The sequence below is a fragment of the Centruroides vittatus genome, unplaced genomic scaffold (assembly GCF_030686945.1).
Source record: "Centruroides vittatus isolate TY-2023 unplaced genomic scaffold, ASM3068694v2 contig_444, whole genome shotgun sequence".
In the NCBI taxonomy this organism is placed as follows: Eukaryota; Metazoa; Arthropoda; class Arachnida; order Scorpiones; family Buthidae; genus Centruroides; species Centruroides vittatus.
Window position 1 is genome coordinate 1 of NW_027122243.1, and position 72,089 is coordinate 72,089.

Genomic DNA, 72,089 nt, shown 5'->3' on the forward strand with positions numbered 1-72,089 from the left:
CAAATAAAAGTAAAACATTAAACAACTTAGAAATGAATATCGTACCGAAATGTCAAATAAGAAATATATGTTCTACTTACAGCACCAAGAAAAAATTCGATTTCTTCGCAGATGCTCTCGATGGTTAGTTGTTTTGGATTTTTATCTCTAGCATCCAAGAGAATGTCCAACAGCGATTTCGGATTTCCATTAATTTCGATCGTGTTTTGTTCATTCTCACGTAGTCGGATTTTTTCAGAAATTATCTAGAAAAGAACTGAGATTTAATAAATATTTGTGTGTATTAATTGTTGAAAAACGAAAATATTTTACGAACCTCTTTTGTAAATTTCCTTATAATTTCCTTGTTTGATTTAAATTCTCTTCCTTTTGATGTTAAATAAAAGAAGAAGTCGAACGACAGCAGAAAATTGATTGATCTATCAAGTACTGGCTTAAATGTTCTAAAAGAATTAATAATTTTAAAAAATGTTGCATTTCATATGTGAAATTTTAATATGAAATGTTTAAATATTTTAAAATTCCGATAATATACTATAAACATTTATTAGGCTGCAATTCTCAAAAATGTTAATGCTGTAATTTGATAAAAATGTACACATAAATTTCGACTGTCAAACGTTTGTATATGTCATTTCTTAATCTGGAAGACAGAAATAGGTAGATAAACGCTGTCACAAAATATGTTCCTTTGAAGAACATGATGCTCTGAATAACTCCGATTAACTAAATAATAAATACATACAAAGTAGAAATCAGGTTGTTTTAATATAAATATTTTCTCTTAAAAAGTGTTATATAAATAACAAGCAAAACTTCATTCCTAACAAAAAGCACGATATACGTACATACATGAAATACATCGGCCATACACTAAGTGTTTAGCTAGCAGAAAAGAAAATAGGGGAAAGGGGTAAGGAAAAAGTGAGATGAGATCGAGAGTAAAAAAAGGTAAGATTCCTTTAAACGGCGTATGTATGGCTATTGTACTCTTTACGTTTCATGCTGGCCTGCAGTTTTTAGGCTGCAAGACTGTAGTCCCCTGAAGGGTCTAAAAGAAAATCTGACTGTAGCAAACACCACTATTTGATTGCCGTTACGAATAGCTAAGTGGTAAAGTTAGTGCCAAGTCGCTGTTTGTAGGAAAACTTATATCTACTTAACACTATTAAAACTGAATGCAATCGAATCACAATACTACTTAACAGCTACACAGGCTTTGCGAAAAGAAAACGAACACAATGCCAAACTAGACAAGTTGAACGGACTGACAGGAAAACAAACGAGCAAGACTTCAATTTTTATTACTTATTTTTTTCTTTGTATTTTTTTAAACATTAACTTACTTACTAACAATTCTACAATAACGTAGGACAAACCTAACCAAACGACTAAAGATGACAACCCTAACCTAACCAGAAATCACGCTGAGTGAGAGTGTAACTAGAGTAAAAATGGCGACAGATCGCAGTACATTAAAGATGAAAGTGTAGGAGAGCCTACCAATAGTTCCATGGTACCATCTGTCCTGCCAGATAATGAAGATTTGTTACTTGACATGATTGTTGATGTACGAAATACGAATGTAACTGAAAGTAGTAGTGATCGAAGACTTTGTAGCTTCTCTTACAAGACAGTCAGCGATCTTTTTGCAGAGAACCCCCTGCATATCCAGGGACCCATTGAAAATCTATTTTAATGTTGTTGTTTACATGTCAGAGAATGTGGTACATGCAGTGGTGATATTCAGCGGGTTCGCACAGGTTCGCCCGAACCCGTTGTTAAAATTTTCAGTTTCCCGAACCTTGTTAAACACACGGAACATGTCTCAGTGGGTTTGTATTTAAAAAATATATATATTAAAATATGCGTATTATACTCTGTAATACTACTAAACTAGAGTTCGTACCGAGCATTTCAATCTAGATTGTGAGCAAGGTCAGGGAGTATGTCTTGGTGCGATCTCTCTCGACCGTTTCAATCGAGGTTTAATCGCGATCGATTCAAGAGAGTTCTTGATCCAGTCATAAGAGAGATCCCAGAATGCCACGCGCGCGAGATAATACAAGATGACTGTCGAACATGTGTCGGGCTATGGACAGCGAAAGAAAAAGTATAATGTATCTCGAGAGATGATGACACGTGTGTATTTCCATAAGCGCCATTCCTGCCTACAAAAAAAAAAAAGGTCGACAGCTCTAAAATATTATCGTTACCTGCCTTCATCATGGCTCGTTACGTTCCAAGTACGCCACTGATTGTTAGATATACGGTTGCAAGAAAAGTTATTGTATTTATTTCTATTCAAAACTTCAATTTTATTTGTCGGTGATTGTCAGGGAAAAATTTTCTGCTAGCGAACCCCTTGTTAAATATTTCGAATATCACCACTGGGTATATGGGATTGATGAGTTTAAGTGGCTGTCAATTTTTTCAATCTTGTATAAAGCTTTCGTTCTGTCAAAATAAATTCGATAGTGTAAGTAGTGTCTTTTTTCCTTGCTATGCCTAATGTGGATTAAGCTCATATAAAGAGCAAAAGTTATTGTATGTGCTGTTGAGCAGTGTGTACCTAGAGAAAAGCAAGCGTTGTGAAGCTCGTTGTTTAAGTGAGAGTAAACTACAAAAGTGGCACCCACTTTGTTACCCATTTTGGAACTGTCAGTTTAAATTATAAACATGGGATGATCATCTGGATCTTCAAAAAAAACGTCAAGAGCAAGTTGGTGGGAGGAGTATTAATCGTAATTTAAAAAAGTATTTTTGTTTATGCTGAATTTCTTGATATCATCGATCAAGGTTAAAAGGGGAGGATCTTACTCACTATTATTTTGTCGACATCTGAGTCACTGCAATCTTGCCAGATTAAGGTGTCAAGATATTCCTTTCAAACAATGAATTTAATTTCTATGTCGAATGGGGTCAATCCTTTGAACGGATAACAGGTTTTGATGGTTTTATAGTTTGACGGCCACGTGTCTGCGAGTCTGTACAGCAGAAAGGACAGTAAGTTGAATTGCACCTCTACAAATACAAAGAGTAAATTCTTTGACAAAGGGTGCATTTTTACCAACTATCATGCTTTGGAATTTGTTGGTGTTTATTCGCAGCCTATGCTTAATACTTCACTTGTGAATGTGAATTGAAAATATTATCGCAGATGTCTTGTAAGCTTTAATTGTTCCTGTGTGAAGCTAAAATAATTGTCATCTGAATAGCTCTGTAGAAGGCAGCCAGGAGACAAAGTATCGTTTAGGTCCCCAATATAGTTACAGACTGTTCCAGAGACCTTTGGCATCCACGACTGGTCAGGAACAGCCTGAGTAATAAAAGTGATTATGTTATGGATAAAAACCTGCAATCCTGTGACTAAGATAAGACTGAAGAAATTTGTAGAGATTTTTATGGCAGTGACGAGCATGTAACTTGTGGAAAATAAAAGATGACCAGGCGTGATCGAAGGCGCCTCTAAAGTGAATAGTAATTATAGAAATGTACTAGTTATAATGTTTAGCTTGTTAGATGTAACTAACAACCAAATTTTTAATTCCTAGAGTGCTTTTGTTTTAGAGAAGTAACACTGATTTTCATGCAATGTTCTATGCTTGAATAGATGTCATGTTATCTTATTAACAATTAGAGTCTCCAACACTTTTCCCAGAGTTCAAGGAAGCAACTCAGTCTGTGTTGTTTGTAAGCTGCTGGATGATTTGCGTGTCAATTTAAACCTGATTATTTTTCATTGAGTAGGACAACGACCAGTGATCCGACATTTATGAAAGAGTAGTGAAACGCTTTAAAATTTGCCTGAAAAATAAATATAACCGTCCTAATCGTTATGTGGTCAAGGTGCAGTTCTTTGTTATAGGTGAGCAAATGGACCGCATTAGAATACCTCGATGCAGTGAAGTTTTGGTCATTTACCGTGTTTGGCAGTTATAGCAGAACTTCTGATGACTGCCTGTGTGCTGTAATCTTCTTGTGGTTCATCCACAATGCTTAAGCTAGTGAGAATATATGTTATAGTTTCTTCTGTGTTGATCATGTAGCAATCATCAAGGAGGTGATTAGTGGATTAAGTTTGTAGCTAGCATTTTCATTGCAAACTAAATAGTATTGTTTGGACTAGGGATTGCAATTCCTAGTGTTGGTACAAAAATCATTCCATGTTTTTGTCCTTGTTTTATTTATAAGAGTTTTGTAAGCGTTTTGTTTCTGCCTGTACTGATTTTTAAGTGTAACTTTAATGATAGGGATTTGTTCATTTGTAAATTGTGTGTTTACTATGTTCAGCTAAGAGGTAATAATAAAAGAATTAGTGATTAGGTTAGGTTAGATTAGGTTAGGTAATAGAAATACCAGTGACTAGTGGTTCTAATATGTCCTGAGTACAGTGATTGTATTAAAGGTGCCAGCCCAAATGTTATTGTTGGAGAATAAATGACAGTTACTGTGAGTGTAGGAATAACTATTATTATTATTATTACTGAGAGTGTTCAGTTGAATGAAGATATATCTATTTTCACTGGCAAAATGTGTCAGTGATATAACAGTAGTCAATTCTAGGAGTGATTTTGCTATTTCCTAACGTTAGCTCGATCCATTTTTTTCTTTTGGTACAGAAATATGTGGGAAGGGTGCTTGTATTAAGATAAGTGAGGTTGTGTTGGGCCATAGTCTCGTTAACTACTCATCTGTAGGGTTATGACTTGTTGCAGTCTTGGCATTGAAATCATTTTCAATTTGGATAGGCTTATTTCTGTTTGAGTTCAGATGTATGAGTTGTATGTCTTCTATAGATGTCTCAATGTATGTGGGGTCTGAAATGTAGACAAAACATACATGAAGATGACTGTTATTGTCTGTAACACAGACAATGGTAATGTATTTAATGGTGTGCTGATAGAGAAATGAGGCAGTGATGACTTTGTTTCTAACAATGATACTGTCCTTGATGTGAAACGCAGGTTCCTAAGCTGGGGAGACATTTTAATCATTGAACCTGATCATCATGTTTTTATACTGTAGGGCACTTGAATAATGATAATGTATTTATCATGTACATTGGAATTGTAAATGATTAAGGAGCAGGCAGCTTTGCATTTCTGTCATTAATCAGTATGAGTGTATAGCTGCTTGTTTTTTCATGCGTTTGTTAATGGGGCACTGTTTTGAGAAAGCTTTGTGTTTCATTAACATTACTGAATAGACAGATGAAAGTATTCATACTATTGAGATTTTTCTTATGCATGTCTATATTGATGACTGCGTATAGTTCGGCTACCAAAGTTTTAGAGTAGAAACGGGAACCTCCTGCTAGGCTTATATAAATAAAAGTAAGCACTCAGTTTCATCAATTAATTGCATTATTATTTTCAGGCGATATAATTTTCATAAACGACTTTTTAAAATTTTTTCATATTCGTAGTCAAAATAAATTGCTTATTAGAATTATGTCGCCAAAACTAGAAATTAAGCAGCAGAAATTCCAGTCAAGTCATTTTAAGCAATAGAATCTCTTTTATAAAAGAGAAAACGAAAATCAACTAATCAAAAATAGCCTATTCCAAATATTTGTATCTTTTCCCGGATTTAAAATCATTGTACAGAGAAGACAATATCTCGAATTAAATACTTACATGTTTATTAATTTTTCATAGTAAGAACTTTGTTTTCTAAAAGTAGAACCACCTTTAACACCAAGAATTGTATCTGAAATAAATTTTATATATTAATAACAAAAATAATATAACAGACATGAAAGTATTATTCAAGAAATTTTTAAATTTATAATATAATTCATATTTATTTCTTTATCAAATTTAAAATTTCACAACTTCAACAAATATTAGTGTCAATAATTTATATCAACAATCCATCGTAAATCTTAATATATAAATGACTATAATTCAATCAGATAAGAAGTAAAATCCATCTTGCATACCATACAAAACATTAAATCCGCACTGTTTAACAACCGGTACTATGAAAACTTTCTCCTTTTCTGTCAACACTTCAACTAATTCTCTGGCATTTTTTTCCATTATTAGAATAAATGAATGCAATACGTTTAGGCGAAAGGCAGGTAACAATAATTTCTTCCTCTCAGTATGAGCTTCGTCACTTCTGAAAAATATTTTTAAATATTATACATTTTTTTACGGATTGCTTATATGGGATCTTTATTCTAATCGCGATTTTATATATGAAGTTAAAGTTAATTAATGGCAAATTACATAAATATCAATTAAGAAACAGTTCTGATTAATGAAATAGGATGCTGAATTTCGATTTTAAGAGCGATAAACCCAATCATATTTCAAACATTTAACGTACAGTACATCCACCAATTACAGTAATTCGTATCACTAAGTAGGTTTATGCCCGGCATCGAAAACTCAATCCATTAGCACATTAACCTAATTTTTACATTGGACATATAGGAATATATTGTATGCTGCATAACTATATTAATTTTTATCCTACTGAATGAGGTCACACGCGAGTAAATTCGAATGACCGACTCCCAGATTTTCGAGATCACATGGTTACGTTTTTCAATTTCTAATTTTTGCTTTACAGTTTTTCAGTGTCTTTGTTATTATGTTTTCTATAAATTGTAATATTGTGACCATAAAGAATTATTAAAATACACGATTCTATCAATACTAGTTAATATCATAACGCCATATTGTCTTTTGTGTATTTCCATTTAACTAGCAGAAAACTTGATATCAAGTGGTTAAAATTTGTGCGGCGATTTAAGTTTGGATTTTTCAATATTCAGTAGGCTGTCTCTAATATGATAAATGAAGACTCAGTTCCATCACTCAGGCAATAAACAATTAAGCGAAACTGTTTCTAAGTAAGATATGGTGACCAGATATGTTAGGTTGAAATGCGGGACCCTTGTGTGTTGTATGAGCTAAAAATGGGAAAGACCTCGGACATACATATAATATAATGATAATAATTTATTAATAAATAATTTAGTAGAAAACTATATAAATACATAAATGCATAAATAAACTTAAAAATAATTCTTTATTAAAAAAATTGTTTTTTTTTACAACTTGATGGCGCTGTTTGTACATCTGTCATGGTATGCCTAGAATGGCGACTAAAAGCGCGTCCTATATATTATTGAAATTAATAATAAATTCAGTATATTATTATTGCAATAGGAATTTATTATTGAATTATTCATATAGCATTTATTATTAATACCACGGAATGACACCGTTGCTGCTAGAACGCCCACTACTGGGCGTTCTGGGCTACTAGTAGTAAAAGAAAACGACAACTTTGTGCTCTTGACAACTTGCAAACATGTTGAAAATGTTACATGACCAAATGCGGGTCACTTTCTGGGACGGCGTTCAATGCAGAACTAACAACTCAAATCCAAGACAGTCCTGCACAATCCGAGAGTCTAGTCACCTTAAAGTAAGACCTTCTTGAAGTTAATTGGTTCTATCAGTTTCTTGTTTAAACCATTTTTAACATCCTGTTACTATTTAATAAATATAAAATATAAATACGACTTTACAAAGTTGGAACTTTGTCTTGTCTTTACTTCTGCCGTTCACACTATCAGCAATCCTTTAGAATTCACAGTCCCTCAAAGACGATTTTTCTTTTGAGGCTACTGCCTCCGTAAAAGAATGTAAAACAGGTAAAAAGCGTCCTCTGGTTTTTTTGCCACAGTTAAAATATCACATTTTAAGTAAAAATTAAATACAAAAACATGGCCGGCGTTATTTACATTTAATAAATATCGTCTCCGAAGGACTGTGAATTCTAAAAGACTGCTGATGGTGTGAACGGCGGAAATAAAGACATGACAAAGTTCCAATTTGTAAAGTCGTATTTATATTTTATATTTATTAAATGTGAATAACGCCGGCCATGTTTTTGAATTTAATTTTTACTTAAAATCTTTTTACTACTTTCTACTTCAAGATATGTTACAGCAACAAATCAGTTTTTTCGGAACGGTCCAATCGAGTTTTTCTGGCCAACTGCCTCATTCTTTAAAGTCACTCCTTTTGAGCCAGAACATAAATAAACGTTAAAAATTTGCATTTTTCTCTATCTGTTATATTATGGTTTTGCTAATTAATATGTTGAACAACTTCATTTAGAGTAGAAAGTGTCTTATCAGAAACATCTAGCCTAAATTGTAACATGACACACGCGTGTTTAAGTTTATTAGGTGATCGCAGGGGGAATTAATCACTCGCTTAGTATCGTAGATTATGGTAATATGCGTTCATATAACAAGAAATTAATACAGTATTTAATATAGACTTTCCGATGCAATAAATTTAACAACTTAGCTCGTCCTACATTCATTGACCCTTCTCCAGCAGTTAAGCAAGAAAGGTGAAACTTGACACTGTAAACAAGTTAAGAACTTCTGACCCTGGCGAGCTAGAGACCTGCAGTTTGTTTCGTTTTAAAGAAAGCAAAAGCCTCTAAGTTCATAAATACTGAAAATAAATCGAATCTTATTAAATCTTTTTGATGATGTTTTTTCTGACAAGTTAACATTAAAAAATTATTTGCAATTTTGTATTATAACCTAGCAGATGAGAATGGTGTTTATTGACAAAAAATAACAACACAGAAACGATTACTAGATTATTTTTTGCAGTTCTAACTCTTCGTTACATCATATTGTAGTATTTAATTTATATTTACAAAAGTAATATTAGTTAACATTTTATAACACTAAGTGTCCAATCTAACACATTTTATAAATTTTATAAATTGTGTACAGTAGATGAAAAAAACATTTTTAAAAAGTTTTAGATTGGACATTCGGGGTGGTAAGCTTTCACGTAACATAACTTTTGTGGTCATATAAATTAAGTACTACACTATAACGAAAAACGAAGCGAAAACCATATAAAGAGTGTGGTCATTTTAGCATACCGTTTTCACATTTATCGCAATACTTGGATGAAATGGCACAATTTCATTGGTGTAGACATTAACTAAGAATGAGGTATCTAAGTGTTTTATGTATTATAATTTTTCCTAATGTAGACACTTAGATACTATACACAACCGGATATCAAATGGTAAATCTACCAAAAAATCAAATTTCTCTAAAAACTTGCATTGTCAAAAAAAGCATAAAACGTTTTGTTCTCGCAAGTAACTTTTTATTATAAAATTTTCCTATTTGAATTCCACCTTATCGATAATTCAGAACGACGAAGAGACTATGTTTAAAAGAGTGTAGAAGTAACTCTACCGAATGTACTAGTTCTCTGCAACCACTACAAGTTTACTTTAATTAATACTGGTCTACTAATTATATTGAAAAGTAATCAATGCATTTATAGTATATCAAACGTTAAGGTTAACCACTTGGTTCACATGCAGGACCATCAAAACATCAATAAAAATGAAAGAATAATTTATTTTATGTGATAATACAGTGGTTAAATTTTGGCAACAGATTGTACGAACTACGTGGGACATATATTCTGGTAAATATTGTGTCTATAAGAAAATTACAAGAAAAAGTGTGATCCTATTAATTCTGATTGTTGTCCTGCGTCGGTTTGCTGCCTGTTCTTCCTTAATCATAAGAAAGGAATTGCATTGATAAACGTAGAAACTATATCTGGAAAGCTTGAAAGCAGGAGGCCCTATACATAAACTTCAGGTTTGGCACGGCAGTAACGTTATTTCGATTCAAAATTTTTTCTTAATCACAGTTAGACAGATGACTGACACGACTCTGTCGCTAACAGAAAGAGTATGTTGTACAAACGCAAGACTACTACTAAAAGAATCGAAAACATTGTGTGAGGTTGCCGACAGGGTACCGACTATGTCAAGAGGGTCGAGCGGTCGCGAAGGGTCGTATGTGGGCGATCGGCACTGAGACAGACTCTACGGTTACAAGAAACCGTTTATTTGACACGAAAGAAGCTTACAAGATTTCCGCGATCTTGGAAGTTCTAGGTCGGCAGCAGCCTCTGGGTCTTCCTCTCCTTTCGAATATAGTCTCATTTTGAAGGAGTGTCCCTAGGTCGCGAATGGCCAGTTCCCTCAACGACTCCGCGACTCCAGGACGATGCGGTCGACTTCCGTTGATGGAAAGATGTCGATTTGAGGTCGGGAGATGGAGACGAAGATGGGCACCAGACACACACACAACAATAGATCCGTCACTTGGAACTTTCGGGAGAAGAAGCCCTCGCGTCCTTGAATTCTCAGGTTTTATCTGTTTTCCTCCGATTCCGCTTTCCGATTGGTCTCTTCTCGTCACCTGGTGACAATTCGAAACCTTTCGGGGGCGCGGGAGAGGTCAAAATCGAAGTTTAATTCGATTCCCACTCGGAGATAGACGATATACGTTTCCCCATTGTTCTATTGTTTAAAAGTTCGCGTCGTTTTCTTTAAGAAAAACTATTTCTAACTTCTATTTTTTTTCCTCTAAAAAAATAATCTTTTTCTAAAAAGAAATGATTTTAACGCAAATTTCAGTGAGGTTCGGACCTATCCAGAGCCTCTCAGAGCTTCCCGCCAATTTAAAATGTCGTAACGGAATAACGACATTTTAGCTAGCAGCTCTGAAAGCTGACAGTCCTTTCTCCCTTTGTTTGCCAAGTGACGTAACAGCGATACTTGTCTGAGAATCCAGCCTTCTCTGGCGCGCGTTCAGTTTCGCGTTACACCAAAGTTTTTTTTTCGATACATTATTGAATGGTATAGAATATCGTTTACAATTCATCGAAATGTTTGTGTAACATCACATGTCTGTTTATAAGATTGGTTACAAATAATCAAATAACAATCACGGTCATCGAATAATATTTTAACAACATAAATGATCGACAAACTATTTTCTAAAACATGTGAGTTTTTTTTTTCGTTTTCAGACTGAGCAATTCACACAATCTCAAAATTTTCAGAAAATGGTCTGAAACGGAGGGGGGGATGGAATGTATTCGTGTTTCCTTCCTAATTTTTCGGAGCATCTGATTCAGAAATCTGATAACAGGTTCAACGTTTAGTTTGATTCGCCTGTCTCAACCAGAATTGGAACTTGGGAACTTCATAGCCATTTCTGGTGCACGTGTACCGCGGAGTTCTCTGGATCTAAGTTTAAGACACGTGCTTTTCGAAGCTATGCATCTAGTTCCGTTCCAAGTTTTCTGAAAAACTTCGTCTTTACCATGGGGGTCGAATCTTTTCCATTTTTTTTTTTTTTTTTTTTTTTTTGTACTGGACCGAAAGAGGATCATGGAGATTCTGCATTGACGGTGTGCAGTTGTGATCTTGCCAATGTCTTTACGGCCATAACTTCCGGATGTCAGTCTCTTGAACCAGTGACAGTTCTCTATCATCGGTTTTCCGACGCAGATTACCGCTAATCAAGGTCACGCAGTTCAGAGTGTTGTTCCGTAACTTCCGTTTGATCTGGTCAGAGTCTATTCGCAGTCTCGACTGTGACAGGTATGATCAATCATCATGTACGCAAAAAAGGAAAAAATTTTCTGACATTTTGACTATATAAATTACTCAATCTATAACAGAAGTTTTCATCAATGTTTTGATCACGACAAAATTGTTTTCCGATGAGCGCGAATCAAATAGAAGATCATCGTTAAGTTTTCTCGAGAGTGATCAAATCCTCATTCTCTCTAGGACGGACAAAGTGACAATTTTCTGTCATCTATCCTAAGTATGAGAAAATTTTGGAAAGGCGTTGACCAAGGAGATAAGTCGCTTCCCCGACATGACTCTCTTCCCTTGACCAGTGTAGGCTCAATCGTGAGCGCTTCGTAAGGGATGGACAGAACAGTTTACACGAAACAAAAACAATACTATGGCTCCCTTTCGAAATGCACCACGCTCACATTGACTTGAATTCCGATTCGCGACAATTTTAACATTTAAGCACGTTTTTTGCATACATTTTTTTCAGCGACAATTTTTATTTTCAGAAAACGTGAATTCAATTAAAATTAACATTCGCTTTTGTTTTTATGATGATCTCTCCTCTCCAGAATGAAAGTTCATCATTCACAGTTCGCAAAACCGGACCGATAGAAAATAGAGAGTAGGATACCGTAATCGCTTATAATCTTGACCTTAGGTTAAAGTTGCTATATTTTTTTTTTGCAATTGACAATCTGCTTGTTTTGCGTCTACCTTGGGACTGAGAAAAGCTAAGCATCTAGTTGCGGTCGCATTGGCTTGTTTCCGGGCTAATACTGTCAGAAAATCCTCTACATAAAGTGCCTGTTCTAAATTTCAATCGACTTCGGATTCGATTTGCCTATTCTGCGATTGATAAAAGAGTATCTACTGAAATAATTAACCTATATCGCAATGAATACGATGGATTTATAATCGGAACCTGCAACGCATTGGCCTCGATCTCCACTCGACTAGAGATGGCAGAGGGACGTCCTTTTCTCCGTACCAATCGGGCGACAGTGGTTGCATGTTATGAGGTTGTGAAAAGCATTGCAGCGAATTCGGATAGGGGTGTGCGTTTCCTACTTCGCTATTCCCTCGTTCCATGGGTTGTCCTGTTTGTTTATTCTGAATATTATCTTTGCGCACCAGTTATCAGTACTGACAATGTTCGATTATCTAACAATTTTTCCTAAAGTTTTAAACTGTTTAAAATTTTGACCCATCTTTGCACCGAACGCAGATTTCTTATGGAGTTTCACTCTTCCCGAATCCATTAGGTTATTCTCTGCCGTTTCAGCTTCGCGCCTGACAAAACTGTGCATTCTGCTAGTCACTCGTTTCTTCCCTAATGGCTACCTTTAGAGCTTTTGTGAATGAAGCAGTGCCAAGCATCCCGACGCTCAGTTTAATGTTTTTACTTATATTTTGAAAAACTGACCTCGGAACATCTTGCCTACTTCCGCTGCTGGCACTATTTTATAGTGGCGTTTTGTTGCTAGGTCAAGCCTATTTATTTTATCATTGTCGCACCTGCGAGCTTGCGCTTGGTTAACTAAAGCATTTCTGCGGGATCATCCAGCTAAGCTCGATATTTTTTTAAGGGATCGAAGAAGTCATAATACGCTTACTTTCACCGAAGAAAGCAGGTATCATTCCTCTCAAGGCCAATAAAAGAGAACTGCTAACTAACTCGCGAGTTCGCGCCGAAGTGTCTGTCTCAGCATCTATCGTTCTGACCCACCTTTAACTCAATTTCGGGGCGAAATTTTGATGTCGGCATCCTCAACTATAGTGTGGGCCCGCTGAATTTGTACAAATTCTGCATTTAAAATCCCACTTCTTTGACACCAGTGTGAGGTTGCCGACAGGATGCCGACTATGTCAAGAGGGTCGAGCGGTCGCGAAGGGTCGTATGTGGGCGATCGGCACTGAGACAGACTCTACGGTTACAAGAAACCGTTTATTTGACACGAAAGAAGCTTACAAGATTTCCGCGATCTTGGAAGTTCTAGGTCGGCAGCAGCCTCTGGGTCTTCCTCTCCTTTCGAATATAGTCTCATTTTGAAGGAGTGTCCCTAGGTCGCGAATGGCCAGTTCCCTCAACAACTCCGCGACTCCAGGACGATGCGGTCGAATTCCGTTGATGGAAAGATGTCGATCCGAGGTCGGGAGACGGAGACGAAGATGGGCACCAGACACACACACAACAATAGATCCGTCACTTGGAACTTTCGGGAGAAGAAGCCCTCGCGTCCTTGAATTCTCAGGTTTTATCTGTTTTCCTCCGATTCCGCTTTCCGATTGGTCTCTTCTCGTCACCTGGTGACAATTCGAAACCTTTCGGGGGCGCGGGAGAGGTCAAAATCGAAGTTTAATTCGATTCCCACTCGGAGATAGACGATCTACGTTTCCCCATTGTTCTATTGTTTAAAAGTTCGCGTCGTTTTCTTTAAGAAAAACTATTTCTAACTTCTATTTTTTTTCCTCTAAAAAAAATAATCTTTTTCTAAAAAGAAATGATTTTAACGCAAATTTCAGTGAGGTTCGGACCTATCCAGAGCCTCACAATTGTAATGAAATGTTGCCGCCCAGCATTGTAATGAAGTCACAATAAATAGTCGCTCTTTAGAATTAGTTTGGTTCATTTTGTTATTGCAACGTAACACGTGAGCCTAATGCCAAGGTAGATGCTTTTAGAAAAACTTTTATGTATAGCTGTCCTTGATTTAACTGTTACTAACACAGAATAAACCCTACATGGTCCAGTTGATTCGCCAGGTGTGAACTTAAAAACAACTAACGGTGTTTGGGAATATTATCTACTCAGGTACTAGAGATTTCTATTTTTCTAAAATTACAAAAAACAGTAGACTTATAAATTTACAGTCAACTGTCTGTCACAAAGAAAGTATGTTGTTTGGGACAAAACACTAATACACTTCACACAGGCAAGTGCCGTGTGATATCTATGGCAGTAATGGTGCAAGGGATCATCTATTTTACGCTATCTCATTGTCACAATAATTCGGTAAATAGAATATATATATATTACCGACAAAACCTGATTTTACGCCTAACTAGTTTTGTCTAGGCCAAACTAGTTTGGCGTAAGTGTGTCAGACCAAACTAGTTTAGAAGTATTATTCAAGTATATTAATGGTTAAAATAAAATTAAAAGGCAATCAATTAGATGAACAATATTTATTCAAACGTAGTCTACTTAATTATAAAAACACAAGGTTAATGTTACCCTACCTATCGGAGTGGGCAACTTGTCTTTGAGTCCAGCAATCAGAAGACCAGCAACAGTGGGGATGCTTAACCTATTCTTCTCAATGTCAGATATGGTAGCTGTATATATGTAATGTTAATGTATGTCTCTTTAATCGGAATAAATAAGATCTTTTTTCAATCTTATTCGAATAAATAAGATCGGTTGCAGTGAGGAAGTCTATTCATCTTATTTATTCGAAATAAACAGACATACATTCACACTAACATATTGTAATAAATTATTATAATTATTTAAGTAGACTATGTTTGAATAAATATTGTTCAACTAGTTCATTGTTTTTTAATTTTATTTTAACCATTAACATACTTGAATAATAATTCTAAACGAAGTTTGGCGTAACACGCTTACGCCGAACTAGTTTGGCATAAAATCGGGTTTTGGCAGTACATATATATTTTAAAAATTATATCATTTTTTTTGAAAAAATGATATTTAACAAGGCGTGAAATTTCACACCCGCAGTCTAAAGCTAAATGGAAGCTAACTTACCGCGCCTGTTCTAATATAACATAATCTTTCTGATTTTTATGCTATTAAAATAAGAGGAGAGCGAAAAAAACCTATGAAAAAACTTTTACTGAATAAAAAATGAAAAAACCTGCTGATGTTATATAAAACATACAATAGAGTTTTAAAAAATTATACAGGAGTCAATTATGTTCCAATTTGATTTAAATTTTTATATACCGCACAAAAAATCGCACAAAACGAATCGCATAAATAAAAAATCGCACAAAAAAAGACTTCACAAAAACAGGTTTGATTTTATATATACATTTTGCTTTTTCTATTCTGTGTGCACTAAGATGAGTTTTGCCAAACCCACAATGGGACAGCTGGATGATGAGAGACAGGGGCCAGACACATCCGAACAGACTTCTTAAATGGAGCAGTCCATCCTTCCTGACAGTTCGTCAGGAGGTAGGTACTCCGACTTTATTCATCACCTTGCTTCGCATCTTGTTTTGCAAGGGTGCAAATACATACATGCAGACGTAGCCGTTATATTATTATCCCGAAATTGTTATCTAATTTATAATTTATTTGTATCCGGATAATGTTGATGAGTTCGAAAGTTCACTCATGTTAGAATGTTCGTTATGTTTTTTGAGTAGTGACAGTTTGTCTTTTCCTTTTCTAAGCTCCTATGAACTCCCCTAACACTTTGTGCACAATACTCACTTCGGTATTAAGAGGATCCTTATGTCTTATTGTGTTGTTCTGTGGTATTGGTGTGTATTTCTTCTTTCTCGCCGTAGTGTTTTATCGCTTTTTATCTATCCTCCGTTTCGTTGTATTCTATCCTTTCTAATCGTACTATTTTGTTGTTCCCATTGTTATATTCTGTCGCATGTTCCCGATACTTACTTTGGTGAGGATAGGGGTTTCCCGTCTTTATCGTTGAGCGCTATCATAGTATTCTGTGATTATTCCTCCTAGTTGTTGTGTTATATCTTTCTGCTGACATTGTATTCTATCTTGGAGTTTTATTGGTATTTTCCCTTCGTTGTTAATCTTGTAAATGTGTTTGCAGTTAGTGTTTCATATGAAACCATTTCTTGTTTCAACGCGTTTCTTAGAATGCACTGGTTGAGTTCTTACATGTATTTCATTATATATTTGTTATCAGTTATTATGGTTATAGAAACAATAATAATATTAATTGCTTTATAATACAGTGGAGGGTGTATCGCTATAATCTATGGTCGGCTACGAAAGTTTATTTCGCAAACTATTCCAATAGTTGATAGGAATATATTAGATAAGGCACCTATGTGGTGAACAGACTACAGCTCAAATAATTCCTGGGGATTTTTACATCTGTTTTGATTGATTAGGGTTTCGACTGGATCCCGAAACCCTTAAAGTGATAGGCTGTTGCCTTGAACGCTTGGTCATTCGCCATCAAATTCTTAATGTATTAAAGAAAAGAAAATACCTTAACTTTTCGGTATTTGAATTTATTATATTTTTTGTATTTTCATCAAAACTGTAAATGCACAAATTTTTTTGTTTGTATTTTTTCCCCAAGTAACCTCTGTAAACTTATTATGTTAAATAAAGGGTTCAACCCATTTATACCTAGCCGTAAATAATGTTAATAGAAAAAAATACTTATAGATATGCAAAGTAAATGTTTACAAATGCTTACTTCATGAAAATAGAATCTCCAATCCAATCTTTAAATCCGTTATATACCTTCGATTTGTTAATGCATTGGGAATCACTTAAAATCGTCTAAAAATAGAAAAATAAATGTGAATTTTGATCTGTAAATAATAAAATTAATAAAATCACTTATAAATTTTAAATGAAAAAAAAAATAATTATTATAAAATTTCATATTTAATTTTTTGAAAAAAACTGCCTATAAAGATTACGTGGTTATTATGTTACATAAGTCTTGTTGTTAAATACAGCAGTGCCGCAACGGCTACAGAAAGCTTAAAGCGAAATTGTTGCTAATAAGACTGCTGCGTTGCGCTGCGTGTAAAGTGAAGTTTGAGAGTATAATTTTCAGCCTCGCTGTGCTTTTTCGCTATATCAAAATGGCTGCGCTCTTAGATGGACTTGTAAAGTTTTACAATACTTGATTATAATGTTATTTTCAATTTGTTAAATAAAAAATAAATAGATAAACACACAGGAATTTAAACGCTTGTTCGATTACTACTATTGTTTAGCTTAATCGCGCATTTAAATAATAATATTTAACTAGAATATAAAAGTATCTTTATAGTAATATATCATTATTTTTTGTCAATGAACTTTGAAAACAGAGTATATTTGAATCAATTTACATAGAATGTATCGTCGAACAGTAAGATTACAGTGAGCTGAAAAAGACGCCATGTTTTTTCATCATTGCTGTAACATTTGGTGTTGTAAAATTAGTATTCGGTTGCGTGACGCTTTCCATAAAGCACCGATCTAACACTGCTGAATTCAGGAACGAGCGGATAGACTGTTAAAAATAAACTTAAAAGATTAAATGCTGTCTTGTCGATCCTTCAAACCTTGACAAATAAATAAAGTACTTACGTACGTAATGTAAGTAGAAAGTTCATATCTGTTAATGGAATCGCAAATAACAATTTTGAAGTTGCTTTTACAAAGGGAAATGTTATTATGTCAAAGTACAATATAAAAGTGCTCCAAGGAACAAAGGATGAAATCAGAATGTACGTAATAAAATTAAATTAAGAGGAGGTGTATCTGACAGAGAAAGTCAAAAATTATCGACAACTGGCATAAAAAATTATGGCACTTGGGCGTAAGTAATATGAAAAAACTAATCGACTGTCAAGTGGAATAAATAAGACTAAATTTGAGTGTGACTCATTTTATTCAGTTTGTGAATTATGTTTAAAAGCGAGACAGACTATATTCTATATTTCCATTTGAAAGTAAACGACAGAGAGCCACCAGACCTGTTGAAAATATTTACATAGATTTGTGAGGTCCAATTGAACCGGACACATCAAATAAAAAGAAATAATTTTTGACTATGCTAGAAGATTCCAGTCATAATTGCATGGTAGATCTTCTCAAAAATAGAAGTGAAGTATTCGAATACATCAGAGAATATGTCACTCAAGTAAAAGCGTACATGAATTGGAAACTATCAAAATTACGTTGTGACAATGGGGGAATATGTCGGTAATAAGATAAAAGTTTGATGTACATCAAAAGGAATTATACTAGACTAAAAATGCCATACTCTCCAATATCGGTTGGACAAGCAGAAATGCTAAACAGAACGTTATTAAAAGAGGCGAGAATTCTCGTTTTTTATTCTAAATTGAACAAGGAAATGTGGGAAAAGCAGTGTATGTGGTTACATATCATCTAAACAGAAGTCGAACAGAGATTGCAGACACAACACCTATCGAAAAATAGGCATAGGTTAAAAATATTTATCACATCTGAACATATTTGGTTGTGAAGCACATGCCAAAATTCTAGGTCCCTTAAGGAAACTTAACTATCAAAGTAAGAAAACATTTGTAAGATATGCTCTTAATGGATACGGACTATCGGATCACGAAAGTAAAAAGGTGAAGGTGTCAAGAGGTGTTGTATTTTCAAATAATATAGACAAGACGAATATAACGGACCTAAAATAGGAAAAATTTTGTGTGGAAAACACAGATAAAAAAATACAAAGCTTGGGTAAAGTAAAAAAAATTAAATGTATAGAAGAAAAAACGGAAACTCAGACTTAAACTGAAACTCAAATTGGTAAAATTCAAAACCACTCCTTACAAATTAAGAGATATAGGTAAACTGAGAAGAGCAAAACGTCTTGAAGACTTCGAAATAAATTATTAGAAAATAGTACTGCTTTCCAACGAAAAAGCAGTAAAAAGCCCTAGGTAGACAAGAGCAAATGAAAAAAAACAGGCATTGTTTAAAATTGAAACTAGTGAACTGGATAACAAACCATAGGTGAAGTGATTAAACCTGATAAAGATATTATTTTGGAAGGAAAAAGACTAAATGTAAGACTGAAAACTACTCTAAAGTTATTTAATAACTAAAAAAGAATAGAAAGACTACAAAAATTTGAAGATCTTAACAGAAGGAATAATAAGGACTGGATCTGATGCTGCTTAGGGAGTGTCTCAAGCAGATTTTTAAAAAAAGGTTAAAACTTTAAGCTTACAGAAAAGGTGTTGGTCAGACACATAAAAGTAACTTATTGTTCTCAACAGAACAAGTAGCAAATACGTTCACTAAACGATCAGACCGTATAAATTTCGAGAAATTTAAAAATATACTTTTGTTGAATAAATCTTAAGATTTGTATTTTTTTAAATGGTTTAATAAAAAACCATTTGTTTGTACAATTAAAAAAAACAAACATTATATAATTAGAAGAATATGTTAAAAGAAAAAAAATCATAGTTATAAAATTTTGTATTGAAATCTTTTGGCAACATAGACCTGAAAATCACGTGGTTGTTATGTAATAGTAATGGTTAATAAAATACTTAAAAGAATTAAATGCTATCTTTTCGATTCGTCTAACTATAACAATAAAAAATTCAAACTGACCTCACTGCTGAAAACTGTCATATCTGATGATTGAAAGACTATTTGCATACACCTTAAATTTACGGTTGAGATTTTTTAACATGACAAATATTTCTCATATACAACCGTGTTATTATATATTCTAATAGTTATTCTCGTGCATTAAATGTTAAATTTTGAACTGTTTAATGCATATTTTCTGATGCAGACAGGAATCTGTCTGATTTTCACGTTTGAAAAACATACATGTTCACGGTTTTGAAAACACGAAATGTTGCATGATCTAAGAACATAATGTTAAACAGAACGTTCGAATCTCTATGGATTTTCGAAAGAAAATCCTTTTGCTCCACAGCATCTAATTAAATCCCGGCAAACTACTCGAGAATCTACGCTTGATTGGGCTTGGATGCAATTTTTGCAGGGACAGCTAATAGCGCGCCACCTGGCAACTAAAATTTATTTTAAAACATGTACGGGGAGTAACTTTATCTCTCGAACAACACTAAATATCTCATCGGCCTAAAAATTTTTGATTTGCCAAATTGTTATCAGCATTCGAAATGAGGGTATTTATTATTATAATTATATATTTTAATTCGTTCTTATCAATCGATACCATTCGTTACCAATTACAAAAAATAACATTAATGGGTATGTCACTCTAACACAACTGACGATGGGTATTTGAAATTTTCATAATGCAAATATATTTTTACGCCGTTAGACATTTCTTTTTCGAATTGTCAGCTAAAAACTTACTTGAATATAATCCGGACGATACAAGAACAAGTATTTAACTATTAGAAGATTAAAAGGAAAATATCCTTTGTCGTACGTGTGACTGAACATTTCCGCATACGGCATTGATGAACCTAGCAAGAAAAAAAATTTTATACAAAAACATTTTATTGATATGGAATTTGAATAGAAAAAACTATAACTAAATAAGTTATTAGGTAGACCAGCAATAATTTTTTTTTCGCTGGATTTAACGTAAAAAAATTTCATACATTTATTAAAATTGTTTTACTATTTTCTCTTTATGCACTTTTTTACGGAGAAGATAAAGTAAATATTCTAAAACTCAAATTTAGTTTGTAGAGTTCGTCTTTAAATAAAGATCTGTATCTTAGCACGAAGGTTTTGTATTTGTCAACAAAGAAAACAACTTTTCGAACGTTGTTTCTTAATAAAAACCTTTTTTCATCCAATAATTAAGAAAATAATTTATTTTCATATTTTTCCATTTATCCTCTTGAGATCCACTACTAGAAAAAACTTTTTTTTATTAAAGTTTTGTTATGTTTATAATCTTTAGGTGTCACTTGTTAATGAATCGCCATTTTTTTAAACTTTCTTTTGTTTGGTGATTAAAAAATGGTATGTGTCCTATATGACACAGTGGTTTTCTAGCTATAAAAAATTCAAACTACTTTGTTCGTGTTAAGATGGTTTATTTGATATTTTTTATTTAAATGTGATATGCTTTGAAACAATTCCTATTTGCCACAAGGCACAGATTAATTTTGCATTCTGTACAGTGCACTCTAGCTCGTACACTTCTACATCCTTGCATTCGGCAACGGTGATTTTTTCCATCTGCAATTATTTCTGGCATATGTTTAGCTGCAGTTTTACGTTGTGTTTCGCTAGGATGTGGAACTGGTGTATTTCTCTTTATATATTTTTTTTCTTCATTTTCATTATTTCTCTTTTTTTTATTGCTTGTACGTTCTGAATGCAATAGCCATTCTGATACTTTTTCTTTGAATCCCAAATATTGAAGAGTGTTCTTCTCTTTTTTTAATTGCTTTTCTGTAGGCTATCCATCCAGCTGCACAAGCAAAATCAAAGAAGTGAAAACTCATTCTTACTGTCCATTTTTTAGTTTTTGCCTTCTGGCAATAGTTGGAAATAATTCTATCAAACAGGTCTATTTCTCCCATATTTTCATTGTAGGATTGGACAATATATGGCCTAGTTACCATAATGTACTTTTTTTCTTGTTTTGACCATTTTTTACACTCTCCGACAGGTTCCTTTCATTCAACAGATGAAGCAAGTGTCACATCTGTTATCCATCCATTTCACAATTGATATTTGTCCATCACCTCTAACTGACTGGTCAATTCCACTATGCCCTTTTTTTTCATTGCTGAATCAGTTTGCAGCCTACAATTGATAGGAACTCGACCAAGTTGCAGTGTTCCTGTTCCTTGACATTCTCGATCTGCATGCAAGCAGTCCAATAATTGGATTTATGTAAAGTATCGAGCCATGTACAGAGTGCAACCTGGAGGAAGGGATTGTGAGAGGCGCATTACTGTTTTTCCACCGATATCAAGGGATTGGTATCCCTCAATGATAGTATTACCTTTTCCTTCATAAACAAAAAAGTCTAAAGGTAAGCCATCAGGTGAAGTGCACAAAAATTTCTTTAAACCGCATGGATTTGGTTTTTCTCGAATGTACTGTCTCATAGAGGTATGACCCCAAAAAGGAATCATTTGTTCATCCACTGACACTTTACTTGATCTTGGATTTTTTAGACAGCCATTTCTAACAGCCTCCAACAAAGGATGTATTTTCTAAAACTTGTCGATTTTTCGAGCTTCATCAGGTACATTATCATCAACAACCAATTTTAGATTGTGTCGTAGAAAAAAGAAGCGTTTCCTTGACATGCTGGATGCGATTTTTGGTACCCTAGTACCAATTGCTCAATACATTTTTATTCTTGGGTATTCCAAATATGACATAGTGAGAGATATACCAAAAATTTTTTCTATTTCTTCGGCAGTAGAGTTCAAAGATGTTCCCATGCGAATTAGATACATCTGATTTGTGCATGAAGCGATTATATCAAAAAAACTCTCGGGAATATAATTGATAAAATAATCCTCTGGCTCACACACCTTACCCTTCCAGGGTTCTTCCTGAAATGCAGGAGCTGGTGGCAGAGGCTCAAAGATATTTGTATGGCGCCATGGAGGAGTATGGGTCTGCACTGAGATCAAAAGATTGTCTTCTATTTCCATTGCTGTAGCATCATTTTTATCGTCAGATGACACATCTGACGAGTTATTTTCTCCAGGACAGTCTTGTTGAAGAACAAATGTTTGTTCACTTTTTTCATCACTGGACCAGCCTTCCAGTTCAGATAAATTGCCATCAATTTCAATTGTCCTATCAAGCTCCTTCCATATTTCTTCTGTAGACACTGAAAAAATTAAAACTGAATCATCGTCATTTATTATAAATATTTATTATTTTATGATATTAATAAGTAATAAATTTTTAATAACAAAAATTCAGTCTGCAGGATTTTGTTTAAGTTATTTATTCAAATAACTGAACAAAAAAAAATCACAGAAATTTCTGATAAAAAAAATAAATCATCATTTTTATTAATAAATAAATTTAATAAAAAATGAAAATTAAGAATGATAGGCAAATTTGCTGATCTAATGGATAAATAAATATAGAGGTAAATAACTTGCCAATACAAAAACACTTCATACACTGCAATGTAATTTTTGTAACACAAAGAACCAATGTGTCGAATACGACACATTCAAAAGTTTGTTAGTCTCATGAAGTAGTGTTATTAATATGGTTAAAAAATAATATCATTATATAATCGTAGAAGTGTCTAGAAAAAAAAACATGTTTTAATTGTGAAATTACACTCAATAGAAATAGAGAAAAATAAATACTTACATGGAGCAGCCATACTTCTGATCACTTCCAGAAACACGTGCTCAGACTATTGCCTATATTTTCTTTTGTCTCTGTCACAGTGGGTGCAAGTAGTCTGATAAGCTTCACAAAACCCTGGTGTTGAAACAAGTAACTACTAAATTTCTTTAGCAAACAACAAAGCAGAGCTGCACCTCATTCTTTGAAAGGAAAATTTGGTGTCATATACGACACTCGGCATCCCAAGAGGTTATTTCCTCATAATATAAAATATGATAAATATGAAATTATGAAATAAATATAATATAAAAACGATCATTTTTCGTATATTTCTACTGCTGAGAAAACGTACTTTAATCGTAATTAAATGATGTTGTAAAGATATCTTATAGACATGCGAAGATTGAGAACGAGATTGTCGTACCGTGGGATCTGTATCAAAATCTTCCGAAGAAAAATAAGAAGGGTTTCTGGAGATTTGGATTTCTGAAGGAAAACGAAAAGGAGATTTAATTCTCACGAAAATTTTCCATCCAGGGAGCTTCAACACTAAGACTTTCTCCGAGATCCATCGGAAAAACTTGCGAAACTATCTAACTCTGCAACTTGGTCTGAGATTCAATGAAAACGACAGAAATGAACTATCTAGTTTTGCTTTATTTTTTGTAGATGTGTGTGTGTGTATACGCCTTTTAAAAAGACGATACTGCACCTCATTTAAAAATTTTCAGTCTCATTAAACGCGACTAATTTTGTTATACAACATCCGTTCGAGTCTCTGTGTCCAGCACCAATACCCCTCCCTATACGTTCAAAACACTTTCACGTCATCTTGACAAGTAGCGAAAAAAACGACTGATTCTTTCTTCTGTGTATGCAGACCATCGTCAGGAAATTACCACATAAATTAACAAAAGAGAAAGTAAGAAAAAAAGACATTAACACCGAAAATATGCTAAAAATAGCGTTTCTTTACAATAGTTTGAAAAATGTTAAGAACTATAACAAAGTTATAAACAAAACTAATTGGATAGTAATGGTTTTAAAAGGTATTGTTTGACCAGGTTTATTAGCGGTTGTGAAAGATAAATAAAAATAATAAAATAGATATAAAATAGAAAGATAATAGAGAGATTTTAATTATTATCTGTTTCATTTTTTCGGCTTTTAAAGTATATGACGCAGGGGAAGTATAAAACGATTAGGATACTTTTCGTGCGTTATATACAGTTCACCGGTCAAGTGTTCATTTCTTAGAAGTTCGCATTTCTCAAACTATGCACACTCAAAAAACAAAAACACGTAAAACGAATACAAAATGGTCTTTGTATGTGTTTATCTATTTGCATGTGTGTGTGTGTGCCTCGAATGAAGCTTTTGAATACAGAAATCGTGTTCGAACTGTTGAGAAATCCAGTTGCGGAGCCTTGAAGTAGGTGTTTAATAATTTCATTATAAAAGTACATCGATAGACACGTGCGAAAATAGAGTATTCGGTAGTGAAAAAATATATCACATCTATTTAAAAAATCAAAATAAAGAGGTCAAGATAACATTTACCTGAAAACGAAATTCGAACCCAGGATGTCAATGTGCAAGAACTCACAGGCCTCTAGAAATTCAATTTTTCCAAGAAGCGTGAAAAAAAAAATGAAATAAAAAATAAAATTTATCTTACAAAGGTGTGCTTTTTCTGAAACTTCACGATTGACTAATTTTTATTAATAGGCCTACCTAGAAATTTAAATTTGCATAAAGTTTATTTTTGAAGCACAACGCACCGAGTATTTATGCCAGTGTTTGCAGGGCGGCTGCCGAAATTGTATTTGGAATAGAAAATTTTGCGAAACTGGATTCCATTGCAGATCTTGCCCTCTAAACGCAAATAGTTTATTGTTAAAATAATCTCTAAATATAATAATATAGTGAGCTAAATATATCAAATTTTGCACTAATCTGCGATGACGAAACTAATGCATTGAATAAATATCAGTTAATGGGAAGTAAACCGGCTGTAAAAAATTGTCTGTTACTGAATTCTTGTTAAGTACGATAAACGGGTGCCTGTAAATGTAATCGTATTGAAGATCTACATACTTTTGCAAGACTGGAACTTTAATCTGTTTCCAGATTGCGCTAACACGACAAGTTCCAGTATTTTAAGGTTAAATTTATTGAAAAACAACGATGGAAATGGGTAGAAAAAGACGGAGGGTAAACAGATTCTAACAAGAGAAATCAAAAACTCAACTAGCGTCATATGTAAGGTAATACAATTAATATTTCTGTGCAGTTACGATTAGACTGCGAGGCCGTGGGAATAAAGAAAATGCGAATTTTTGCATAAACCAATAACTGGTGCAGCTAAAAATAGGCTAAATAGAGCAAATTTTAAGGCTAAATATTAAACTGGAAGTCAAAACTTATACTAAATAATTAATATGGAAACTAAGCAAGGTCAAGTAGACAAACTGAAGACACATACTTTCTATGTCATTATTTACAACTATATCGTGCAAAAGTTTCGTAAATAGTCTTTTACACGCGAAAAAATCTTTGGACACGGTGGATAATACGAGAATAGAGACAAAATGGGAACTTACCGATTCTAGGTATGAAAAGTTGAAATGCAAGTTTCCACCTAAGAAGAAAATAGTAAAATTCGCCTTCTTTAAAACAAATAAAAATTTGCTTTCCTTTAACCAAAAATTTATACAGGATATATATGATTATAATAATAGCCAATATCTTCCACCAGAAATTACTGGCAAAAATTACGGTAAAAGCTTCCATGTTTATTCTACCGTTCTCGAAATACTATTAAAATTAATCTTATTCGAATTCGTAGTTCAAACTTGTTACTCGTAAATTCCTATATGACCGGGAAACTACCTTAATGATAACAGCCAAACACAGTTTTTTCTTTATATATTTATTACGTTAAATATATGCATGAAATGACGTATACCCGTAGACATACTTTTTCCTCATTGTATAGTGTTGTCTGTTTATATTACATGGAAATTCGACCTTTTCCTTATCTATCACATGATCAAGTATAAAGTATTATCTCTTTATATACGTAGGCTTCGATGCTATATAATTTCGGCAGAAGGTTAGAAATATAATGAGATAATGGGTCGTCGTGTAAAAAATTTTTTCTAGTGATTAATATTTACAATTTTATAATGTTACCTCATCCTTAAATAAAAAAACGAAATAAAGACTTTAAAAGATACATACATACACAAAAACATAGTCACGAAATTTTAAGTTTTTATTCATTATTTTAGAATCAACTTTCTCTTTTTAAACATTTCTAATTTTAGCAAAAGTGATGAAGATGAACTTTATTTTTCTGTTATAATTGCGTGATTTGATGTTACGTGTCGTAATTTTTAATTTAGAATACACAGGAATGTACTCTGTCTTAACAAAAAAAAGACTATAAAATTGAAAATATTATTAAACGAACTTAGTTTTCAAACACTTTACATAAAAACGGCTAACTTGTGCATTTGTTATTTATTTTTTCGAGACAGCCTTTTGTCTTTCGGCGGTGTTATGAGTAACAGTAAGAAGGTATAGCAATTAATCGACAAATGACAAATTGCTTAATTTGTAATGTTAGTGAAGTCGTTCTGAATCAGATATTCAAAATGAATACACAAATATTATAAATTAGAATACAAGGACATAAATAAGATGTTGATGTATAATAGTTTGATATTATTAAAACACTTGTTGCAATTGAATAGATTGCATACTTTTCAATGCAACAATAATTATTTGGATTGTTCATGCAGCATTTCGGTATACAGTATATGCTATTATATTTAATAACGGAATTTCATTTTAAAATTATGAATATACATTAAATTAGAAAAGTGTTAAAATTTGTTTTCGAAGAAAGTAATGGCGTATGGATATTCTTGCTTTCCTGTTAAATTTGATATGTATCGTTATTAATTACAGTTGTGGTCTCACTTGAGTAAATTTACACACTTTCTTTGTTTTAAGATAAAAATCTAGTCCTTGTGTTTTTGGAAACAATTGACATTGGCAGTGACTTGTAAGGAAACTTGTTATTTTCGGTAGAATAGACTAGAATAATATAGAATAATTAAAATCTGTATAATTTATGCCTCTATATTTCTTAATATATATAAAAATTAATTTTTATTTCTAATATTTACTATTTATCTAACAATTTAAGTTTACATTTCTAACGAAATTATTACAAACAATTGCTATTTGCTTTGGAATAACTAAATTAAATTAAATATCTACAAACGTGAGGCAGATAATAGATTTTAACATTTAAAAACGTAAATATTTTAAACATGTTAAACATGAGTGGTGTAATAAGCCCTTACAATTATCTGCCTCACGTTAGTAGATATTTAATTTAATTTAGTTATTCCAAAGCAAATAGCAATTGTTTGTAATAATTTCGTTAGATATGTATGTCGAGGTGGAATCGAGTAAACATGATTCCCGCCCTTCCCTGTAGGTCTTGTAACGATGATCGTTACAAAAAGACGGTGGAGGGAGAGACTGATGGAATGTGGACGGGTAAACACCGGGTGGTCATTCGACCCGTAACCGACGAGTGTGGAGGACAAAGGTCGAAGCGGGAAGAGGGGAGTTGACGCTCGGAATTAAGGAAAAGGGAGAGAGAAACGCAGGTGGTGAGCAGTTCGCCGAGGTCACGCTATTCGGACGGTTTGCGAGAAGAAGATTCTCCGATCGTTTTGGACCCGAGTGGACCCTTCGAGTGCCGTAATATTCGCAAGGTGTCTTCCCGACGGACCTGAGCAACGGTGTTTCTCGACCGGACTCAAAGAACTTGATCTCATGTTATTAGCGCACCGGGTCGGTCGCCAATAGTGTGCATCAGACGTTGTGATTTTTGAACTTTACTATGTAAACTTAAATTGTTAGATAAATAGTAAATATAAAAATTTAAATAAATTTTTCTATACATTAAGAAATATGGAGGCATAAATTATACAGATTTTAATTATTGTACATTTTTCTAGTCTATTCTACCGAAAATAACAAGTTTCCTTACAAGTCACTGCTAACGTCAATTATTTGCAAACACAAAGACTAGATTTTTATATTAAAACAAAGAAAGTGCGTACATTTACTCAAGTGAGACCACAACTGTACTTAATTACGATACATATCAAATTTAACAGGAAAGTAAGAATATCCATACGCCATTACTTTCTTCAAAAACAAACTTTTAGACTTGTTTAATTTTTTTTTCAATCAATCAATTTTTTATTGTACTAAGGAAAAAATACTTGTTTCAGGGGGTTATTTAAACATGAAAGAGTCCCGTAATAAGTTATTGTTCATCATATGTTAATTTAGTTATTACACAGAAATTGAATAAAAAAAATAAATAAATATATTTATACATATAATAAGTAATTGTTGGCTATCATTCTCTGAGTCATGAATACTAACATCGTTGTTAAATACATCGGTAATTTGAGTAAAAAAAATTATTTAGTTTATACATTTCATTCCTTGATAAGACTTTTCTAATTTCATGTATATTCGTAGTTTGAAAATTAAATTCGATTATGAAATATTGCATATATACCAAAATTCTGCAGGAAAAATGCAAATAATTATTGTTGCATTGAAATGTATGCAATCTATTTAATGCAACAAGTGTTTTAATTATATTAAATTATTATACATCGACATCTTATTTATGCACCTTGTCTTATCTTAATTTATAATATTTGACTAAAAACGACTTCACTAACATTACAAATTTTCAATAAAATTTCTGTTTCCAGTAACGGAATTTTTGGGTTATTACAGATAGTTATTACTGTTACTACAGAATTAACAGTAATAAACAATTATTAACTATAAAGTATGGCGGTTGCCAGTTGGTCTTGGGTGGAATAGTCACACTCATGTGAGCTCCTCGTTTTTTTTCTTGACTTTTTGGTGGTCCTCTCCTGAGAATTTTTGTAGTTGTTTTATTAATTAAGATCGATTAATTTTTTTCGCAAAGTTACGAACGTTAAAAGTTTTTAGCTTTAAACAAAGGCTACTAAGCGTTGTTAAGCTTCTGGATCTAGTTACTCGATATGTGTTTTGCAATTTTTTTTATTTTCAAACAGATTATCACACAATATATCGTTGTTTTCCGCTCGAATGTTTTAATTTTTCTTTGGGTTTGTTTTGTGTTATCGTATAGTTACGGGGTAGTTTGTTGTTGGTCTTAATAACCTAACTACCAATTTTCCAATGTTTTATTTATTCGGTGACATAAGCATGTAACTTCTTTCATTTTGTTGAGAATTATTTTTAATATATAAATGAAACTGCTGGATATACGACTGAGAATACACGATTCTTTATACAAATAAGTAGCCCATATTTGCACAGTGTTGTTTTACTCTGACAGAGTAAAACAAAACCGCTGACAAATGTAAAAGAAAGTACAAGTAAAAGAAAATATTACCAGATTGGACCTTTTTTGATCCAATCTGGTAAGATATTGTTCCTTGAAGCACTTTTATATTGTCCTTTGATTTAATAGCGGTTTTCTTTGTAGAAATAACTTCGAAGTTGTTATTCGTCATCGCGTTAACGGATATCAAGTTTCTACTCACATTAGACCTATACAGCACATTACTCAGTTCCTATCTTCGACTGTGCCGATTTCTTTAGCAGTCATCGATTTGTTTTCCTTTGCAATAAAAATATTTGTTTCAATTTATCTCAATTTTGAGTGGAAGAATTTTGAATATATTTTGATTTAACAATATTCAGTTCAGTCAAGGGATTTATAACAATTTTGATTAAACGATTTTTCATATATAATCCAATCATCGAAGAAAGTTATTGTATTGAAGTTTTGAAGTTTTATGCAAAAATTACAAGAAGATATGCTATTATCAGTGAAACATACATAAAATTTTGTAACGTGTAGAACACACTGGGGTCCCAGAAACCCGGGCAGTGCACCAATGCTTTTTACTGTTCATTACTACAATGTCTGAAGGTCACCGAGGCTGCTCATGTTAGAATTTTAATGTCAGTGTACTAACTGAATTCGCATGAAGCCCAAAGCACGTATTGATATTATGAGAGAAACATTGAAAAAATTAAATGTCAGCGGAGTACCAGGGACCCAAGCGTAACTGTTAAGGGTGAAGAAATAGAACTATTCTATATGAAAAGAGGTTTTATCCACGTTCAGAATCTGTTTAAAAATAATAATTAAAATCTAGTAAAGATAATAATTAACGTAATATAGTCAAGTTTACAACCAATTGTATATTTCGCATAAATATCCTTCTTAATTATAACTTTAAAAAATTAGTGCTTGTTTTGTAACAAATATTAGTTCCGGAAATAATTATATTAGTTTTCCTTTAAGTAATTGGAAGTAATAAAATATTACAAATGTTTATAAACAATCTTAATGATTTTGTCCTTCTCATACATTCTTAAATGCAATTTTAATTATAGATACGCAAACACTCTCCGTGAAAACACGAGAAATAAGTATTTTATTATTTGAAATCGCCAATATTTTGTTTATAAAAAATTAAATTCAAATATCACAATATGTAACGTCATAGAGGCCTATTGGTTAAAACTGCTAAACCCCGTTAGCTGGTTGTGGGTTCAAACTAGCAAGACATACGGAGTTTTTTGGATTATCTTCACGTTTTTTAAATACGATGTTTTTTCATCGGTTTTAACAGAGAAAAATAAAATTATTCGTGACCCGAAATCTCGTCTATGGTTACCGTTCGGTCAGGATCTTGCCCCAGCCCCTCCTTCCACCCGTTGCTTTTTTTTTGATTCGTAGCATTACATACTGTCCCAGGACAATAACGCAACTTTCGGAACCACTGGCATAAATCAGTTAAATCATCTACCACGAAGTGAAATGTTTCGAAAGAGTAAAAACTGGAGCCAACAACAGTCGTTCTCTCAGATACAGCGAACTTCTTCCAAATATGGCACATTTACCCAATACCTCGATCTTTACCACTAAAATTTAGCAGCATAGATCTTTCTAATACCTAAACCATTTTGCATAATTTCAGAAGTTTTGTCGACAAAAAGCACAAGAGGTATTCAGCTTCAAAGAAGGTGAACAATATCACACACACACACACACACACACACACACACACATCCACATTAACAATTATACGTACAGAAAAAACAGAATTTTTTTTATATCTCGACGTTTCAACGGTTTTTAGTTCGTAAATGAAAATTTTAAACGAATCGTTTTTCACCAATCGCTATAATTTTTCCTTTGTTATATTGACCATAGCAGCAAAAGTAATAATAATAACTTATATCCTACATGTGTTGAAAACTATTAAGATAGAACGTTCTGTAGTGAATTGCTACTACTGTTCTTATTGAAAGCAAATCTGAACTACTGAACGTTAAATATTAAGGACTAAACCTGAAAACCAATTTTGTTTTTGTGTCCCAAATGGAAAAATACACTTTTGTCTTCCTAACTAGATATATTTGCCGTGTATACTCTATTACATTTATCGGTGTATTTTTCTTCTAACACTTGGCACTTAAAAATAATTTGTATTCTAATAATTAGTTTTTTTAGCTGCTACAGAATATAAGATAGTAAAATTATGTCGATTAGTCAAATTTTTACCTTTCCAATATTTTCTTTGTTGAATTTCTTGATACCTTGACAATCTGTGATGTCAAAAATGCAGAAGCTCTTTATATATAATGAAATGTCGAAAAGTAATTGGTATTTACTTTTGCTTAACAGACCACACGTTTACGAAAATGAGGGCTTTTGGGGTTAAATATAAAATATACTCTTATGTATAATATTTTTATGTATAACCTAAATATTTCATTTCTTTAAAGGAAACAAAATATTCATAATAACAATAATGTAAGTGAAAAGTATATAAATATCAATCAGCTAGTATTTGATATTGCGATACAAAATGATAAAGTCGAAGTTACAAATAAAATAAAAAAACCATAACTTTAACAATAAGGAAAAGACAACCTCATAAAACATCTTTAGTATACGTCACAAATAATTTGACGTATACACTAAACAACTAAAATATATAAAGAAAGACTTGCATTTATCTGTTATCACAGAGGTAGTTTTTCAGTCATTTAGGAATTTTCAATTAACGTTGAAATTAGTATGGCAGCTCATACCGAAATTCTTGCGAGTAATTACGGGTGGAAGATACTTGCTATTGTTTTTATAACATGTATAGTGTTTAAATGTTTGAAAGAAAGAAAACAAATTTTTATTAGATTTAATAACACACAATTCTACTATTTTCTTCTTGGTTGGAAACTTGCGTTTAAAATCGTCATACTTAGATTCGGTAAGTTTTCCTAAAATTATTCTCGATTTCCATTTTTATATCTTTTAATTTTTATATTTCCTTAAACATGAGCTACATTTTTCACTACCGTATTATGTAATTTAGCATTTGTCTACAAATTTACTTATTTATTTCAAATAAATAAGTAAATTAGTAAATACGTACTGGATTTAAAAAATCTGCAACTGATCTTAATACTGAACAACGATTTTCCTTTTTGAAAAGCATTGTATCATGCATATTTATAGGAACATACAAAGATGATTCTGCAAGAGGTTTTATGTAATGTTTGGGTTTCATTCGTGTTCACACTTCGAGAAATGCTAATATCCATGGCATCTAAAGAAAATTGTTTTTGACATTTCGACAGTTTGTAATTTCACATAATTTATAATTAATAAAAGAAAAATTGTTTAAAAGTTACAAATTTTAGAAATTTTTTGAGGGATTTACATTGTAAAAATTCAATTGTATGAAATAAAATATGTACATACTTTGAAATTCAAATTGAATTTTTTTTTGTCATAATACACGGTGTTTCGTCAAGAAATACGTAATTGATGTTAATAAGTGTTTGAAATAGTTTATTCTATTTAAATCCATCAACAATTCTATTCTCACAAAAAAGTAACGTTCTTAAATTTTAATGACTTAGTATGGATGGCAATTAAATCTACATTGAAATCTTTCCTTATGTCAATTTTTTGTTTTAAGTTGTAATTACTATTATTAAAAAAGTTTTCCTCGTAAACTGGGATACAAAATTATTTTAAAATGTAATTCTTAAGACAATAATTCACATTAAAAAAATTTTTTTAGCTTGCAGTGCATGATATGAATTAAAATTTCATAGATGAATCAAAGAGAAGTATAGTAAAACTATTCGGCATTATGAATCTACTATTGAAATCATAATTTGCCAGTTGTACTGCTATTGTACTGATTATATTAAATTACATGCATCACAAATGATTATTTTGGCAGTCACTCGGACAAGTATTAATTAATAAATAAGTTGAATTATTTAATACCGTACTTATTTGATTCAAATGAAATGTATCAACAGTAAGCAATTTATAATAATGCAAAATGTTTATATTAAGAAGTACACACGAAATTAAAATTTAAAACGTTGCTTCCGCAATTAATAATTTTTAAGTTACAAAATTGTATATAAGTATAGCGCTTTTTTGTTGATCCGGACTTCACTTAATCTAAACGTATTGTCTTTAATAATTTAATTATCATTTTCCCTGTTGTTATACATAACAAGTAATGATTTTTACAAATCTGGACTTGAGAGTATGAAAAGTCGATAAATGTAAAAAATTTGAGGTTTTTTCTGTATGTATGTATGTATGCTTGTGTGCATGTGTGTAAGTCTGTGTATGAATGTGTTCTCTACTTTAGCTGATGCGTAATAACTTCTACTATGTTGTCAAAATTTTCTGACATTTTGAACGGAGGATAGTGTATTAATGTTGATGTGGTGGGATACATGTTGAGAGCTATAATAAAGTGTGGGCTATGTGACGTATCACGAGTTGGGACAGAGTTAACCAACATTTTATTGTTTATTAGCATTTACATTATTTTTATGAAAATCATCCCTACTTTCAAAATTGAGATGTTTCTACTTTATAATATCTATTAATATAAAAACATTATTTTAAACATTTGTGCTAGTTGGCACTACACACACTCCTAACTTTTGCCGGAAAAGTTACATAACTCGATGGATTTTAATATAACACTTTTACTAAATTTGTTATACATTTTTTACAATTTTCAGTTGTGTGTAATTAAAAAACAATTAATATTAATAAATAAAACAAGGAATTAATAGAATTTGAAAATCCTCGAAATGTTTTACTGTGATTTTAACAGTGTTTTATTAGAAGATGATGCCTGCGAATAAAAGAGAATACTGTTAACAATTTTAAACATATATTATCTCCAATTTATGTGCTTGATCTTTAATTTTTCTAATTTAAAGTATTTACTAGCCTGAATAACCGAGTGCATTAATTTGAATAAGCACGAGAGCACTAATTTAAGTTTATATACAGCATTTCATTGAAATACATTCGCTTCAGTACATAACCCATCAAATAAGCTTATTCTGATATTAAACAAAATACGTTTTCTTACTTTCGGAATTTCTCCGAGAGAGGTCACTATTACGGACTTAAGTTGCAGTGTGTTTCGAGTAGAATATTATTGATTGTTTGGTTAGTTAAGCAAGCAACACTTGGGTGATTTGCTCTGCCTAGAAGAAATGCCTTTCGGAAATTGTTTTTAAAGGTAACTTAGCCTCAATTCAGGCGTTACAGACTTGGAGTAAACCCGAAAAACTTTACGTGGCCAGCCTGTCCTGGTCAGGCATGAACTTGCAACCGGACTCCCAGTGTTCAGGGAATGGAACAACTTGGCCACTAGTGGGCCTCAAATTGAAAAAGTTATTACTTTTATAAAATAGGTCAGAATACGCTTTAAAATTAGAAATTATTAATTTCAGTTAAGTTTAATTATTACTATTATATTTACATTAATTTTTATAAATTTTGAAAACAGAAAGATATTTTATTACTTACTCATACTCCAAGTAGTGCATTAAGTTATACAGTATATATATAAGGTTATAACTATCTATGAATATTGAAATTAAATGAAATGAATATATCTTAATACATAAATAGAAATAGCTGATTAATATGTAAAAGAAAACTTAAGTAAATAGAATTAACTTTTTCTAAGAAAAATTTTAACTGTAATATATAATACTACGCCTAAAAGCACCGAATTTCAATTTGCAGATGTATTATAAGTACTAATATATAATGGGACTCACTGTGTTATGTTTTAAACTTTGTTTTGTTTTGATCTCAAAAACAGTATTTGTGCCAACATACAATAAGAAAACGATCAAATAGAAGAAAGAAAATTGATAATAAAAAGCTATTTTAACTAAACATGTCAGACTTATCCACAGTAAAAATGATTTATAAAAATAATAATCAGTATAGTAAATTATATACAAAATAGTAAATAACCGAACTACATAATTTTAAAAAAGTATTGAAAATTGCGAACTCTAATTAAAATTAGTTTATGATATCATCAAAATTATTTTTTTTAAATACAATGAAACATGACTGAGTAAAACTAATTTAAAATATGTTTTGTTTTTACATTTTAAAATCGATATATATTGTATATAAATAAAATTTTCCTTTTTGCCAGGTTCATCAGTAGCATTTATGGAGATGTTGAATCACTCGTACAATGAAGGATATTTTCCTTTTAACTTTCTATTCGTCAAATATTTGTTTATATTTCGTCCGGATCACATTCAAGTAAGTTCTAGAGAAATAATACTTGGAATTAGTGAGATATCGTATGACAGAAATATATGTATTTTCACCGGGTACCAAATTAACTCTCGGGGATGCCTGGTGACGAAAATTTCGCCGGGCGCCTGGTGGGGTTCCAAAGACCCGGAAATAAAACACTACATTGTATGGCTTGTAAAAATTTTCAATATTACGTTAGTATATATATATATATATATATATATATATATATCCATTAGGTTTATTAAGACATATTTAAAAGAAAACAACAATTGATCTATGTGAAATATTTATTCACACGACTACATAATAAAAAACATTAACTTTTTTTTATTGTAACTAAATATTAACTTTTTTTTTCTGGAAATCATAATGTAATCTCATTATTATTTTAGTATTTTGGCTTCATTTTAATGGAACATAATATAATTATCTGTTAAGGCATAAAAATTAATCTTTCTCAGTTAAAATTTGAATTCGAAAATTCAGTCATTTTACCCATAATCATTTCGCATGTTCCATAGAAATAAATTTGGATCATCCTTTACAGACGCTCAGTAGCTGCTTAAAGTTTATCCACTGACATTGTAAACACGTAAAAAATCAAACAAACACAAAAATACGAATTTTACACAAAATATATTACTTACAATTTTGCAACACGTAGAGCCCGGCACTCATTCAAATACGTCTTGTTCGCAGGATATCGCGCGATGAACTAAAAATTTTGTGGGGATTGCAAGCGCATGAAGAAAGTGAAGCTACTAGTAACCTTAAGCAATAACAAATTATTAGAATTCATAAGAACTTTTGTGCGACAGAAAGAATAAAATTTCTTGTCAAACTAGATAAACATGTTTTGATACTTCTATAATGTTAAACTCGCATTATAAGTTGATTTGAACTGATATATCCGTTAATGTGGTGTTGGTAATTGACACAAAATAATGTCGATTTATTAAAACAAATGAAAACACACGATATCTACAATGAAATTTCTTGAATTTGAATACTTTTTATAATTTGGCAAATCGAATAATTATAGGCCAGTGAAGTATTTGATACTCTGCAAGAGTTGAATTACCTCAAACGTATTAAACAATACTTTTCTGCTGCTTAGAGGGGGTACTTCCCACGGCTCCTCAGAAAAATGCGAAGCATTCATTGGTTGTGTTGTTATTTGCTGAGTCTGTAGCTGCGATTTAATCGAATCTTTTCGTGTCTACCAAAACGCAGCACCAGATCCTAAAGAAATAAAAGCATGCTACAGGAAGTTTCTGGAGAACGGAAGCGTTCTAAAACTGGACGGACGTTTTCATAATGTGTATCCGAAGATGATGTTTTACTCAACCGCCTATATCTATTCTCTTGCAAGTTGGTTTCAGCAAAAAACAAAAGCAATTGATGAAGAACAAAAAAACGAAATTGTCACGTTATTAATTCTGAAACTAAGAAAAATCTGAACTTTCTCTCAGACATCCTGTTCTTTAACATAGTATGTTTTTATGCTTTCGGAGCAGTAAACACACATAAAGTGAAAATATTAAAATACCAAAATTTTCTTAGTGTCAGCAAAAACATTCTGAACAGTACAATTTTAATAGTGTTCATGAACAACAATGTTAAATTATATAAAAACACGATTCTATATCAAACATTTTTAATGTTAACAATTTTTCCATTAAATTTACGTGTTTGCGAATAATCTATGAATTATTAGTTGTAATACCTTTTTGCAAAAAAGTTTGTTTAATTCTCTTTATTATAAGTGATGTTGCTGAAACTAGTCCATTTTTTCCCTTATTGTATTAGAAAATGATACTAATTTTTAAATAATTTGAATCTTTAAAGTATATTATATTTACAGATCAAAGTATACATTCTTTTTCTCATTTTATCTCTTTTACATCTCTAGACATTACTAAGTGATTCCGAATGCATTAATAAATCCATCGTGTACTGGTATAAAGGATTTAAAGATTGGATTGGAGATTCCGTTTTTATGAGGTAATCATTATTAAAAATTTTCTTTGCATTCTTTCTAGCAGTACTTCTATTTTAAGATTTTTTCAAAAACACGACATCGTAGAGTGCTTTCACACAGTTATACATTATTTAACATTAAATATCATCGCGTAATTCCATATTACAATCCTTAAATAAGGTAAAACATTAAAATCTTAATTTGATAAATATTTACTTAACAGACAATATTTTCTGTTTGAATGTTGAATATGAAAATTATCACCCTGTTAATTTTAAACTTGTTTTTATAAGTAACGAGGAAATATTTATTGTGACATCTTCAAAATGCCAGACTGCAATTTTTAAACATTTTTAGAAGTTCAAAATATATGTATTCCACCTTCGTATTGAAATTGTTTCGTCCCTGTACATTATACTTGTCTTACAGCAACAGAGTCGTGCCAAACATTTATCTAATTCCTTTTAGGAGAAATATTTAATTTAATCTCTGGCTATACCGTAATACAGTTTAGGTTATCGCGATAAAGACAGGAATTTGACATAATATTTATTTAACTAAACATTTTATTGTTAATATATATGTACCTAATCCGCTAATAGTTTGCTTTTACCTCATTGTAATAATTAGAATGATGATCAGATAAGAAAACTTCTGAGAAAAGTAATCCAGTAACTAACACCTTATTAGTTGCTGAGGGAGTTTGTTAAGAAAACGAACGTTTTCGATCAATTCCATAGATTATCTTCACGTTAAAACTGACGAACACAGAATAATTCTATAGAATAGAACACAAAAAAAATACCGACAAAGGAGCAACAAATTAAAATAAGAATTGAAGCATAAAAAAGTACATAAATGTAAAATAAAAGATATAGCAATTCTGAAATTATTAGTACAAGCTAACATCAGTTAATAGATAATAAAAACTATTAAATTTATCATAATGTAAAACATGGCGCAAATCATAAGCCATTTATAAGTCTTTTAATTGCAAACTTCCATGCTGAGGGTAGGCTCTCTGCATCTCTGGCGGTAATGCATCTATCATCAAGTCTAGTTTTGTATATTTCCATCTTTTCGGCAGTCTTCGCTAAAGTTGGGGAATGTATTTGTCTGACGATTTCCGCCTCTTCCCATCCAACGGCGGATCCTTGGGCTTGAGCCATCTGGGCCTGTACTGTTCGAACCTTTCCTAACAATACATTTATGTTCTCTGACCCTTACTCCCAGATTTCTCGTTGTAACTCCTATGCAGTGGAGTAGCAAACATAACTGGCGCCCGAAACACGACACTTTATTGGCGCCCCCTTCCCCAGAAGCACACATAGTTTGTCTTGGCGACCATTCAAGCGCCCTTCTCCGAGTGGCGCCCGGTGCATGATAGACGCCCTTGCACTCCCTCGCTACACCACTACTCCTATGTACTCCTTTTTTCTATCCTAACTGTTTGTTTCCATACAGGATCCTATAAAATTTACCTTTATCTTTTTTTCTTAATCTCTGCTTTATCATTTCTTAGAATTTTGTGAAGATTCGGAGCTCGTTTTAAGACGAAAGTTTATTATTTAATGTCCGCAATCTCCTTCATAACGCCTCTTACATTTTTGTTAAATGTAAACTTTGTATATTTACCAGGTCTTTGCTTAGAGGCCTTTGTGTCACTTATCTCAATCTTTCTAACGATCCTCTCATCAATTACGTTTTCTCCTGTAACTCAAAGTTCTGCTATTTGCATAATCCTGTCAATTTCTTTAACTCTGTCTATAACGTTGTCGCAATAATTACAAGTTCTTCTGACTAAAGCACGAAACGCTGCCAATTTATAACCAAATGGATCATTAGACCGTAGAGAAATGTAGAGCAGGCTATGCGTTTTTTTAGTATACACTTTAGTGAATAGATGCCCTTTTTTAAAGGTGATATTGATGTCTAAGAAGTGTATCACTACTGCACTTTTCTGCTCTAGTTTCAGATGTAGGCCGTCTTCGTTATCGTTAATTCTTTCCATAAAGTTACTGATTCCTCAATTACTTTTTCATATTATAAAGATATCGTCAACATATGTTTTGTAGTAAACAATATTGTTTCTGAAGCTATGCAAAACTTTTTCTTTAACGTTTCTAACTACCAGTTCGCATAAAAACCCCGAAATTAAGCTTTCCATAGAAACTCCCCTGTTTTGCTTGTGGCCTTCGAAGCCAAAGAAGGATTCACAGCATACATGGTTAACCATCTCCAAAATTTCCTCGGCAACTAATAAGGTGCTATTTACTGGATCATTTATTTTTGCTGAGTACGTATATGTTCAATGTTCTGAGACAAATATATAATGACTATTAATATTTTCTAGAAATGACGAAGCTCACAAAGAAAAAAAAAACTATTGTTGCCCGCCTTTCGCCTAAAAGTATTACATTCGTTTATTCTAATAATAGAGAAGAATGCCAGAGAATAAGTTGAGGTGTTGACAGAAAACCAAAAAGTTTTTATAGTACCTGCTGTTAAAGTATGCTGCTTTAAGATATTGTATGGTATGTAAGATCGATTTTATTCCTTATCTAATAGACTTTTTAAAAATTAAAATATACGATAGATCGTTGATAAAAGTTATTAATACTGAATTTATAAAAATTCTAAATTATAAATTAAAAATATATAAACGATACTAAAAATTTGAATATTATATTAAAATTGATTGAATAATATTTTCATGTCAGATTTATGTTGTATGCTATTCTCATATCGTATTTGATTTAGACACAGTTCTTTGAATTAACGATGATTCTATTCACAGGAAAAGTATCTCTTACAATGGGAAATTAATAAACGCGTAAGTATTCGATTTAAAATATTGTTTCTCCTATAAATTAATGTTAAAAGCAACACGAAATACAAATTTCGAATTGTTCTCAATTTCTTTCTGTCTCATTTACATTTTATAAAAAACGATTTTTTTGCATAATGACTTTCGATAAAAGCACTTCACTCGGCCATTCCATTGTTTTATTTATTCTTTACATACTAATAATAACTAAATTTTATTAAGCCGTTATGTTTTAACTAGTTAGAGAATGTGGTGAGAAGTTTTCGTGGTTATATAAGTTGACAAGTGCTTCTATTTTTAAGTTTTGAAGCAGAAAATGGTTATCGTCTTAATATACTAAAAACGGTAAAAAAGAATAAACACCTAGTTAGAAATAACACTTTTATTAGACACATTACAATTATTGAGTGTTTCAAGATAATTCATTCTTTTATATGTTCCATATTATTGGAAAATAGAAGGATTTTCTGTAACGTGCATATTTTTTCTTTATTTACCTCATATAGAGAAATTCTTAGAAATTGTTGAAGTTAATCATATTGTTTGAAAGTGATAATTATTTTTCTCATTTAAATTTGTGTAAAACCAACATTTATAACATATTACATTTTAAACTTATATGCCTAGTAAGTGTCTTTTCTTTCTATTGCTTATAGTGATCACTACTCGTTCCCCTTACTCGTTTCTAATGTTGACTACTTATAACAAAAACTTCATTAATTGACATACCCAGTGGGGATGTAGGTTTTTCGGGCATGTGATTTATTGAAATCCAATGGGGCCTAATTTTTAGTTATACAAATAATACTATAAATTATCATTTTTAATATTATTTATTTTTTACTATACAATAAGTGCTACTGGTTAAAAAAAAGTATTAAAAATTTCTGGTAATAATTAAATTTTGGGAGGTCTAGTGCTTAAGCCCCATTAGGCCTTATGTAGATACGCCCCAGGATTGTTTATTTTAAGTGAAAATTCCATAACTTATATTAAGTTTAGAATTGTTTTTAAATGTCCCTTATTATCAAGTTAATTTTAAAGCATTCCTTTTATTAAAATCTCATAAAAAACTGTCCTTGCAGTTTTTTCTAACAAAATTGATCGCTAAATAAGCTCGACATTCCAGAACAATAATAAATTTCTGTTTCAAGTTGCGAAATATAAAGTTGAAAAAGAAAAAATTCAAATACTTTTTAAACAATTTAAAATATTCTATAGTCTTATTTGAAATATAAAAAATAAGAAATGTTGTTGTTTTTTATTTACGTGAAAATATAATGAAAACATGTTGTAATTTGATATTTCAACGTTTAATATTTCACGAAATATATTTTTGTTAGAACATTTCAGCTAGCGCTTGACAGAGCATTCAATTTTCTGATGTCGTTTGATTTCTTGTTTTCTCTAACATCGAAGGGAAAGAAATTTCAGAAGAACAAAGAAATTTTAAGAGAAATAACAAGCGAGGTTAGTAAAAACATTGTCGTTGTCCAACAATAATTACACACGGATATTTTCTTAAAATTTCAGTTCTGTTTTTAGATAATTGCTGAAAAAATCCGAATACGTGAAGACGAAGAAAACACGATCGAAAACAATGAAAATTCGAAATCTCTATTGGACTTTCTCTTAGATGCAAGAGATAGAAATCCAGAACTGACCATGGAGAGCATTTGCGAAGAAATCGAGCTTTTCCTTGGCGCTGTAAGACATGTTTTTTGCTGGATATTTTGTGGATCTAAAATAAATTAACCACTCGGTTTTGCATAGTTAACCTGTTATCACTACCGGGCATATTTTGTTAAAGAAAATTGAAACGTGAGCAATAAATTATATCACGTTCGTGTATCAATTGGCAAAAATTGGTATTACCGGTCAATCTTTCTAAATGCACCTCAAAAAACGACAACCTAAAAGTAATTTCTTTCGTAAATTATCGAATATTTTGCCATTATTAAATTAGTATAAAATTCTAAACTGATAATAGTACTCGTATTTACGTATTAATGTGACATGAAATTCTATTTTTTATCACAACTAAAAATGTCATTTGTCATTTCATATAGCGAAGATTTGAAAGTCGATATATTACTCGTGCTATTCCGAATGTCGAATGATTTGACAAGTCTTTTCTCGATGTATTTAAATGAAAAAAGTTTCAAGGATTCAGGTGTGAAATGTGTGAGCAAGACTCGAACTTTTTCGTGAATTTTTTCACGAAAGATTTGACTTCTATGACAACTAACTTCAACATATTATAGTAGGGTCCGAACCGAAAAATCATTATTCCCGATAGATGTCATTTTCAGCATGCTTACAAACGGTAATTCTGAATGTATTGAAAAATTTCACGAGCTTATTATTCAAATAAATTTATCTATAATGGGGCATAATAACCTGATCACAAAAGGTATAGATGTAATAAGTGTTTACAAGGACCACAGCCAGCTGTCTGACAAGATTCTACTTTTCTGTCTTAATTTGCACGTGCTCTCAGAAGGATGAGTTATTTTACAAGATGCGACAATACGATTCAACGATCTGTCAGAATTAACAGTCGAGCAATATATTAAACGTTTTATAACTTTTAAAGCACGCCGTTTTAATACATGTGTATAAAATATTTCATACTTGAAATTATGCGAACGATGTAAATATTTCAATGTTTCTTCCTTCGAAATTTTTGATTAAGTAGATATTGGCACGCTCATGTAATAATGCTCACTTTTCATGCACTAATTTGTAATAAACATAAAAATTAAGAAAGAATAATGATGATTATTCTTTGACTATTAGGCTTACGAAACAACTTCAATAACCATTTGCTGGTCATTATACTTACTAAGTCAACGCGAAGATATCCAAAGAAAAGTTCAGGAAGAGTTGGACGCCATATTTAAAAACGATACCGATCGATTTATTTCCAATGAAGATTTATACATAATGAAGTATATGGAATGTGTTATAAAGGTCAGCGATTTTTAACGATCTTTTAATTACTTGTAATATATATTTTAATGTCATGTATGTGCTATTTATTATATAACTGTAATTGTTATAAAATTAATAATACGTGTCACAGTTGTAATTAATATTTATTCTGGTAAAGTAATTTTTAATTGTTTAGTAAATTATGTATAATGTTACTCATTATAAATGCGATGAAAACGTCTAATTTTTTAGATTTTGTAATAATTCGATGTAGAATTTGCATTGAATCAAACATCACCAAGAATTCAAGTTTATTTTTATTTATGTATTTATTATTATTATTTTGTTTGTTAAAAAGAGACACTCTGCAAAATTCTTTTATTAAAAAATAATGTATAATTTTCCAGCAATACCGCACATTTTATGCAATATCTCATATATCCACGAGCGTAAACTATGAAGATTCGAGACATTTAATTATTATATTATAGCTTATATAGCTCAATAATTTTACATGGCAAACATCAATCTAATTTTTACATTTACCATTTTTTATGAAACTAATTACTACTTTTAAAATTAAATGCTTTTTACTATATTGTAGTAATTAATAATACAACCTGGAAAAACTTTTCTAATATATTATAAAGTACATTATATGTGGTGTAGAGTGTACTATAAAACGTTTTGTATTATTAATTACTACAAGATAGTAAAAAGCATAATTTTAAAAGTAGTGATTATTTTTATAAATAATTGTAAATGTACTGTAAAGGTCCGCTTTTAGCGTAGCAGGTCTAAAAGCAACACGACCGGGGTAATTGGTCCTACCTGGCGTTGGGTCTATAAACGGCCAGAAAGAACAAAGGGGTAGCGTCTCCGTTTATGGATACACGTCAATGTGTTTGCCACGTGTTGGTTGGCATGAAAAATGTAAACAAGGAACGGACGCGACTGTAAGCTGCGTTGTCGGGACGAGGGCGGACGTCTTTGGAAGCTCCCAGGAGAAAAGAAGGACCTGATTGGTCGCAAGTTGTTGCCGTGGAACTCTTTAAATTGTAAGAGTGGCGAGAGGAACGGGGAGATGAACGAGAGACCGGCTACGTGGTAGTCTCTAACACTTAGGAAGCCCGTGAGGTGTAGAGAGAGTTTTCTCCTCTTAGGAATTCTTCTGAGAAGGGTTAGTGTAGAGACCGGACGGCCACACGGTTGAGCCAACTCCGCAAACCGACAGGAGTTTCCCCAGAGTCTAATAGTCCTCAACAGACAAGCTGTTACGTGAGGCACGAAACCTTTGTTGCATCGTGTGTGTAATGTTGTCAAACTTGTACATCCTGTAAATATTTGTTTTGTAAATAAACTGTAAATATTCACTGGACTGAGTGTGGAGGTGAATTTTTTACGAACCAACGTAAGGGCATTCTCGGGTCGTAAGAACTAACCCGAGACAGATCATCGTAGATCGTAGCGGATTACATAAGGATCTTCACTTGTACATTACGAAAAACTTTTCTTAATATCTGACCGTAATCGAGATATGACAAACGATCCCGTTTTACCGCTTTATCATGTTTATTTTCAACCAAAATTTTTAATATCATCGATGTATCATCTACAATAGCTACAATTCTAACTTTCTTCTCTTACTCATTAGAATATCCTGAGATATTTAAAGAGATGAGTGCCAAAATCCACAGTCAAATAGACAGAATTTTTTCCGTGTTTATTTATTTATTTATTGTTAATAATATTGGGTTCGTGCAGATGTGCAAAAAACTAAAAGAGTCAAAATTGACACGATCTCAATGCTTTTAATCGCTAGGAGCGTAGGAAAACCCTACCCTAGAAAGTTAACATATGGTGATAAAAATATACTCGTTATTACTAATTATGGATTTTTTTGAATTTTCGTTCCTGTTCTCGCACGTCTTCCAAACATCCAGAGTACCACATGAAAAATTATTGGGCTGCAATTTGAAAAACATTGCAGAGGTAAAAATTCTTAGTGTCTTCTCTCTCTGTGTGTTTCCTTAATCGCCGAGAAGGAACGTAGATAGATCAAAAAATAACAACGTAGAGATTTTATCGCAGGAGGCCCCAATTAACAATATACTAACTACAATGCAAAATGGAACTCATGTTATTTCCATTCAAAATTTCTCCTAAAGTCTGTTAGATAACTGACACGTCTCTATTATAAAAATAAAGCTATGATGTACAGGGGCAAGCCTTTACAAATTTTTGATGTAGAGCATATATTTTAACTTAAATAAATTAGAAATATCATTAAAAATGCAGTCCGGCATTGTGACGTCACAATAAATAATTGCTAGTTTATTTTGTATTATTTTTAAATTAAAATTTCGCTTAATATGACACAAATAAGAAATGTATATATTAATATTTTGTACATTAATAAAAAATAAATAAGTTTGTTTATATTCTTTTGTAGGAGACCTTGAGGCTTTATCTACCTGCTCCTGTGATTTCAAGAAAAACCAAAAATTCTGTAAGATTTGGTAAGGAAAACAATTTTAGATTGTATATGCGCTCTTATTACTTAAATTTTTACTGATATGTAAACACATTTCTCAAAAAAATTACGAAGAAAAGGTTTATAAACATGGTCACACAGATGAATTAAAACTACAGTCTTTTACTAATAACCGTTAGTAATTAAGTAAATTAAAAAACACAAGAAACATAAAATAAGCCCACACCTGTTACGATGCTTGGATTTATTTAATGTCAGTTTTCTACTAATAACAAGTGCTAATGCCTTTGTTTTTCATCTAATAACTTTTACTTTGTATGTGTTCTCGTGTAGAATCTGTGTCTGTATTATTTCTCTGTAGTTTCTGTGTTCTGTTTGAAAATGTTTATAAGGATTTACTCCACAGATTTGAAATTTAAAATAGATTTTTCAAAATGGAAAAGTACAGATATATAAAAGTAATATATATATTTATATATTATGTGAGGATAACCCACTCGTAATGGGACAACATCGAAACGTCGAACAAAAAGGCAAGAATTCGTACAGAGTAGGGGTCACAAAACCTTTATTCGCAACAAGCAAGATAACTGAGAGAATGGCGATCGCGTGCCGCATAACTATTTTGTTTAATACAGTACAGTGAATACACAAAAAATAAAAATATCAACATATTTATTTACCAATACAGAATGGCTTTTTATGTAGGAGACCATGAACTCGATGGGTGCAGCAAGCTCGTAATCCCTTTTCTTAAAAGCTTCGTTGTAGGTACTTACACAAAAAGCAATCTGATATCCAAAGATGTAAAAACTGACAGAATTTCTCATTTCACTGATTTTTCCGAAAGATTATATTATTGTTAGATCCAAAAATCAGATTGGATCACTTTCGGCATTATTAGTTATACTTATCCCTTTCCATGCGGTTATACACCTTTAGGCGTATGTCACGTGACTTGCCGTTAATTCGTGATGCAGCATACGCCTTTAGGGGTAATTAATCAAAAAATTCGATTATTTTGCGTTATATTCGATTTTCCAGCAATCTTAGCTTTGATTCGCTCTTCTGTAGGTCGATTGACTTTGTTTAAGCCAAAAAAGTGTTTTGTGACCACCCCTGGGCCATAAATATTTCGGTAAAATAAATGTGAGATCTGGAAATCCCCTGGAACGAACGTTGTAATATATTATATTCGAATTAATAATTACCCCTTTCCTCTATCCGGTTATAATCCGAATATAATACGAATTATAATAAAATGAATCCCTATGTCGAATCGAAAAATTCTCTTATTATAAACATCTCGTCTAAAAACTGACTTGGATGTAAACATCCTGCCTAAAAACGGTCCCGGACGAGAAAATATGCGTCCCCGGCCGTATAACTGTCAACTATCCATTGTTCTTATGCTGCGTACAGATCATCTTGCAACTTAAGTTTATAGTTAGCGTCCGAATTCGCCGTATTGTTTTCAATCCCGGGCACACCTATGGCCTAAGCACCTGCACGTGACAAAAATTCCCAGCAGAAAAAGATATATAAGAGACTCCCTTCCTCCCTCTGGGTGGAGAGTCTTTCATCGATTAACATCGAGTCGCGAGAACATATTGACTATTGTGCCGTAAGTGACATCGAACCTGCCCTAGAAAGGAATATTCGATCATCGTGACGAACAGCATTTGAGAATTACTAATTGTCCCAGAGGTATGGAACCCACTTATGTGAACTCTCTCTCTCCCGTCGCGTGATAGGGCTATATAGAGCTATATATATATATATATATATGTCACCCCTTTTTATGTCAGCTTTTTGTAACGTATACTTTGTTTTCCATTAAATCGTTGTTAACCTGTTAAATGGTGTCTTGTTTGCTCGAATATTCGCTTATCGTCTTACCACGACTCCACTTTCCCTCCTACACTCGACCAGATAAAAAGCAGTCCCGTCCCTACGGGATCCCTACCGATAAATAAGCCATCTCTGACACGTGGGCAAGTCCCTCCGACTTGTTGCCGAAATTAAACAGAGGTCTGACCTCGTCGACCCGCCTCGGTACCCACAAATTGGTTTTTCAGGAGTGGGGTTTCGACTTTTTCGGAACCCTGGTAAGGCGAACAAAAAAAGCCATATCCGAGCAACACGACCGAATCGACTTAGGTCTCTTTTTCTACCTTAGATACTAAAATCGAGCCGTAAACGCAATGGAGGACAATCCCCATCCTGCGGCTGGGCCAAGCAACCCAAATCCTAATCCAGCGCCGAACCCACTCACGTTGGGCGGCCTGGGCGGTATTATACCCTTATTGCCAGTATTCACGGGAGAAGCAGGTGGTCTTAGAATAACTGATTTTTTCGATTCTTTAGCGGACGTTACCAAGGTCGCCGCCTGGTCAAAGGCACAGATGTTAGCGGTAGCTAAGCTAAAACTTACGGGAATAGCTAGAGAATTTGTCCGAAAGGACAGACGAATTAAAGAAGTCGATGACTTCGACGAGTTTAAAAGATTAATGATAGCCCGCTTCGAACGCGAGCCATTTACCTTTAGATTATCAAAATTTTATGCCTGCGTCCAAAAACCGGACGAGGATGTACAGACTTATGCCGCTAGACTCCAAGCGCTGGCGATGGAGATAGAGATCCAGCCCGAACCCGGTGCGAATGCCGCGGAAACTGCGATTATCGAAAGAGTTCAAAGAAAGGAACTAGACGAGAGACTCAAGGCACAATTTTTAAACGGGATTGATATCCGGATCCGAAAAAGGACCATGAGCAGACAACCTGCAACGTTCGATGAGGCTTTACAAACCGCTATTAGCGAAGAAACCATCGAGAATCTCACCGCACACCCGCGAGGGATCATGCGTACAATTAGGGAAAACGATAGATCGACTGATTCTCCCCCCTCCTTAGAGGATCTCCAACGTTTAACCGCCGCGGTGGAGGAGCTTAAAACTCGAATGGATGGTTTAAAACGCGACTCTCCTAGCATTACTTCTCGAAACCCTATCTTTAGCCAGAATAATCGAGGGAACTTTAATAAAACTTTTAATAATCCGCCTTTCAGGCGAAGCGAATATCGTCCTATTCCTCCTCATCGTCGATCCGATCGACCAAATATCCAACCTAACCTAATTCGGAATTCGCCCGATAGCCGAGATCATTATGATAACAATCGAGGTGCGCGACAACGAAATGACTCCCCACAGAGACGCGAAAGAGGTTCGGACAGTAACCGGGTCCGTTTCCGACCGCAGCCTACCGCTGAGGATCGAACCCACTGGATAGGAAAAATAGGACTAACGACAACCTTTTCAGGAAATAACCCCATCATATTAGTCTATGTTAACAACGTTCCTGTGAAAACGCAAATTGACCCTAGAGTAGAGCGCACGCTCTTATCAAATACCCTAGCCAATAGATTAAAAGGAAAAGCTTCTATAAAGTTTGGACGTAAACAAAAATTAGGAAACGTCTTAGGGAAGCCAACCACCGCCATAGGAACGGCAATACCCACTTTTAAATTCCGAGGAAGGAAAGTTAATATACCCTGTGATATCGTACGAGCCGAGGTCACAACCCCGTGTGAAGGGATTTTGGGACAAGACATCATCAAAGCCGCCGGATTAACCCTAGACCTTGCGAATGCTCAAATAGTTCTACCTAATCGGAAGACGATACATTTTTGTTCAGCCAGACGGCCGCGCAGAACAAAAAGGCGGCGGAAAGACCGCCATAAAAGAGAGAAAAACCCGTCGGACCTCCTCCGAATGGAACGACTAACTTCCGCTGAAAGGAAGGAAAGGAGAGGAAACCAACAAAAACGGAGTGCAAAAGGAAAAATTTCAGCCCATAGAAAGGTTAAGCGACCTAGAAAACAGCGAAATAACCCTGACATGATCGACGAGCAACCCGTCGTAGCACAGGGAGAAGACTCATTAAAGGCCGCGCCACAACCGAGTGTTTATTCCCCTCCTGAAGATGACTTCACCTTGTCCTCTATACTCCCTCCATTGCCGGAAGAACAACCTAAGCCGAGCTATGAACGGGAAAGCGAAGCTTCCGAGACGGAATCAGATGAGGGACAGGAATCTACCCCCCCGTACGCCCTTCGAAGCCAAGGGCCGGTTGCGGAACTCCCTTGGGTAATGCCTCGCCCCACACGCAGCCGCATACCTCGATTCATTTCACCTGCCTCTAGTAGGTCATCTTCCCCATAATTTGTACTTATGGCAGATTTTATAACGAATTTGACAACTTAATTAACTTGCTAAATTCCTTCTATATCTGTAATGGACTATATACAATGGACTATATATTATTATACTAATCGCCTGGTTATCCACATGTATGATAATCGTTATATTCTTATATATCTTAAGTACACTCAATATGTATATTTCCATAATAAAAACAGAGAGGAAACAACAAAAAATAAAGAGTTTTTGTCCTTCATTGATTTCGGTGACCATTTTTCTACGGCCGCCTTTTGTCGCGCCCGACGTAACTTTAAGTAGACAATATCAGCCAATATCGGTTACCCTAAAATAGACTATTTTTGTAGCACTATGAGGGACCCGCCATATTAACAAACAAATATTTCCCCCTGTTCTAGTGAACGACACCCTAGCTCAAGAAGTGAAGCTTGAACCCAACGGCTTTAGCGAGACGTGCGCCCTACCCACTACTCAGGATGAAGTATCCTCAGTTTTTTTTCCTTCTCCTCCTCCACATCGAGTTCACACCAACGGAAACCTCCATGGAACTCACGAAAGGCGTTATCTTCCTTCATCAAGGAAATTTCCTAATGACCGCAAGTCACTGGACCTTGGTCACTGAACTCTCCTTCGAACATGTAGAGCGCCAAATTCAATTCATCTCACAATCCCTGAGCTATTTGGAGGCGAAGCTTCAACCACTTGAACATGTCCCTACAAAAGGCTTCGAGGTGATGCGAGCTTCATTTCTTAATTATCGTAGAGAATATCAGGAGCTCACTACGCTAGTCACTTTACCCGTGCCACAGAAAGAAAAACGAGGTCTAATCGACGGCGGAGGAAAACTTCTTAAATTCCTTTTCGGAACAGCCACCTTTGATGACATCGAGACCTTAAATACCGAAATATCAAATCTCAATCAGCAAAATGCGGGAATTATCCATTTATTACGCTCGCAGGCTACCTTGTTAAACGATACTCTCAATATAAGCAAAACCAACCGACATCAGATTTATGTGTTATTCAAACGTCAAGAATCTTTTGAAGAATTAATGAAGCTATATAGCTACGAATTAGCTTGTGAAATAATACTCCGAATACTCGAATTCTCTATCCAAGAATTCCACCTCCAGTTAGTAGCATTGCGAGAAGCGATTGATGTTTTGGAACATAGCCAATTAAGCTCCTATTTTATCTCCCGAGAGATTATGTTACAAACTCTCCGGGATATTCAACTTCAGCTGCCTGAAGGCTACTCCATGATCGAACCTATTAAACCGGATACCCTGTTTAAGTACTATCAATGGATTACCACCATTGCCGTAGCTCTGCCCGGCAAATTAAGAATATTTGCCAAAATTCCTTTGATCACCCCAAGTGGATACTTTGATATGTATGAGATTATTAAATTTCCTACATATATATCTCCCCTCAAAACCTTCTTCCAGTTTCAAACTGTTTATCCTATCATTGCTCTATCTATGGATAGACAATCCTACATGTTATTGCAACGACATGAATTACTACTGTGCCAAATGGCCCATTTACCCATTTGTTCCCTAGACGTTCCTATACAACGATTCCCTCAACAAAGTTGCGAATATGCTCTGTTTAGCGGAAATGAAAACAAGGTCAAAGACCTCTGCACTCGCCAGATAGTAACAAAATATGCACCCATTTTTAAGAGAGTGGATCAGCAAGGAATATGGATCTATTCCACTTCTGACCCTCTCACTTTAACTATCCGTTGTCCTACTAGACATCAGAAATCACCCTTTTCATCTACCGCGCACAAAATAAACAATACAGGGATAATCAAGCTGCAAAACGCATGTACAGGCTACCTGCCTGGAATTATCCTCACCTCGCACTTCCAAATGCAAACAACCCTACAACTCGAAATTGCGCAACACCTAGTGGTTCCCCAAATCGAGCAAATCTTGAACCAAACGGAAATTCAGCTACTCCAGAAACGACTCGTCGAACCACAAACACCCGAACGCGTGAATTTGAATTCGAATTCCGATATTAAACTCGCCGATCGATCGTTATCAGCCGTCACCTATGACCTCGATCACCTGTTAAGAATGACACCGAAATCAACTCCCTCATCCTCCCCTTCTTCGGTAATAACCATGATCGCCAGCTGCCTTGGGATCATTGTTATTGGACTCTGCCTCATCTGCATCTTTCGATATTACCGACGATGCAAAATAAGTCGTTCACCGAACCAACAACGTCCACCGGAAATAAGACCGGAAGAAATTTCCCTCAACGAAGATCTAGGTCAACCTCGAGCCGAGACCCTGCCTAGCCCTTCCCAGGAAGTGACACCCCGAGGCGATCTAACTCTACGAAAACAACAACCCGTTGTTCAAACCTATTAAGGGTACCTTAACTAAACATCCAACCGCCATATTGTAATCCATTTATATTTTTACTTTATATTATCCTAAACATTTTTTTTTCCTTCGTATCCGCGTTATAATCCATATTATTTTAATTTTTAGTTAACCCCATTGAGAAATTTTTATATTTAGCTAGCTTTGAGCTTAGAAAAAATTATCGAGAGAGAGAGTAAATCGACAATTATTGTAAATCTTCCTACCTCTGTACCGAACTCCGTGAGAACACCGAACACCTTTTCATTGATCTAAAATTTTTTCTAACTGTGAACAGTCCAATTTCAGCACCTCAACCCGTAGAATACGGACTCACGAACCTGTTACGACCAGACATCCGAATTAAGTGCCAGAAATCCATCCATGTGGACGCACGACAAAGGAAAACCTTTCCCAACTTACCTCCGATTTTATCAGTATCCGACACCGTTTATATCCGTACATTCAAATAGTAACGATCACCAACCAACCATCTAGCTTCTTCACACAAAGAGAATTCCAACGAACAGCCTCAACTCACTGTGAACTTTGAACTGCACTCTCGACCCGAACTCAACAATGACGTCATCCAGCCAACCGACCACTTCCAAGCCACCCAGGACTTACGTCTCCTACCCTCCAGCTATAAAGATTGTCACGCGTCGAACACGCGTCAAGATTTATTTGTATATACTTGATATCGAATTTCTGTTTAACGCGACTAAGTCGCCGCTCGTTGTAAACTTTGTTACCGATTATTTATCATCAAGAGAGAGAAATAGAAAAAAAAACCCCCACATCAATTTCATGTAACCATACCTCTTGCCCCTCCGAACAATAACAGAACAAATCATTTTAAAATCACACTAATTAAGTATGATTTTAAAGAAAGCGTAAAGTGAATGTGAGATCTGGAAATCCCCTGGAACGAACGTTGTAATATATTATATTCGAATTAATAATTACCCCTTTCCTCTATCCGGTTATAATCCGAATATAATACGAATTATAATAAAATGAATCCCTATGTCGAATCGAAAAATTCTCTTATTATAAACATCTCGTCTAAAAACTGACTTGGATGTAAACATCCTGCCTAAAAACGGTCCCGGACGAGAAAATATGCGTCCCCGGCCGTATAACTGTCAACTATCCATTGTTCTTATGCTGCGTACAGATCATCTTGCAACTTAAGTTTATAGTTAGCGTCCGAATTCGCCGTATTGTTTTCAATCCCGGGCACACCTATGGCCTAAGCACCTGCACGTGACAAAAATTCCCAGCAGAAAAAGATATATAAGAGACTCCCTTCCTCCCTCTAGGTGGAGAGTCTTTCATCGATTAACATCGAGTCGCGAGAACATATTGACTATTGTGCCGTAAGTGACATCGAACCTGCCCTAGAAAGGAATATTCGATCATCGTGACGAACAGCATTTGAGAATTACTAATTGTCCCAGAGGTATGGAACCCACTTATGTGAACTCTCTCTCTCCCGTCGCGTGATAGGGCTATATAGAGCTATATATATATATATATATATGTCACCCCTTTTTATGTCAGATTTTTGTAACGTATACTTTGTTTTCTATTAAATCGTTGTTAACCTGTTAAATGGTGTCTTGTTTGCTCGAATATTCGCTTATCGTCTTACCACGACTCCACTTTCCCTCCTACACTCGACCAGATAAAAAGCAGTCCCGTCCCTACGGGATCCCTACCGATAAATAAGCCATCTCTGACACGTGGGCAAGTCCCTCTGACTTGTTGCCGAAATTAAACAGAGGTCTGACCTCGTCGACCCGCCTCGGTACCCACATAGACTTCCTACCATTCTACAGAAAATCTTTCCAGTTAACTATACAGTTAAGTGAAAACAATCAAAGGGAAACTCCTTCTATAGTTTTATTGAGTAACTTTTGTCTTTGTTAACATTACTTTAACTAATCACAGACTGGTGAAAGGAAAATTTGCTGCGAAAAGTCTCCTCTTCAACCTTCCAAGTAAAATGTAAACAATCGCAGTAAATCTGCTTTTTAAATCGTTTTTTAGCATTAATTAACTAATTTAATGTACTTAGACATTAAATTAGCTAATTCTACAATATTTCGGCTAGTAAATATGTTTTTAAAACTATCTAGCAATAAATATTTCCAGGAAACTCCACCTCCTTATAGTAAATCTATGGAAGATCTTATTGCTGTTAATTGGCTTTAAAAATTTTGTTTTTACGCCGATTACGCTCTAATTGGTAATTTATATTATGACTGAATCAACTTCAACGAATGAGAGTTTTTTTTTAAAACCATTTGGTCGGGATTTTCCCGCGAAGAACCAATCCACGTGATTAAAGTCAGAATGTAAACAAACGTTAAAAGATAGCTATATTCATCATTTTAGAGCCGTAATTCTACTAGTTTTCATGTTATTTGACTTTATTTAGACAAGAAGATTACTTACCAAAAGATTCTATCTGTAAAATTTACCGAAAAACTCTTTACTTCCGGATATTGCGTAATTGCAGGAAAAAATTAACTAATCGCTTATTTTAGTGTATTATTGTATAAAGCATTGAAAAAATATAAAAAAGTGTCAAATATTCACTATTTTAAGCAGAAATATATGATGATAAACTTTAACGTGTTGCTTTACGATAACAATCGACTCCTCTCCCTGCCAAGTAATTAGAGACATAGTGTAAATAATGGCAATAACTTTTTTCCCGCTCTAGGTAGAGAGCTGCGGTTTCTTTTATTTAAAAGAAGACAGATGTATCTAACTAACAAATGTACAAAGTTTAGCGATTTTCTGTAAATTATTATTATTATTATTATTTTTTTTTTGTTCGTAAGCTTCAAATTTTAATATTATTTTAAATATCTATTAAACTAAAAACTACACAATCGTTAACTGTGATATGTTCGTAGTTAAATACAAAAAACAGATTAAACATAGCGCGATTTTGAAGCGAAATATCGCGATTTAAAAATTATCCAAAAACTGCATAAAATGAGCCGCATGACGAATTCCACTCAATTATTAGCTGTAAATCGCCAGCATGGAAAGGGTTATTTATTTATTTTAAGTTTATTTACTAAGTATGATATTTCTATATAAAAAATTACATTTTACCTAATTTTTGGCACAGTGCGGCGTTGCTTCGAACAAACTAACCTTGCGGGCTGTAGTTTGGTGATCTGAAATGTAGCTGGATTATTTGTGGCAGTGTAAGATTTTACACATTGTCTGAACTTCACATTTGTAATAAGGTATATCCTAATGATTTCTTTTCGGCGAACTAACTTTCTTTCCTCCCGTGATCAAATGTCTAAAACAAAATAGTAACGCTTTGTCATTCGTAGTTAATAGTTTCAGAAAATTTAAATTATAAAAAACAATTGATTCATTTTAAGATTGAAAGGAGAAGCGTGAAATTTAATTAATATCATTAGTTATTACCGTATTGACAATGAAATTTTGATCGTCATTCTTTCAGGAAATAAAGAATTTTCCAAAGACTGGATACACGTTGTTTCTATTTTCGATCTTCATCGCAATCCAAATGTTTTCGAAAATCCAAATATTTTTGATCCTGACAGATTTCTTTACGAGAATTCTTTGAAATTCCCACCGTTTTCTTATATTCCATTTTCGGCAGGTCCCAGGATGTTTCTGGGTGAGAAACGTCAGCATAATATAAAAAAAGAATAAAATATGTTGATCTGTATTGTAATTAACACATACGATTATTTCTTACAGGGTATCGTTGGGCCATGATAGAAATTAAGCTGATTTTGGCAACCATCTTCAGAAAATTAAACGTACAATACGTGCATAAAATTATTCCAATTAATTTCAGACTTATTCTTATTCCTAACCGTTCGCTCAAACTGGATTGTAAACCGAGAAAACCGTAAATATTTTTTACCTTCAACACTTCCACAGATGTTTTCATAAATTGTTACCATTTAAAATATTTTAATATTTGTCATTTTGTTCGTAGTAGCAAATTTTTTTGCTTTCTCTATTCGACGTTTCAATACATCGCAATGAAATAAACAAATGAGATTTAATCTGAACCACAAATTTTCTCATATTCCTCAGAAAAGTCAATTATTGGAATTAGTTTCTCTATAATTATCCTGTTATTTTATTTGTAACAAACCAAACTTAGAAACTTTTAATGTTAATTTTTTTCTAATCTCTCAATAGAATCTCAATGAAACCAAATTCAATTTTACTCGAGGTCAATGTTTCTATCGCTCTTGTAATTTTCTTACAAGGCGAATTATTATACAATTAATTTTCTATACTTTTTACTTAAATAATATCCTTTTAACAGTGAAGGACGAGAATAGTCGTTAAAAAATTCTTATAAAATACCTGGACCATTTCGTGAAGTCGTAGAATTTTCACGAGTAGTTGGGTTCTCCAACTTTGTTTTGGAATATTTTTTAGTTCTCGAAAAATTACAATAAAAGAAAAAAAATTAAAATAAATATGAAAATTTAGACGGCCATCTATCGACATAAATCGAATTTAAATCTCCCGCCGTCATCTGATTGGTTAAAAAAATTAATATTCCTAATTGGCTTGCGTCAGAAAAAAGTAGGTGTGACTTCTGTAAATGACGCTATCGGGAGTGCACCGATGCGATTGGAAAAAGTAAACAGTTTACGTCATTAGTCTAACGGTTCTTGTCTCACCTAATTTTCGTAGAATCAACATTAGGAGTAAGCAGTAGTAAAACGTAGTAGTTTATAGTAAAACGGTCTTCTCTAATATTCATAGTACTTTGTAAAGCTCGGATTTCAATTTAATAAGTATTATTTAGTTCAGAAACATTATAAATACATCATTAAGTAGGAGAATAACGAAAAACTTTAGTTTTTAGTAAACTACAATTTACAAAATCGAAGTTCGTATATCGCAATATTATAAAAAACTACATCGAAACATACAAAGTCACCTAATTTACTTAAATTCAGTTCATTATACAACTGTCAATACTCTTGCCTTCCTCAGTTTCCACAAAACAAAATTCGAAAATTTCAATTAATTCTATAAATATTTAAGCGCCATTACTATTCGAATTAACTGTAATTACAAATATAACTGAAAAATATTTTCGACATAAACCCTAGGCAATAATTATCAAAACAAAATTCTTCAAGTATAAATTTTTCTGATCGAGTAATATGTAATAATAGTTTTATCTATTAGTCTTGCCATATTCTATTTTCTATGTTCACATCAATTTAGTTTCATCTAATTACACTTTAAATGTAAAAAAATCTACCAACAAATTAGTTTGCTAATAAAGGGACTACTTGCTAATTAAAGTTTGTATTCTTCTTTGACGTAGTTCTACGTTTTAGCACTAAATTGGTAGACATGTCTAAATAACACGCTTATAAACACTAAAAACCATAAATGTCTCGAAACTAGAACTACATAATTATATGCACAAATAAATTAGTAAACCTATAATACATGCCTTCATTTACATCCAAACAAAGATCAGTTCTCGCAAATTGTCGAAAAATAAATTATTTTCAACTTTTCTTTCTGTAAAGTAGCATATTCTGAAAAACAAGTTCTATATTCAGAGTAAAATTTCCACCTTTTATCCGTTAAAAACAACGCAAAATCTATGAATCCACGTAATAAAATTTTATCGCAGTGAACTTCGAAAAAACGAGAAACACAGAAACACCAAACCGCACGCTATTAAATTTTCCGCCAATTGATTAATATAGTGATGCTCCTGTAAAAATTTTATCACATGACGAATAGTTTTAGAATAAATGCTAAAAGTTTTAAAAAATTATTTCATGAAATTCGATGAATTTAATTAATACACAATAACTAAATCTGTTTAATAAAGGTTAATAATTTACTACTATAATTATGCAAATTAGATATAAAAAAGATTGCTGCGCAAATTCTCCCGCCAACTATACCTCATGGAAAAACTTACGATGTCAATGCGATTGAAGCTTTTTCACTAAACACTGACAATTTTATATAATTATTTAATTAATCCAGTCAAATTTAAATAATATTAAATGTCTAGCACACATAGCAAATTGCATAGATAGAGTAGAGCACTAATCACAAAATTTTACTCGTACGATAACATGTATGAGTAGCACTAATCACAAAATTTTAAATCTCGTACGATAACATGTATGAGTAGCACTAATCACAAAATTTTCTCGTACGATAACATGTATGAGTAGCACTAATCACAAAATTTTTCTCGTACGATAACATGTATGAGTAGCACTAATCACAAAATTTTCTCGTACGATAACATGTATGAGTAGCACTAATCACAAAAATTTTAAATCTCGTACGATACATGTATGAGTAGCTTCCAAAATTTGCTTACTGTCAGTAATAGCACTAATCACAAAATTTTCTCGTACTCGATAACATGTATTGAGTGGCTACTAATCACAAAATTGTTTGAGTAAATACATTTATAAGTATAGGTGATATTAATTTTCTGCAGTAACTGTACCATTCGACGTAGAAATTATTTTACTTTGTCGAGTATATAATTCTTAGTATCGCAGAGTAACGTTGGCCATTATACGAGAGCGACATGTCCTGTCGATATATATTTTTCAGATTGGGCAGAGTAACTTGGCCATTGACGCGCTAAATTTTCAGATGAATTTTGACTTATCCTTGTCAAGTAAATTAATTTTTGCACACTGACAATCTTAAGGGTGTTAGATCACTGCGTTTAAAATTTTTTATTAAGTAAGTTGAGTCCGATATTAATTTAAGTGTTAGAAATTATTTTACTTTGTCGGAGTAATATAATTTTCGTAGTCGCAGTAGTTACCATTTGACGCGAAATTTTTCAGATTAATTTGTTATTCTTACCTTGTCAAGTAAATAATTTTTGCACACACAATTTAAGTGTGTTAGATCAGCGCGTTTATAAAATATTTATTAAGTAAGTTGGTCGATATTAATTAAGTGTTAGAAATTATTTTACTTTGTCGAGTAAATAATTTTTAGATCGCGAAATTTTCAGAGTAAGTTGGTTGACTTACTTTTGATATAATGTACAGATCACAAAATTGTTAAGTAAATAAATTTTCACCTTTTATAAATAATTTTTATTTATCAAGTATGGTAGAATTTATTTTATCTAGTCAACTTGCTAAGTGGAGCGCTAAACAAATTGACTAGGTAAAATAAATTTGTATTACAAAGAAATTTAAATCGCCTCGTCCCAGCGAAGACGTCTTCGTTCCACTCGATTGAGGATGGTTTCTTATCTACAAATAAATATTATTTGAGTACATATAGTAATTGCATACAAAACAATATTCGGATTCGTTTTGTGGCTCATCTGTAAGTTTTCTAAATAAATATATTATTTTAAAATAAGCACCCATCTGTAAGTTTTATCTAGAAAACATCTTTGTAAATTATTTTACTCACCATTAGCGGGCACGATTTTTTCTCGGAGAATACATTTAAAGAGCTAAACAGGAGAATAAAAATATTTTAAACAATGGTTGTCAGCGGTTTTAACTAAATAAATAAAAGTTAATTTACACAATGCTTCAAAATTATTGGTTTGAAGCCTGCCTGCATCCCAGAGATCCTCCGGTTTCATAATGTATTACAAATACCTTTTGACATACTTACTATAAAATGTGATTGGTTGATTGTCGACATATATAAATTTTTAACATACGTTAGAATTTATTTTAATACCAGGATCGAACATGGAAGCATACGGCTTTATTTTTACCTACGACAGCGACAGAAATTATTCTGTTTCTCCTCGGTTGTACAAGTCTCTGGACGCCTGTATAGCTGCGGTAAATAATTTTTCGCTCGATATTCCCGATAATTTTCCCGTTGTTTTGCGTTATTTTAAAGTTAACGGAGATATATGGAAGGAAGATGGAAAGTTCGGTTTTGTAATTGTTGATGAAGACGGAAGAATTAACGACGTTAGTAATAAATTATATTATTCGTTCGAAGATTGTTCGGATGTTATGAGAGAAGTTTACGTTGAAAAGAATAAAAAGAATATATTAATATTTAGAGAGATAAATTGCGGATTGAAACATTATAAATTTGCTAAAGTCAGTAAAATCGATTGACATGTATTTTAAGCACCCGAGTAACTGCATAATCGCCGGACCGTCGCAATGTGGAAAGACTACGTTAGTAAGAAAAATTATTCGTTGTAAAATTTATGAAAAACAGTTAAAGAAAGTTTTATGGTGTTATTCTGTATACTTACCGTTTTTTCGAGATGAAAAAGGTATTACATTTATGTACGGCCTACCTGAATCTGTGCAAGGATGGGATTTAGTAGTAATCGATGATTTGATGCACGAACTCAGTTCAAAAACTGCGTTTCTGTTCACAACAGAGTCTCACCATTATAATGTAAGCGTGATCCTGATAATGCAAAATCTGTTTCCGAAAAATAGAATTATGAGAGATATTACTTTAAATACGCATTATTTGATTTTGTTTAAAAATAATCGAGACGAAAGTCAAGTAAGCTGTTTGGGACGCCAAGCTTTCGCAGGAAAATGTAATTTTTTTATGGATGCATATAAAAAAGCGACAGAAAAGGATTTTGGTTATTTGCTGCTGGATTTTCATCCTAAAACAGACAAGAAACTTTCGGTGCGGGATTCGTGTTTTCCGGACGAACAAGGTATTTATTGGGTATACTTACCGATAAAATGAAGAACGTAAAGAAAAATTATCACATGTTGGCGCATTTAGCCAAAACTACTCCCTCTCAACGAAGAGCGATACTGAAAGAGGCCACTTCCGACCAAGTTAAAGTTTTGTGCGAAATATGCGATAATTTTCTGAGAGGAAATATACCTGCTGACGTTCATAAATTACGAAAATATAAAAAAGTAATCAGGAAATTAAGTGAAAAACGTGTTCCTTTAAATATCAAGAAAAAAATTTTGATTAATCAATCGGGTGGATTCCTTCCTCTTCTACTGGCGCCGTTATTGTCTATGGCAGGAGGATTAATCGGTAAAGCAATAGGAAAAAGAATCTAATGGCGAAGCAAATGGCTCTGGTCCCTCCCGAGTTGCTGGCAGGATATCAAATTAAACCCGAAATAAGAATTGGAAGTAATATCGAAGAATTACTCGAGAGTACCGATTTATCCGACGATAGTAAAGTTAAATTATTAAGTCAGTTGATTTCGAGATATCAGAGAACCGTCCATAAGCCGAAGGAGCCTGTCAGAGTATCCGTTGTGCCCGATGAAAAACCGCCGGAGCTACCCGAAGAAAAACCACCTACCTCCGATAACGGTGAGGATGCGTTTATTAAACAAATAACTATATCTGTACCCCAGCTATATCAAAAATACGTTCCTCATTTAATCGATAAACTGAGACAAAACGACTACGGATGGAATACAAAAGGTGAATTAACAGTTAGCGGCACTCCAGTACCACGAAGCCACATAATTGATCTGTTATCTCATTTGTTTCGCAATCGAAAAACATCTATTGCGCCTATCGGTTTTAACGTGTTTTGGGAAGCTGTAAGAAAACTAAATTTTCCTAGAGAGTGGATAGGAAATAAAAGTTTGTCGACTCTACCCGAAATCGGCGAAAAACCGCGATATCAACCGATACAAGTCGAAAGTCCCGAAGAAATTTTTTCTACAATTTCTCCGAGAGTATTTTACCAGTGGAAAAAGTCGTCGAAAAAGAGGAAGAAGAGTCCGGAATGGAGAAACTACTGAGACGGTTATATTATAACCCCAAATCTTCGGCATCGTTTGGAGGAGTGAGTAAACTAGTTAAAGCTTCTAAATTTCCGAGATCTACTGTCGAAAAATGGCTGTCTTCTCAACCTGTTTATTCGTTGCATAAACCTGTAAGGGTTAAATATTCGCGAAGAAAAACTAAAGCTTTTTATCCTAACGACCTATGGCAAGCCGATTTAATTGTGTTAAAGCAATTTTCTAGATATAATAACGGTATAAAATATTTATTAACAGTAATTGATGTATTTAGTAAATATTGTTACGTTGTGCCAATAAAGGATAAAAAACCTAAGTCTGTTGCCGAAGCGTTTCAAATTATTTTTAAACGCAATGTTCCTAAAAATATGCAAACCGATAAAGGAACCGAATTTTATAATAGATTAGTAAAAAATTTGTTTAAAAAATATAAAATTAATCACTATTCGACCCATTCGGATACTAAGGCTTCGGTGGTCGAGAGATTAAATAAAACTTTACGAAATAAAATATATAGATTAATTACTTATCGTAATTCTTATCAATATATCGATAAATTAAACGATATTGTAAAAGGATATAATAATAGTTTTCATAGAAGTATCGGGATGGCTCCATCTGAAGTTAGTCTTTTGCATTACGGTTCGATTTTTGATAGGCTGTACGGTATAAAAAGGAAAAGTAAATTTAAATTTAATATTGGTGATTTAGTTCGAATTTCGAAAATACGTAAAACATTTAGTCGCGGATATCTGCCGGGCTGGACGAAGGAAATATTTGTTATTCACGACCGATTTCTATCACATCCTCCGACTTACGTATTAAAAGATGCGAATAACGAGATTCTAGAAGGAAGGTTTTATACCGAAGAATTACAAAAGGTAACAAAATGATGCAATCAGATTTTTTCGTGACGCTGATAAGTAATGCAAGTATGGACCTGTTTCCGGGGAATACGCAGTCGCATTTCACAGTGAAAATGAGTCCTCCTATTAATTTACACGGAAATTGGACCGTCGGTCTTGCCGAAGCTATTATTCCGAGAAACTGGTTTAATATATCTAATCATAATAATCAGTATATTGTGACGATCGAAGAAAGCGTGAAAGAAGAAGACGAACCTTTGCCGGATAAATCATATTTGATTCCATTAATTTCTATTAAAGGCGATAAAACTGAATTGTTTGATATAATAAATTCGAACATAGTTAGTCTAACAAATTCTAATTTGGCAGAATTTATTTTCGATAAAAATAATCAAACTGTGGATATAAATATAAAAGACGAGCACGAGTTATTTATCACCGTAAAGGATTCGTCGAAATTACTTTATATGCTAAACTTACCTAACGAAGATACTGTATTAAGGGGTAATTCGACTCATAATTTTCGACTGTCGACTCAGGACTACTCTAACGAATATTTTAATTTGGTGGAGAAAAATAGAAAGAGAGAAGTAATTAAGAAAGTTTATAAAGACGAAAAAATCTTTATTCCTATCGGATTATACTCGTCTCCCGAAAAATTTCTTAGCATTTTTAAGTATATAAAACTGGCGTTGCTGCCTAATAATAAAATTATTTTAAAAGTTCCGTGGAATATTTCTGTAGAATTTGGAGATGAATTGAAAGATTTTCTCGGATTTACGGCTACAAAATTTCCACCCGGCGAATATATAAGTCGCTATCCCATCGAAATGTCGGCGGGAATTTCGGAAATTTTTATTTACTCGAATATTATTTCTTCTCATCACGTAGGAGATATAACAGCGCCGTTATTAAGAGTTATACCCGTTATGGGCACGAAAGAAGATCAGATAGTCAAAGTTTATTCCAAACCTTTGTATTTTCCTATTAGGAAAAATTTTATCGAAACAATCGAAATCGAACTGAGATCTGCGAGCGGAAAAGAGATAGTCTTTTTCGGAGGAAAAACAATATTAATTTTATCTTTTAAACAGTTATAAATACCTGTTAGTTTAATATCTAGCATTAGTTTGTCTTTAAGAAGTGCAAAATGAAGCTCGATCCAAAAGCTTGTATAAATTACTACTGTAATCAAGCAGGAGGTACGTTATGGACTCCCGATTTATATTTGAGGCAACATTTGACGGGACGAGGTTATTTTGCGGGGCCTCAAATTCAGCGAGGGTATGGATTCTTCGCCGATCTTTTTAGAAAATCAGTACCGATTCTGGGCCGAATCGGATCGTATCTGGGGCGCAAAGCATTAAATTTTGCGTCGGGTGTTGGATCGGACGTAATTGCGGGGAAATCATTTAAAGAATCGGCAAAATCGCATCTAAAGGATATCGGCTCTGAAATTAAAGATGATGTAGTTAAAAAAGTGCAAGGCGGATCGGGTATAAAACGAAAGCGACCGAAGAGACTGAAGCAGACGCAGAATAAAAGACGGAAAGTACACGATATATTTTCGGAATAAGAAAAATGGACCCGAATTCCTGCCCCTGCACCAAAAGCGAGCTCGACTTATTTAGCACCGTTTCGACGCAACTGGCCATCGACAATACTACAGAAGTTATTGTTCATCCCGTAGCAACAATATCGGATAGCCGTGCCCCGATAGAATTTTACATATCCGGTTCTGGCGAAAATTATATCGACTTGCATTCGATTTATCTCCACGTTCAAGCAAAAATTATTAAAAACGACGGAACGGACGTTTCTGCCGAAGAAAAGGTCGCACCTGTTAATTATTTTTTAAATAGTTTATTTTCTCAATGCAGCGTGTTTTTAAATGATAAACAAATAATTTCGCAGACTAATTACTGCTACCGATCTATTTTAGAAGCATTACTATTTTATTCAAAAGATGCGCAGGAAACTTTTTTAACGAGCGCATTATTTTATAAAGATACTGCGCAATATATGGACTCGTTAGACGATAATAATGAAGGATTGGCTAAAAGATTTAATATTGCTAAACAAAGTAAATTAATAGATTTAATCGGAAGGCTTCATATCGATTTGTCTAATCAACCTAAATTGTTAATTAATAACGTTGATTTAAGAATTAAATTAGAAAGATCTAAAGACGATTTTGCTCTAATGTCTACCAGCAATAATTATAAAATAATTATAAAAAACGCGTCTCTAAAAATTAATAAAGTAGACGTTAGTTCGTCTGTTCAAATTGGAATAGAAAAAGCGCTGCAAACAGGCATCATAAAAATGCCGTTTCGAAGAACGGATGTAAAAGTTTTTACCCTAAGTAGCGGAATACAATCTACTAATATCTCAAACGCCGTAATCGGCCAGCTGCCTTACAGAATGACTATCGGACTAGTTTCTAATACCGCATTTAACGGAAATGTAAAATATAATCCTTTCAATTTTAAAAATTACAATTTAAATTATATATGTTTATTAAAAGACAACCAAATGTTTCCGCCTCAACCATATTCTCCGAATTATGGAGGCAACGCCTATGGAAGGAATTTTATATCATTATTTGAAGATATAGGATGTATTAATCACCATAAATATACTAACATATCTTACAAAGAGTATAAAGACGGATATACTCTCTACAGTTTCGACTTAACACAGGATCGAGCCGCCTCCGAATCACATAAGAGTATAAATCAAATAGGAAACATCTCAATCGAATTTAAGTTCGCAACGGCATTACTAGAAACTGTAAACGTTATTTGTTTACTCGAATACAATAATACTCTAGAAATCGATGCTTCGAGGACTGTTTTTGTCGATTACTAATGAACACCGTCACGCTGTGGAGGCTCGCATCCAGCGATCCGAAAATAAGAGAAACTTTTGGAGGAGTTTTTGCATCGGATGATTTACCTGTTTGCATCGCTAAGTATAAATCGTATATAATTAACTTAGACGAAAGAAATAAACCCGGAACTCACTGGATATCGGTATTCTTTGACGGAAAAATCTGTTTTTACTACGATAGTTATGGGATTAAGCCATCGAAACAGAATATAATAAATTTTATAACACGCAATTCTAAAACTTGTTGCTGGAATAATAACGTTCATCAGAGTTTATATTCGACGAATTGCGGCTATTTTTGTTTGTATTTTCTATATAAAATGAATAGAAACCAATGTTTAAACGAATTAAGTGAAACGGATAAAGTCTATAACGACGAATTTGTACAAAACTTTGTTAAACACCGTTTGTATTTAGCGCGCCCACTTACTGTAACGTATAACCAATGCTGTAATTCAATGAAAAATAATAAAAGCATTTAAAGTGTAAAAATTGTTTTGGCTCTCTTTTTACCGACACTCTGTTTTCTAAATTACATACTATTTAATAATAAATTCTTACCGACAACATGTTTTCTTGGTTGCTGTATTGCAGTAGACGGCTTGAGTATATATAGCAAGCCGGGAGACGGAACCAGTTTATACCGGCTAGAACTAGGAAGTCCGCAGCTCTCAACCTAGACGGAGCCCCTCGCCTGGAAAACCCTAAACTGTGTCGGCAAATTAATTTCGTAAAACTTTTGTCCTGAAAAACTAATTTCGTAAACTCTTTAACAATTTTCGATCCCGACGGAGCCTCATCGAGGAAAAATCTAACAGAGTTGTGTCACCAAACTTTAACCCTCTTAGTTAAGAGATGAATTTATAATGTAAATTTGAAAGAAATTTTTTCTTACAAATATATATAAATTACTTACGTAATATCATTCTCTTCTACACACAAAAATGATCGTTAGCTAAAACATTTTCTGTAATAAACGCTCTATATGTTTTCGTCTAAATATTCTTATATAATTTAAACTCCTTACCATTATTATTGTATTATGCATGCTTAGATCTAAGTCAAATTTTCGACTCCCGATCTTCAGAAATTTTAGGTTTTGGCAGTCTGTTTCGCATTAAATTCATTTTCTATTTAATAAATTCTTAGCTGTGTTGTATTGCAGTAGACGGTTAGAACTAGGAAGTCCGCAGTTCTCAACCCGAGCTGAGCCCCTCTCGCCCGGAAAACCCTTTAACAATTTTCGATCCCGGCGGAGCCTCATCGGGAAAAAATCTAACTGGGTTGTGTCAACAAACTTTAAGCCTCTTAGTTAAAATAGAATTAAGAGATAAATTTAATTTGGAAGAAATGTTTGTCTAGTGATCATCATAAATTACTCGCGTAATATCATTCTCTTCCACGCACAATATTTTCAACTATCCTTTGAAAGCTCGCTTTCTAATAATACATATCGCCTTTTTTTAAAAACATTAGACATTTTCCCTGCAAATACTCGTTCATGGCATCAAAGCCTTTCTTATTTGGAGGGTAATTTCCTTTCATTTTTGTAGCAGTTGCGAAGACCTTATTAACAAAAATAAATATCTGACATACCAGAATTTAGCCCGTGAGAAACATAGATCTTGTTTACGGAAATAACTTTAGCGTGTTCGAGAATGATAAATTGTACAAGGAAGAATATTTAATATACAACGCAATAAAAAATTAACCTAAAGGAAAATAAAATGAGTATAAATAATTGCGCAAACCAAGGAGTTTCACAGCTCCGAATTTCATCTTGACAATGGTAAGCTCAACAGTCATCTTGATAATGGTAAGCGTTTTATTATTTTTATTAAAAATAATTTTAAATAAAATGTTTAGAATAGAGACACAGTTGATCGAAACTGCGTGGAGCAGGCTATAAAAAGAGTTGAAAAATCTCAATATTCCGAAATAATAGTCCTTCCGCGGGGGAAAAAAAATAGCGGGTGACTTGTGGAGAGAAGTATATAATTCGAATTTTATAACTACGACAATTACAGCAGGAAAGACGGTTAGATAATTTATTTCTATACACACAACGCGATAAAATATTTATATTAATTTAAACAATAAGATCATTTATATACAGAATGAAGACAAGAGGGTGAAGAGAGACATGCTGAAATTAGTAAAAAAAACTATAAAAAGTGCCGATGCCGAGCGAACAGGCGGCTATGCGGAATGGTGGGCCGAGGAGGAGATAGTGCCTCCTCGGTGGCCAGGAGATACCGGGGATACGCCAGATCCCTGGGATCACCCGGACGCGGCCCGGTTGTGGCCGAGAACTTTTCGAGCATCGGCTTCAAACCAATAATTTTGAAGCATTGTGTAAATTAACTTTTATTTATTTAGTTAAAACCGCTGACAACCATTGTTTAAAATATTTTTATTCTCCTGTTTAGCTCTTTAAATGTATTCTCCGAGAAAAAATCGTGCCCGCTAATGGTGAGTAAAATAATTTACAAAGATGTTTTCTAGATAAAACTTACAGATGGGTGCTTATTTTAAAATAATATATTTATTTAGAAAACTTACAGATGAGCCACAAAACGAATCCGAATATTGTTTTGTATGCAATTACTATATGTACTCAAATAATATTTATTTGTAGATAAGAAACCATCCTCAATCGAGTGGAACGAAGACGTCTTCGCTGGGACGAGGCGATTTAAATTTCTTTGTAATACAAATTTATTTTACCTAGTCAATTTGTTTAGCGCTCCACTTAGCAAGTTGACTAGATAAAATAAATTCTACCATACTTGATAAATAAAAATTATTTATAAAAGGTGAAAATTTATTTACTTAACAATTTTGTGATCTGTACATTATATCAAAAGTAAGTCAACCAACTTACTCTGAAAATTTCGCGATCTAAAAATTATTTACTCGACAAAGTAAAATAATTTCTAACACTTAAATTAATATCGAACTTATAAACGCGTGTGTTATTTACTCGAGAAGGTAAGTCAAAAATTTCGCGATCTAAAAATTATTTACTCGACAAAGTAAAATAATTTCTAACACTTAAATTAATATCGAACTTATAAACGCGTGTGTTATTTACTCGAGAAGGTAAGTCAAAAATTTCGCGATCTAAAAATTATTTACTCGACAAAGTAAAATAATTTCTAACACTTAAATTAATATCGAACGGGACACCGTCGAATGGCAAGTTACTCTGCGATCTAAAAATTATATCGAACGGGACACCGTCGAATGGTAAGTTACTCCGAAAAATTATTATCAACTAACTTATAAATGTATTTACTCAAAAATTTTGTGATTAGTGCTACTCATACATGTTATCGTACGAGAAAATTTTGTGATTACTGCTACTCATACATGTTATCGTACGAGAAAATTTTGTGATTAGTGCTACTCATACATGTTATCGTACGAGATTTAAAATTTTTGTGATTAGTGCTACTCATACATGTTATCCTATGGGAATTTTGTGATTAGTGCTACCCATTTGACTACTACTAATATAAAATGTCTAAATCTGTTTAATAAAGATTATCACAAATATTATTACAAATATGCAAATTAGATATGAGATAGGTCACTAGGAAATCTTCCGCCAAGATAAAAATAGCTTTCGGTCACGTGTTCACCAAGAAATATGTTTAAAATTTAATTTTTCAGCTTACATAAACCGTACAATAAATGAGTATTTCTTCGAAAGAAGTCGATATACACGAATAAATAATAATTATTTAATAATGCTTTTATCCATTTTAAATTGATATTGTAAAAATTAAGCCATTTAATCTGTGTGGCTTTTATAATTTAGAGTTTCCGAGTATTTTACTGTGAAATTCAATTTAGTAAACAGAAACAAAGTTAGGTTATTAAGTATAAACAGCACAATACAATAATTTATACGTAAGTTGAGTGTAAATACAGAAAAAAATCGAATTATATCAAAGATGGGAGAAACAAGCTTACATCCCCAGAACAGAGCTTATAATTCGTTGTTATTTTCAGCCTGTTTCTACTTCGACTGTTTTTTGTTGGTAAAAAGTTAATGTTTTAAGATGTTCTTAGTGAAGAAACATAAAAGTATCGAAATATAATATTCACACACACAAAAATATTCATGTATGTCGACATTAGAAATTTGAAATCAATTATAGAATGTCCTGGATAGAGATATCGTGTGATTGTCTGTTTCTTCTGTCTTATTTTGTTTTTCTACGTGAAAATAAGATATCTTTTATAACTATTGATAATATAAACATTTTGTTTCTTTATATATTACCTTCAATTACAGCTGCAAACTTTAACACATGGAGCATGTGAGAAAGTATTATTGTATAGATTATTACATTTTTATGAATACACCTGAGACTCGTGACAATATAGGCCTATATTAACCTACTTTAAGTGTCAATATTTTATTTAGAATCATTTTAAACGTTATTATTACATCAAATTATGAAATGGAATGTTCCAAGTATAGGAGTAAGAGGGAGGGGAAAGAAGCCATGCGTGGGGAAAAAATGAGTTTTTATCTAAATTATAATAAAATTTACTTATATTTACGATAAATATCGATAATTTTCTTTTGGAGAAATGTATCTTGATAAAATTAATTATCTATATGAATGAAACTTTCAATAATACATTAGTTACAATGACTGACGTTCCTTTCTTACCCTTTCTGTAGTATGTCTTATTATTAAACATAGTTTCCTAGATTATAGCATAATAATGTGTAAAAAAAATGGAAAATTCTGTTAATTTGTAAACGCAGATACTATCACATAACAAGCATACTGTATCCTCTGTATATTTAAAGTCAGTTATTCGCGATTGAATTTTTCTAGATAAGCCTGTTTAATCCGTAATTTATTTGACAGAAAGAAATTGTTTATGGCCGTATTTCATTTATATAATGTTTTTCTCGTGATATTATTTCTAATATCGGAAAAAAATATACATTTCTAATATGGACATACATCAATATTTTTAATTCTGAATATTATATTTCGATACTTTTATCTTTCTTCACTAACAACAAAGTACTTTTATTTTAAAAAAATAAGTTTTTACCAACATAAAACAGTCAAAGTAGGAACAGGCTGAAATTGACAACAAATTATAAGCTCTGTTCTGGGGATGTAAGCTTGTTTGTCCCCATCTTTGATATAATTCGTTTTTTTCTGTATTTTCACTCAATTTACGTAAAAATTATTCTATTGTCCTGTTTATAACTAATAGCTTGTCTTTGTTTCTGTTTACTAAATGGAATTTCACAGTAAAATATTCGGAAACTAAATTATAAAAGCCAAACAAATTAAATAGCTTAATTTTTACAATATCCACTTAAAATGGATAAAAGCATTATTGTATATTTATTATTTATTCGTGCATATCGACGTCTTTCGAAGAAATAATCATTTATTGTAGAGTTTTTATGAGCTGAAAATTATTCTGTTGTCTTTGATGAAATTTGTTACAAT

At 33.0% G+C, this 72,089-nt stretch overlaps 1 protein-coding gene and 1 long non-coding RNA gene across 2 annotated transcripts; one reads left to right on the plus strand and one right to left on the minus strand.

Moving 5' to 3' along the window:
• Window positions 1–80: 80 nt before the first annotated feature.
• Window positions 81–26,313, minus strand: LOC136977137 (cytochrome P450 4V2-like; the record flags this gene model as incomplete). Its single annotated transcript, XM_067272576.1, has 7 exons — window positions 26,086–26,313; window positions 20,543–20,655; window positions 16,896–16,981; window positions 5,945–6,126; window positions 5,640–5,712; window positions 317–443; window positions 81–245 (listed from the first exon to the last, which is right to left on the minus strand). Coding segments are annotated over exons 1-7 (936 nt in total), but the record flags the coding sequence as incomplete, so codon positions are not given.
• A 42,283-nt stretch (window positions 26,314–68,596) lies between these two features.
• LOC136977134 (uncharacterized) lies at window positions 68,597–69,145 on the plus strand. Its single transcript, XR_010881042.1, has 2 exons — window positions 68,597–68,949; window positions 69,024–69,145. It is a non-coding gene; the product is annotated as an uncharacterized lncRNA (long non-coding RNA).
• Window positions 69,146–72,089: the final 2,944 nt, after the last annotated feature.